The sequence below is a fragment of the Salvelinus namaycush genome, chromosome 38 (assembly GCF_016432855.1).
Source record: "Salvelinus namaycush isolate Seneca chromosome 38, SaNama_1.0, whole genome shotgun sequence".
NCBI classification, from domain to species: domain Eukaryota; kingdom Metazoa; phylum Chordata; class Actinopteri; order Salmoniformes; family Salmonidae; genus Salvelinus; species Salvelinus namaycush.
This window is the reverse complement of record NC_052344.1, coordinates 292,451-364,539: the sequence shown is the minus strand read 5'-3', so window position 1 is coordinate 364,539 and position 72,089 is coordinate 292,451. Positions and strand designations below refer to the sequence as shown.

The following is a 72,089-nucleotide window of genomic DNA, read 5'->3' as shown; positions in this document are numbered from 1 at the left end:
TTAGATGCAAAACAAACTTGAAATATAATTAAATCAGCTATTCATGCCCAATCATAAATGTATCTCAATTTAACCCATTTCTCTTTCTCCTTTCAGCACAAGGAAGACAGAATTCCCCCATGTCCAAATCTTCCTCCTCTGAAGCCAACATAGGGTAGGTGAACCCCAGTATGTACCGTGTGGTTGATGTGTTCCTGGTTGTAATATCTGTGGTTCTGTGTTGAAGGTCTGCTTCCTGGAAGCGCACAGAGCCTCATGCTGCGGCTCCCCCCTCAGCTAAGCGGAGGCGAAGGTCGTCCCCCGGACCAATCATCGTCATCAAGGACGAACCAGAGGACGATGACGAAGTCAGCTTTGTAAGTATGACTGCATGTAATCTGTGTGCCTTTGAAATATGTATATTCTATACAATCATATATGAACGATAGAATCTCCCTAGTGTCTCTTCTATCTTCCAGGTGCAGTCTAGTGTTGGAGCCTCAGCCAGCCTGCCAGACAGCAGTACAGGCATCCAGCCCAAGCCCCAGCAGCAGTATCTCCCAGCACCCATGGTGGAGCCCCAGCTAGAGCCAGAGCCCCAGCTAGAGCCAGAGCCCCAGCTAGAGCCAGAGCCCCAGCTAGAGCCAGAGCTCCAGCTAGAGCTCCAGCTAGAGCCCCAGCTAGCGCCAGAGCCCCAGCTAGAGCCAGAGGCCCAGCCAGAGCCCCAGCTAGAGCCAGAGGCCCAGCCAGAGCCCCAGCTAGAGCCAGAGGCCCAGCCAGAGCTAGAGCCAGAGGCCCAGCCAGAGGCCCAGCTAGAGCCAGAGGCCCAGCCAGAGACCCAGGTAGAGCTAGAGGCAGACCCCCAACCAGACCGAGAAAAGGCCCCAGGTGTCCCTGAAGATGACCCGAATGAAGACTGGTGCGCCGCATGTCAGAATGGGGGAGAAGTGCTCTGCTGTGACAGATGTCCCAAAGTCTTCCATCTGAACTGTCATATACCTTCACTTAGAGAGTCTCCCAGGTAATTAACACCTACTTTAACATTTCTATGCACCACTCACAGCTGCACAGTCCTGCCTGCTCTGCCTGTTACATTTAATACAGCTGTCTCTGAAGGGTGATACGTGTGCAGTACCTTGTAATATAAACTGGGAATTGTTTACCCCCAAAGTGAGACAAGAGACTGCAATATTGTGAATTCACTAACCCCCCTGTGTGTCTGTGTTTCCAGTGGTGAGTGGTTCTGTTCGTTCTGTCGTGACCTGGCCAGTCCTGAGATGGAGTATAACCCAGATAGCCAGGGAGAATCACCAGCCATGAAGGAAGAGCCAGGATCAGAGAGATTCCCTCCAGTTGATAAGAGGAAATGTGAGAGACTGTTGCTCTGCATCTACTGCAACGAGTTCAGTACAGATTTCCAGGAGCCTGCCTCACCGTTGGTAAGAATGCAAATACCCTATAGAACATTTTTGCTCTATGGTTTTAATTCAATCAATACGATACGACTTTGTCTATCGAGTCAGAAAATTGTCTTAACTCCCAATCCCCAGACACCACACCATTCATTTTGGATAATTTATCACAGTTAAGTAATGATGCTTCCCCCATCTATATCCAGTCAGTCCCAGAGTATAAGGAGCTGATTGAGACTCCAATGGACCTGTCTATAGTGAAGAGCAGGCTGGAGTCTAAGGAGAGCCCACGTTACTGCAGTGCTGAGGAGTTTGTCAAGGATGTCAGGCTCATATTCAGGAACTGTGCAAAGTATTACCAGGTACGGCAAGACTACACGACACACAATATGACGCACTTGGGTTGGATTATGGTGCTTGCTTACAACGCTAGGATTCACATTTTGTTTTTGCATTGGACCACAAAACTGAAAATGCCCTGGTTTCCCAGACCCAGGTTAAGCCTATTTAGAATGGACTAAAAGTATGCTCAAAGTCCAGTAGAAGGCTTATTTCAGAAACCAGCCCTAAAATGTGTTGACAAAATTGAGACACACACCACTTGTTTGTTTAATTAGAGATATACGTAGCATACATCGATGTGCTTGCTTTCCTGTCTTATTCCCTATGATAGTGCTGTCTGTGCTTTCGCTTCTGCTTTGCTTGCTCTTTGAGCTCGGGTAGTTGTAAAGCACTTTGTGACAACTACTGATGTAAAAAGGGCTTTATAAAATACATTTGTTTGATTGACAGGCAGACACTGAGGTGGGAGGTGCAGGACTGAGCCTGGAGGAGTACTTTGAAGAGCAGCTGAAGCTCCTCTACCAAGACAGGAGCTTCCCTGGGGGCAGAGAGGAGGGCATGATACCCCCTGTGGAGGACGAGATGGAAGAAGGGATGGAAGATGACGGGATGGCTCCTAACGAAGGGGATATGCCCCCAGTCGAGGACGATCTAACACCTGTTGAAGAAGGGATGCCTTCTATGGAGAAAGAAGGAATGGAAGAGGCTCCTGTGGAAGGAGGGATGGAGGAAGAAGGGATACCTCCTTTAGAAGAGAGCATGGAAGAGGAAGGGGAAGAGACTTCTCCAGTGAAAGGAGACTCACCACCTGCTGATGCTACTGAACCAGTAGATCCATCAACAAGGGGTGCATCATCACCCAACCTTCCCAGCAAGGATGCTCCTCAACCCCTCTCAGATACCCCAGACAACCCTCCCTGCGAGGAGGCCCCCCAACCCCTCTCAGATACCCCAGACAACCCTCCTGACAACAGCCCTGCTGCAGGCTTAGCCACAGAAAATGAGGGGACGACTAAAGAAGTGCGAGACGAAGCAGAAGAGGAATGATTCTTGTTCTTCCACTGTAAATTGGACGGACAATAAAGCTTTTAGAATTATCTATAGGTTCTGTTGTCTGAAAATACAGGGTGACCTCTTTGCTGCGTCATATACTTTTTGATATGATTTTCAATAATAAATAAACAGAAAACTGGGACGTTTAACAGGGTACAGAGGTGGACAATGAATGCACAAATGTTTGTCTTGTTACAAAGCAATGTAGCTACATGTATGAACTAGTAATGCACAGACTGTTCTGTCTGCTGAGATTGAGAAGTTACAATCATGCTGTAACTGATGAACTTTCTACAATAACAATCATAACACAAATAATGTCCATTATTGATAAATTGTCTGAAATTTTCCATGTTGGCTTTTGTAAAGATGAATGCCATATAATACTGTATATTTAAAATAATGTAAGTGATTTTATTTATCCAACTCTAAAGAAAAATAACTGCAAAGACAGAACTCCATGAAAACCATAGCCCTTACATCCCCGTCTTAACTCAAACGTTTTTGATAAAGGTCAATCATTTTTTTAAACTTTTATGTATAGTTGTGTTATAATTTAGTTAAATTCTAGGCTACTCTTGTACAGAACATTGTTAAGGAGGTATTCTGTAAGGTGGACTCAGCGATATAACATAGATGCAAAAGGCAAACAGCATAGTGGGTCAATTTCAGCGACAACTAAGAGCGCGCGGCTCAACATCTCCGCTGTTTTGATTCCCTGGCTACCGTGAAGCGAACTGTGTACATGAGCAGATACTGTGTGAGAGCCTTGTATCCGTTCATCTCAGTATCTGCTGTGCTGCTGGTGGCAATGTCATTTTTCTGAGTTTACCTTTAAGACTGTTCACTAGATTACAGGGATGTAAAATGAAAGTGCAGTGTTCTCGAATGGTGCTGCTTGATTTTTGGCATGTAAAGAGAACCAAATTGTAGCCCTCACTTTTCCTTCTTGCATGTTTTCTTGTTGCCTGGCTACCCAGACTTGGTCTGGCCAAACGCTACGGCCACGGACGTTATTTTTTCTCCACTATCAGTCTGGACCTGAGTACCTCCCCAACCCTTCACCGAATGCGAACACATTTGGGGCTGTCTGATTGGGCCAGAGCCAGAACACACGTGGATAAAGCATCCAGTTAGAAAAGGTGTAATTGACTTTGATACTCTGATTGGTTAGAGATGATCCAATCGATGAAGACTTTGTTTTGTACAACGCCCCTCATCGCCACCACAAGACTTCAATAGATGCTGTAAAGAGGTCACTGGAAAGCAGACTTTGGGGGAATAGAAGGTTGCCAGATTGGTGCACAGTCAAAAAATCTGATCTAACAAAGTGCATATTCGTCAAATCCGTCGTGATTGATGTATTGTAACAGGCCCACTGGTTACTAAAGTCTGATTTGGATTTATTTGGCTGCATAGCATTTAGAAGTAGTCCCTTTTCAGGTTTAGAGGTGACTGCTAAATACTAACTCCTGTTGGTATAAGCTGGTAGCATACAATAAAACTTGAATTAAACGCTGAGTCTCAAATAGCCGCCTGTCCCTTTTAATAGCCAGGCAATGTTACACATTTCAGCAAATAAACGCCCCTTTCAAAGAAACGTAGGGTCTAAATTAATTGTGTACAGAGGTTCCATCAATGACCAAAAACAGTCAACAACTTCCGGAGTACAGACCCCCAAAAATTGCCCGATTGCCTTCTATTGGCAAAAGTAAGGACTGCTGAAAATGCACAGTCAAGGAGAATAATGATTTTTTTTTTTTTACAGAGGCATACTAAGACAAAATAAACTTGACACAATGTCTACATGATAACACAGTGTAGAAAATGAAGAAATGTATTCAAATGCTGTAAGTGAATGCTGGAATTAAACAATTAAATATGCAAATGAGCAAAAGCTGTGTGGATTAAGGAAAATAGATGCCTGGCTCACATTGAAGCCTGCCTCAAGTAGATGCCTGTTGTCTTCAGTGATTTAAGCAAATAAACACTGGGCTATTAATTGTGGTAGCTAGCATAGAGCAATCAGTGGTGTTAGTCAAAGTGTTTTTATTTTTTTATTTTATTTCACCTTTATTTAACCAGGTAGGCCAGTTGAGAACAAGTTCTCATTTACAACTGCGACCTGGCAAAGATAAAGCAAAGCAGTGCGACACAAACAACAACACTGAGTTACACATGGAATAAACAAACACACAGTCAATAACACAATAGAAAAAGTATATATACAGTGTGTGCAAATGGCGTAAGGAGGTAAGGCAATAAATAGGCCGTGGTAGCGAAGTAATTACAATTTAGCAAATTAACACTGGAGTGATAGATGTGCAGATGATGATGTGCAAGTAGAAATACTGGTGTGCAAAAGAGAAAAAAACTAAATAAAAACAATATGGGATGAGGTAAGTAGTTGGATGGGCTATTTACAGATGGGCTGTGTACAGCTGCAGCGATCGGTAAGCTGCTCAGATATCTGATGCTTAAAGTTAGTGAGGGAGATATAAGTCTCCAACTTCAGCAATTTTTGCAATTCGTTCCAGTCATTGGCAGCAGAGAACTGGAAGGAAAGGCAGACAAAATAGGTGTTGGCTTTGGGGATGACCAGTGAGATATACCTGCTGGAGCGCGTGCTATGGGTGGGTGCTGCTATGGTGACCAGTGAGCTGAGATAAGGCGGGGCTTTACCTAGCAAAGACTTATAGATGACCTGGAGCCAGTGGATCTGGCAACGAATATGTAGCGAGGGCCAGCCGACGAGAGCATACAGGTCGCAGTGGGTGGTATATGGGGCTTTGGTGACAAAACGAATGGCACTGTGGTAGACTGCATCCAGTTTGCTGAGTAGTATTGGAGGCTATTTTGTAAATGACATCGCCGAAGTCAAGGATCGGCTGTAATGCAGTTGATTTGTGACGATGACATGAACATGTACTGGGGTTGACCTCCATACAAGCATATACTCAGATTTTTACCTCAACGTAGTGTGAAATACACATATATACTCAGATTTCTAGCTCGATATAGTGTGAAATACACCTAAACAAACATTAGCCTAAATGTAGACTAATTTACCTGGGGGGGCAATGAGGAGATTCGGGAGCTTTCCCCCAGGCATCTTTCCTCATGCGTTTCCAAGGCATTTCCATTGTTTTAGTTGAGTTCTATCGATCTCTTTACCACATCTATGATGGCAGCCTCAGACTAAAGTATGTAGCAAACGACATAGCAGAGTAAGAGTGAGTCGTCAGGCTAGTTTTCTTGTTTAACCTCCTTGATAAGTGTCTCTAAAGTAGAGATAGGGGACCATTCAGTTCCTATCAAGTCACTGGTGTAAGGAGGCCAGGCTTCTTGTTTAAACAAGAGCATCATGCAACCTTGTGTACTCCGATATCTCTATCAGTTAAAGGGTAGCATCAGAGTGGGAATTACGGGGACAGGTCGGTCTCAGGCCCCCTATGAGACATGAGTCCCCTTAAATGCAACATAGTCAAACTTTGGGGGGTCTCTAAATAATGCTAATTTAACCATTCCCTTATTTGTTTAAAATGCAATTTGTACTTCTACAGTGGTATATATAAAAAAATAAAAACGTATTCCAAATTAAATGAATACCCCCACCTCTGTGTTATGGTTTAAACAATTTTTTCCCGATGTGGCTATACCTTTCGTCCTGGGACAACCCTTTTGCAGGTGACCCAACTTTTCTTTCTACAAATGTGTCAGCAAAACACATGAATTAATTCAGGCTACAAGAGTGTAGGCCCAATTACAATCATTGAATGTCATTACACTTTTTGGTGTTTTGTAAGATGTCTCTTTCCATTTATCAAATGGCACAAGTGCATAGTGCACTGTTAGGATGCTGGATTTATTTTGGAGGATGAACATGCTCAGGTAGCCTACGTTTTAATGTGATTTGTTTGGCAATCAGATGAAAACCGTCAAATGACATGCCTTTAGCCTGCTATAGTAATATATGGTATAGTAATATATTAGGCCCCCAAAAAATGTCATGTCCTGTGAGAAACAAAATAGAGACCCACGAATGTTACGGTATAATTTGCAATGGCTAGAACCAAGACATGCTGAAAACGTAGTAAAAAAACATATAATCAAACTCTTGGATACATTACTTCTGTTGATATCTGTGTACTGATTACCCCTAGCACAAACATAAAGCATGCAATGTTGATCAATGTAAGAAAGCCTGTTATATCTCCAAAGCCACTCGTTTTATATCATAGATAACGTAGAATGTGTTAACTTTAGTTCTTGAAGACACCACATAGCTCAATGGACACCACATCGGCTAATAAACCAACATTGAGATAGATGACGCCCTACACTCCCCCATACCCCAAGGCGAGTTTATTCGCGCTGTTTTGCTACACCACTGCAATACATGAGATTCTCAGCAACTGTCTGATCTCCATATACACCCACTCACTCTCTCCTTTTGTCCCGTTCATGATGGGAGAACTCAGCGGTCCAGATATTACTATTGGATATTACTTTTATTATTTTACGATTATTACGGTTACTATTTTTCTCTTCATTTGGAGATTTTACACGGGCAAGGAAAGAGTTAAAACTGGCGAGATTGCCTTGAGTGGACGATCACTATTAACAGCGTTACTAATATTGTAATAATTGTACAATATAATTAATTAAATTAATGTTGGAATAAAATATAGGCCGGTTGTATTTTACTCTGGATTGTGTTTTACTTCAGTCAGAAATATGAATATTAAATATATTCTTTGAATCAAACATGACAAAAAAGTTCATACATTACATCTTTTGAATTATGAAATGGGCCTAGATTCTTTTGTATATGCAGAAAAGTATGTTCAGGAATGCCTTGTATATAGTCTACATTTGCTGACTAGGCTTAGCTATATAATGAATTGCTGTTTATTTACCTCCCCTCTCACTCATTTGTCAAAACCTTTCTCACCATGTTCTCACCCCACATTAACTTGGCCAGAGCACCCAGAGTACCATTGGCCCACGTTGAAGGACTGCTATCAGGATGGGAGGGGCCGAGCTCTGGGTGAACAAGACTGTACAGTCTTCCCTCTAATCGCTGCCTCTCACATCTGCAGGTAGGTAACAGTAACACCGGGTTTTCAGGAGGACAGTATGTATGTGTCTGCAACCTGTGTAACCCAGTTAATCAGAGGCCCTTGTTGGTAGGGAAGTACATGAAGAAATCTAGGACAGTCCCAGGAATGGTTAGATAATTAGATGTTATAGTGCTAATACTTTATACGGCATTGTTACTGCATTCATAATGGGATGCACAGGGGCGTAGTTGTATGCCTGTTGAGGGATGATGGTGTCATTGAAATAACTCAACCCCAACCACTCCCCCTGCCAACCCCCATCACTCTTCCTCTATCACCTCCCACCACCACCCACTCCCCTACAACCCCCCACAAACCTCAACCCTGTTTGGCAGATTGCCACATAGGCCCCATGTACAGGACCTAATTGCCGCCATGGAGCCCTCCTAAGGGGCCCCCGGGCTGCTGGGTGCCTGTAAAAAGCTCTGTGGTTGGAGGTGAAAATTGCAATGGGGAAGACACCTAGAGCACACATGGTACGGCCTTTTTCTGACTGAAGACAGCATCCTTTCCTCTCCTCACACCACCTGAATTGTTCTGCTCTTCACTTTTCTGTGGTCTAACAGGATAGCTCAGGAGCAGTGTTGTTCGGCTGTAGTAGGGGACAAATTGTGTACCAGCGGCATCAACCTGGCCAAAGAACAGGGGGCCTGTGTGGTGCCTTTTACCCATGGGGACCCCTGTGAAACAAAGACTACCAAGGTGTGTGACTTTGTATTGGAACTCTCTCTCATTCCCTTTCTTCCTTGTTTACTTACTGTAGCTCCTCTCCTCTACAACATATACCAATAAAGCTTTTTCTTCCATCCTCACTCACTTGTCTCTGAGTCTATCCTCTTAATGAGCGACTGAACGCATTCATTCCCCATGTTTTTCTGTTGCTCCTTATAAAAAAATGTGATTTCAATCTTGGGGGTGTGGTTGGATGTGGCAGCTACTTATGTTTGTTCCCCATGAAACACCATAGGAACAAAACCAGTATCACTTCCTCAAAATAGTCAGAATGAATCTAAGATGAAACAAGAAATCAATAATAAATGTTGACGTTTTTTTGCCGAGGAGGCTTTAGTCCGCAATTTTAGCTTAGGTGTTTGGTGCAGTATTTCTCCCCCCAAAAATGTGTGACCTCTTGTCTTATGTAAACAAAGTCAGATCTGCTGCGCTGCTGTGGAGTTCTGACTCACTGTCTGTGTGTTCTGCGGTACAATCTGATAGAGCGCGATCACCGCAGCTGTTTATCCTGTATTAGTGGGCAAGTGGGCTGTTTATCCTGTATTAGTGGGCATTGTCGAAATAAAACCTAACCCTCAAGTAAGTCCTGACAAACTCTTGTACTCAAATCTCACAAAACTCAGTTTTGGAAGATACTACTTTATGACCAAAATTAACCTACTTGCACCTTTTAGTCAATTTTGGGACTGGAATAAATGTTTCTGACTGATGTCGATGTCACGTGCAGTTTTCAACAATAGAAGTTGGTTCTCGAGTTCAGTTGTCAAGTGCCGTTTTCAATGATTGAAATAGGTTCTCAAATTCAGTTATGCTTTAATGCATACGTGTCTACTGTACATGTACTGGCATTTTGAGATACATACTGTGTAAGTAACATTTTAGATACATGCCCTTTCTCTTCCCCATCTCCCCTCCTCTCAAATGTGTTGTGACTGCTGTCTGCTGGGCCTGATGTCTGCCTGCATGGGTAATGGCTGTGAGCTGGCCCTAGACCTGGGAAAGCAGTGTCAGGAGACAGCCCACGTCTGCTGTGGTGGGGTACGACCAGAGCACAACAAGCCTGCTGCTGGGGCTCAAGGTAACCTAGTGCTACAGCAGTGATTACCAAATGGTGCTCCAGAACCCAAGTGGCTCAGTCCCAAATGGTGCTCCAGAACCCAAGTGGCTCAGTCCTAAATGGTAGGCCAGAATGACCCATGTGGCTGTGTCCAAATAGTGTCCTGGACAAAAAAAAACGGTTTGTGAACCATTAGTCTGACAGACTGTTACCTGCTAGTGCGAACAATATTTGGTTCTGGGTTCTGAGATTAGTGAAGCACTGACCTGGACATTTTAGAGAAAAACAAGTGAATCAATCTTATGGCACCTACAGTAGACTAAACTAAGTCAATCAACCAAGCAAAGCTCCCCCGACAAGGTTATTGTTGATTGATGAGATTGAAATAGAATAACACGTAACAGAGTTTTGTGACGTCCGTCTTATTGTACCACCATGTACTAAGGTTAGCTGTAACTGTTTCTTTTGGATCTTGAAAGTGTACATTTTAAAAGATGAGATTTCTTCCACAGGTCAGACTGAATTGAACCCTTCACCTAGTGATCCACTGAAGTCACCGGTTAAGGGCCCATGCAAAGGTCAGGCACCTCTGATTCAGTTAGTTATGTATATTTGAGCCTGTTTATTTTCTGTTACAGTTCTGCCAAGCACGATATACTTTTTTTGCATGAACAATTTAATGCATTTCTATACAATTAAAAACTTAAAAATGCTATTTGGAGAACAGCAAAAACAAACAAAAATTACCCGGCATTATCACCTTGGCTGCTATAGGTTCGTTCACCTCAGTTTATCTAAAAACATATAGCCTATTAGCTATACAATTGTAACGTTATACCCCTGAAAGGGAAGAAATATGATACATGATTCACACTGACACGTAGCATAAGCGACTGTTCAGTCAGTTGTAATGATGAATTGCATAAAATCATCAACTCTTTACATAGATCTCTTTTCTCAAATTATGTAACGTTCACGTTTCTATTCCTAGGCATGACTCATCAAGCTCCGCACAAACACACATCAATGGAGCACACAGTTGATCGTATTATTATCACATTTGCGTTAATTATTTGAATATTACTTACGATTCTGTATTCAAATCAGTGATGGTAAAAAAAGGTGGGTAAACTATAACTTCAGCGGGTGATTGACATGAGACGAACAACAAATGTATTGTTAGCATTTTGTTGCATTTTAATGTAGGCCTATAGGGAAGACATGCCATGTGTAGATGTTCATATTGAAACATATCTTAATTTTGTAAAGTTTCAAACTTGTTTGATAAGATTAGTTCAAGAGAGTGGTGAATGTGCCCCATGCACTGCAGCCCACAGAGCTTGGACCCCAGGTTCATATCCTCACCTTCTGAGGATGCCCTTGTTAGATACTGATATCCCCCCGTACCAGGCTAGGAAACAGAAAGTCAGCACAATCTCTATATGTCAGGTATAGTAGTTAGAGAGTATCTAGGTGTTGACATTCAGGTATCTCAGTCAGCGCAGGAGGGCTTTTCAGGATTGGAGAGTAGAGTTGGTAGTGTAGTAATATGTGATCACTGATGACATAACAACTGAACTAACATGTACATGTGTGTGTTTGTGTGTGTGTTTAGTAGGATCCACCAAGTGTTCACATCTGTGTGTGGGCAAAGGCACATGCGCTTGCTTCGATGGCTACAGACTCAAACCAAACCAACACAACTGTGAGGGTGAGTATGTAGACCTATGCAAAAATGGTACATCCCTAAACATATAGAACATGTGACTCGTCATAGGCTAGAATACAGTCAAGCAATGAGACATGCACATTAGTGGTTAGCTGTTTATTTACCCACACCTGTCCGCAATTGCTAATAACCCATCCCCAACCGCCCAACTAAAAATCAGAGGCCTGGGGTGCAATATTTCTTTGTTGCCTGATTTAGATATTTTTCTACGTATAATTTTCTACATTTTGGTAGGATATATCTTTGTCAACTATAATATGATACATTCAACTTCTCTTCTGCCATTATATGTTGCCATAGAAGACTATATAAACCATTGCTCACGAGAATAATGTCATAAACCGATAGAATGTTTCGATTCTAGTTGACATTGGTAAAGTTTTTCTGTGTCTTTCGCAGAGCAAAGACATTCAGGGACCTGGCAAGAAAATGTAATAACAAAAAAATGGCTGTTAAAAATGTCCTAAAATCAGTTTTACCAGTTGTAAGGACATAGAAAGCTGTGAAAACTACTCAACATGTTTCTGATAGGATTTCAGTTTGAATTGGATGCATATTTGCATATTTTATGTGGTTGAAATACTATCAGCTTTTATGATGCTGATAAAGATAGATACCTTCTGTAGAGGTGCTAACTGTGCATTCACGTTCTCTCAAGATGTTGAAATAAATCAATCATATTTTTCCACCCAAAAGTTTGCCTACGTTCGAGCTGCCCTTTCGAGCTACTTTTGTACGCTATATATACAAAAGTATGTGGACACCACTTCAAATTAGCGGATTCGGCTATTCAGTCACACCCGATGCTGACAGGTGTATAAAATTGAGCACACAGCCATGCAATCCCCATAGACAAACATTGGCAGTAGAATGGCCTTACTCAAGAGCTCAGTGACTTTCAACATGGCACCGTCATAGGATGCCACCTTTCCAACACGTCAGTTCGAGCTCCGCGGTCAACTGTGAGTGCTGTTTTTGTGAAGTGGGAATGTCTAGGAGCAACAACGGCTCAGCCGCGAAGTGGTAGGTCACACAAGCTCACAGAACGGGACTGCAGAGTGCTGAAGTGTGTCGTGACTACTATTAATCTGATGACTGTTATTTATCAAATCAACTAACTATGTTTAATTGTTACTCAATTAAATTAATCATGTAACAATTAACACATTAGGAATTTGGGGCACCACGGGAAAAGTTGTTTAACGAGGTACCATCTCCTGAATTAAACTCTAAAGAGATATAGATATCTCTTACATCAATAACAGTCACTTATTAATAATTTCCTCTGAACGTCGTAGACCTCTTGAATCCGCAAGAACCCCAGCCTTTCTGATTATCCAGCTCTACACAAATTGATTTAATTGTTTATTTACTAACTAACTAACTAACTAAATAATAACACAGAATACACATACACACTTACATGAGACAAAAGTCCCTAGTGGACTGACAAGATATGACGGCTTGTTACACATGGAGAGGGAGGGGTAGAGAAAGAGAGGGAGAGACAAAGAGAGTCAAACTTATCGTACATTTGGAAACTACCCTCAAAGTAATAATACTACTTTGCTCATGAACCACTGCTTGTTTGGGTAAGGAATGCAATGTATTTACATGTAGATGTCTTTGTCGTCGTCTCTCTGTTGAAAGCAAACAATCCTTCTACGAAGAAGGGGCTGGATGGGTGTAAGGCTCTGGTTGTCCACCAGAGGTCACAATGTCCTTCTTCTTTGTATCGCTTCTCTGGTAGAGAAGTGTTTGTTAGAACAGACACCTGATATGCACTAACGATTGTCTGAGATGGGATTCTCCTTCCCATGTTGTGTCTTTAGTCAAAGTTCTAGGACCACTTTTACATGCACAGCTGCAGACTGGTCTCGTAGGGTAGATTATCTTCTCACTTCCTGTTGGTAGTTTCAGAGTTTCCAACCATTTCGTAACGTTCAGCTCCCGCTTCACGTCGGCTGGTCTGGTAGTTTCAACCATTTCAACGTGTGAACCACGGTCTCAACGTCTTTTGGCCTGATATGTTAATTCTTAGTAAGTCCTTTTAAGCACTCTGGTCGGAAAGGTGGTTCTATCACACTGACACGGTCTTCTGACCTCATTAGGGGCATGGTTTAGTTAATGTGCAAATAACATGAAAAACCATTATCTCGTTAGAAGACTAAAATCAGTGAGGTGTCTGTGTCCCAAAAGCATTTGATGATTGGCGTGTAGGCTACAGTTATAGGCCCTAAATATTAGGCTTACGCACTAATGCCAGATTACCTAAAATAATGAAAGAAAAACCTCAATGTATCCTACAGATATAAATTGCACAATAATGATAAATGTATGGATTTTTTAAGTTATTGTTCAATCCGCCTGCCACTCACCGCCCTTCATCCACACAATATTTCATGACCCTAAACCCACCCGCCCCACAGATATAACCACAGGGACTGTTGGTTATGAGTCAACCCACACATCACTAATCCACATGTACCAGGACAACTTTCACACTTATGTCAATACATAGCAGTCAGTGGGGAAAAGATGAGTGACAACCAATTGAAGCTTATGCCAATACATTCCAGTCAATGGGAAAATATGAAAAGATGAGACTCACAAATAGACAGACATCTCTCTCTCTTTTCTCTAATCCCCCTTCTCCCCGTCTCTCTTCTCTCTCCCACCTCCTTCTCCTTGCCCCCCTCTGTCTCTTTCTCTCAACCTCATATCTATCCCGCTTTCTCTTCTCTTCTCTCTCCCTCCCCCTTCTTTTACCACCTCCAACCTCTCCCCCTCCCTCATTCACCCTCTCCCTTTCTCTATCCCCTTTCCTCACTCTCCCCCTTCTCTCTCTCCCTCTTCTCTCACTTCCTCCTCGCAGACAGAGAGGCAGAAAGACAGACATACAGACAGGTAGGCAGACAGACAAGACACACAGACAGAAACACAGGCAGACAGGCAGAAACACAGGCAGACAGGCAGACAGACAGACAGACCGGCAGGCAGACAGACATGCAGACTCTCTCCCCTCCCTCCTCTCTCTCCCCCCTCCCTCCTTCACCCTCTCCCTTTCTCTCTCCCCCTTCCTCACTCTTCCCCTTCTCTCTCCCTCTTCTTGCACTCCTCCCTCCATTATCTCTCCCTCATTCTTTCTCTACCTCCCCCTCTTCCCATCTCTCTCTCCCTCCAACCTCCACAGACAGGATATTCACTCATAAATATGTGTCAAGGACATAGACGCATAAGTCAATACATTGCATTCAAGGCAAAAAAGTTGGTGATACAGCTGCAATGGGTAAATTGGTGAAAAACTCAGACAGGCAAACAGACAGGCAAGCAGGAAAACAGAGAGACAGATGCAGACAGACAGACGCAGGCAGGTAGGCAGACAGAAAGACAGACAGACACAGACAATCCATCTAAAAAAAGACTAATACCCTCTTCAGAATTAATTCTAACAAGGCTTTAAGCTTCTAAAACTGCAAGATTATTGTGTCCAATGGAGATCAAAAAATACTTTGGGTCGATTGACTTCAAATTTCATATGTCGGGTCATGACGGTCCCTGGTCACAAATATGTAAAGTCTGGGAAGGATCAACCTTTTTAACCTTTTGAAACCACCCCTATGACCCTCAATAATGTCACTTCCTGTAATCGCAGGAAGCTGTACTTCAATGTACTGCCTCTTGGGGACACTATTTAACAATGCACTTTACGTAAATAATTGACCGTTCTACAGAGGATGGAATACAATGTTTTTGTGTAACTGCAGGGAGAGAATGAAGCACCATGTTGAGGATGAATTAAGCCATTTCCTGTTGCCACAGTAAGCTGAACCTCAACACAGGGCAGCCCTGTCATGGTTGTGAGGGCTATAGGTAATGCTTTTTTCTATGGAAGAAAGGCCTTGTTCTCTGTGGGGCCAAGTTTTCACAGTGAAGAGTTAATTTCACATGGTGAGATGTAGGCTTGCGTTCATCAAGAGCGTCTGTTGAACAATCCCATACCTGAATTTTGTTTCTAGCCTCAACCGTTCTGCAGATGTCACTCAAAAGCACACTAACTTTAGGTCAGGCTTCAAGTGAGGCAATGTTTAGTTTAGTTTATTAGGATGCCCATTAGCTACTGCACATGCAGCAGCTACTCTTTCTGGGTACACATAAAATGTACAAATACATGACCAAGTACAGAACAGTTATAGACAAGGACATTAAATAAATAAAATAACATTCAAAATAAAATAGTTCTGACCAGGTGAATCTCGGTGAAAGCTATTGATAGGTTTGGTTTTTGAGCTTGAACTATTATTAATCCTTAGTTATAAAAGAGACATGAGGGGTGCCATAATGAAGCTTGGGAGGGGCTGAGTGCAGGGGAAATGATCACGTGGCAGTACTGATAAGGGGAGGAACCGTTTAAGGCCCATATCACTCAGATCCCTGCCTAGCAATAATGATGCAATGTTTGCCAATAACGAGGAGACTCCATCCAAAGTGGGGTATGTATACTACCATGGGTGGAACCATGACTTTGTCTAATGTAGCTCTATTGGCCCTCTGGGAAGAATAAACTTGGTTTAAGCTTTCATAGTGTCCGTCGAGTTCTTACTCTAATAATAGAACCTAACACTGATCCCTTATTGAAGTCACTTGTTAAATCCACTTCAATAGTGTAGATGAAGGGGAGGGTACACATTAAAGAAGGAAGCCTTGAGACAATTGAGACATAGAATGTGTATGTGTGCCATTCAGAGAGTGAATGGGCAAGACAAAATATATAAGTGCCTTTGAACAGGGGTATGGTAGTATGTGCCAGGCGCACCGGTTTGTGTCAAGAACTGCAGCGCTGCTGGGTTTTTCACATTCAGTTTCCCGTGTGTATCAAGAAAACCACCCAAAGGACATCCAGCCAACTTGACACAACTGTGGGAAGTATTGGAGTCAACATGGGCCAGCATCCCTGTGGAACGCTTTCAATACTTTGTAAAGTCCATGTCCAGACGAATTGAGACTGTTCTGAGGGCAAAAGGGTGGGGGGTGCAACTCAATATTGGGAATGTGTTTCTAATCTTTGGTATACTCAGTGTATATTGGAAAGTCACCAAGAGTGACAATTTACACACAATTCATACAGTGCCTCGAAAAATATTCAGACTTGACTTTATCCAAATTTTGTTAGGTCACAGCCTTATTCTAAAATGTAATACATTGTTTTTTTCCCCTTCATCAATATACACACATAATACCCCTTAATGACAAAGCAAAAACAGGTTTTTAGAAGTGTTTGCTATCTTGGGTATGACGCTACAAGCTTAGCACACCTGTATTTGGGAAGTTTCTCCCATTCTTATCTGCAGATCCTCTCAAGCTCTGTCAGGTTGGATGGGGAGCATTGCTGAACAGCAATTTTTAGGTCTCTCCAGAGATGTTAGATTGGGGTCTGGCTGGGCCACTCAAGGACATTCAGAGTCTTGTACCGAAGCCACTCCTGCATTGTCTTGGCTGTGTACTTAGGGTCATTGTCCTGTTGGAAAATGAACCTTCGCCCCAGTCTGAGGTCCTGAGCGCTCTGGAGCATGTTTTTCTCAAGGATCTCTCTGTACTTTTCTCCGTTCATCTTTCCCTCGATCCTGACTAGTCTCCCAGTCCCTGCCGCTGAAAAACATCCTGACAGCATGATGCTGCCACCACCATGCTTCACTGTAGGGATGTTGCCAGGTTACCTCCAGACGCGACGCTTGGCTTTCAGTCCAAAGAGTTCAATCTTGGTTTCATCAGACTAGAGAATCTTGTATCTCATGGTCGGAAAGTCTTTTGGTGCCTTTTGGCAAATTCGGGCTGTCATGTGCCTTTTACTGAGGAGTGGCTTCTGTCTGGCCACTCTACCATCAAGGCCTGATTGGTGGGGTGCTGCAGAGATGGTTGTCCTTCTGGAAGCTTCTCCCATCGCCACAGATGAACTCTGAAGCTCTGTCAGAGTGCCCATCAGGTTCTCGGTCACCTCGCCTTTCCCCCATGATTGCTGTTCAGTTTGGCCGGGCAGCCAGCTCTAGGAAGAGTCTTGGTGGTTCCAAACATCTTCCATTTAAGAATGATGGAGGCCACTGTGTTCTTGGGGACCTTCAATGCTGCAGAAATGTGAATTGTACCCTTCCCCAGATCTGTGCCTCGACACAATCTTGTCTCGGAGCTCTACAGAGAATTCCTTCGACCTTATGGCTTGGTTGTTTGCTCTGAAATGCACTGTCAACTGTGGGACCTTATATAGACGGGTATGTGCCTTTCCAAATATTGTTCAATCAATTGAATTTACCACAGGTGGACTCCAATCAAGTTGTAGAAACTTCTCAAGGATGATCAATGGAAATAGGATGCACCTGAGCTCAATTTCGAGTCTCGTAGCAAAGGGTACTTATTTAAATAAAGTATTTATGTTTTTTAAATGTGTAAACAGTTTTAAAAAACGGTTTTCACTTTGGTATTGTGTGTAGATTGCTGAGGATTTATTTTTTATTTAATCCATTTTAGAATAAAGCTAAATATAACATAACAAAATGTGGAAAAAGTAAATGTGTCTGAATAGTTTCCGAAGGCACTGTATATACATTTTTATATTCTTACTGTATATACAGTTAGATTATATCTTCAGAAGGAGGAGAGGCGCTGTGATACAATATGTTTTTTATCTGTTTTTTAAAACTAGCTTTTTGCCTGAGTAACCTCTGGTGGCAGAGCATTCCATGATGACATTGCTCTATTCATAACTGAACGACGCATTAAATCTGTTTTTGGTTTGGGTACAGTGAAGAAGCCCATAGTGGCATGTCTGATGGGGTATGTACGTCTGTTATAAGTGTATGTAAATAGATGATACAAGTGGTTAGGCATTTTCAACACATACATTTTTCTTATAAAGTCTAGACAAGAAGTAGTCAATTTCTCGTCAACCCTCATGAAATAGATTACCCTTATGCAAACCCTGAACCAGATTAATGGCCACATCCCGACTCAATCCTGATCCTAGCCTCAACCCTAATTCTTACCCTTCGCTTCATCTCTACATCTTGGCTCAACCCTAGCCAAGATCCGAACTACTTGTCCACTAACCCTAGACATAACAATAATTATCAATGAATTAATTCACCTCACCTCCCAACTACATTGCAGAAAGGCCTCACTTGAAGCCTGACCTAGAGTTAAATGTGCTTTTGAGCGACATCAGCAGAACGGTTGAGGCTAGAAACAAAATGCAGGTATGGGATTGTTCAACAGACGCTCCCGATGAACACAAGCCTACACCTGACTATGTAAAATTTACTTTTTGCAGCGAAAACTTGGTCCCACAGAGAACAAGGCCTTTCTTCGATATAAAAGCATTACCTTCTAGCTAACCGTTCTTCCACACAACTCATTGTGACCTTACAGGGATGCCCTGTGTTGAGGTTCAGCTTCCTCTGGCAACAGGAAATGGCTTAATTCATCCTTAACATGGTACTTCATTCTCTCCCTGCAGTTACACAAAAACACTGTCTTTCATCCTCTATAGAACAGTAAATTATTTACGTAAAGACAGTGCATTGTTAAAGAGTGTCCCCAAGAGGCAATACATTGAAGTACAGCGTCCTGCGATTACAGGAAGTGTAATAGATGTAATTTAATACAGATGCATTTAGATGTGCATGACTGTGTATGTGCAGTATTGTGTGTGAAACACACTGCTAACATTTTTAGTTCTCTCTCTGTTCAGATATGAATGAGTGTGTGGCCGGATCCCACAGCTGTGCTGTGACAGAGAGCTTCTGTTCAGATATGAATGAGTGTGTGGCCGGATCCCACAGCTGTGCAGTGACAGAGAGCTTCTGTTCAGATATGAATGAGTGTGTGGCCGGATCCCACAGCTGTGCTGTGACAGAGAGCTTCTGTTCAGATATGAATGAGTGTGTGGCAGGATCCCACAGCTGTGCAGTGACAGAGAGCTTCTGTTCAGATATGAATGAGTGTGTAACCGGATCCCACAGCTGTGCAGTGACAGAGAGCTGCTTCAACGTAAAGGGAGGGTTCAGATGCCTGTCCTTCGAGTGTCCACCCAACTTCCGTTGGGCAGCAGAGGGGTGAGGACTAGAACTGAACTGAGAACAGTGTTTACTTTCCTTTACTGTCTGGCCTGCTGTGTCTGTGTGAAATGAGTCATTTCTGTTTTACACGCTCTTTCTCTGATCAATTATCATTGCTCTTTTATAACTCATCCTTTTCTTAAGAGTTGGCTGGCATCTGAGATACTGTATCACACTGCAAGTTTGCACATGGGCTGCAGCTGATGGTGGCAATCTTTGGTGACAATTTTGTCTGACCAGAATTGTCACTTTGCACCTTGTGACAGTCTCACAAAGCTTATTTTTAATTTCACAATTTCTGACTCTTTGTCCCTTGTGCCTCGTACCCCTTCTGATTTTTCCTTCTCCTTCCAGCCATTGCGAACGCGTAGCCTGCGAGTACATACGGGACCCCACGTGTTTATCCCTCCTCTTAAAATCTCTTTCGACAACATCACTTTCCCCACCAACATCTCCGTGCTAGACATCGTCGCCGGAGACCAAGGCGGCTTCTTTAGTGCCCAGAGACTGGCCCACAGCGGAGGGATCTCACTGCAAAGCATCAATTTTTTGCTCACAGTGGAGATGAGGCTCATACGTTACGGGACTGTTCATTTTTATATGGCTAAGATTGCTGTGTTTATCACCTACGAGCAGCCCATCCCACCAAGACTACCATTCTAAATACCATTATTTCACCCTGCTGTCATAAAATGGCTGATCTCATATTTGACCATAGTGATGAAGAATCATCTTATTTATTTAGTGGCATTCCTGAACATTCTGTGTTCTGGGGAAGTTACATGGTGATATTCCAGTGTTGTGGCAATGTGTGTTGTGATGTGTAATGTTCACTAGGTGGGGATCATAGGCAGTATACAAATCTAATCTCACCAATCTACCTCATGATTTGCATGGCAGCTTTGCTTTGGATTTTGAGCTTTTGTTGCTTTTTATTGAACTTTTTTGCAATTAAAATGAATTTGTCACACAGTGATTTTTTCTTCTCTTTCTAATTTCCCTTCTACCCCCTAACCAGATACTAATACAACACGTATTGCTCTCACTAACAATGGCTGCTGCAGCAATATCCATTCATACTATTCTATCCTGTCCTGTGGCGATTATTAATGACGGTTGGGGAATTCATATTTCCCGATGCCATACCTACCTCTGCCAAACTGCCTTAACAGAGGATCAAGGATGTCTCACTTTAGTGGAGCAATGAAAAATAAAGCATGTCACTTATTTATGGTTACCCGGTCCCTGGCGGGAGCTCAATTAGTTGTCTCCTAGCGTTACAGCCAAGAAGATGGATGATGCTCTTAGTGTTAGTGTTGGGTGGTTATCAATGAGTACTGCTGGTAAATTATACGAAAACATAAGGAGCTGTGATCGACTTGAGCCAGACAACTTTTACTTTCCAGTGATCAGGTTTTCATTTATAGTTTAGTCTCGATTGTGGACTACTACTCCCCTTGGATTTGTGGTTTGGCATCCGTTGAATACAGAAGCTGTTTTGAAATGTATGGATGGATTTTTCCTATTGACAGTCTATGGAATATTTAAGAAATTTGGGATTCCAATTCCGGTCTCTCTTGCTTTTGATGTATTGACTACCAGCTGTGGCTCACTTCTATTCTGTCTCATTATCTTCCCATCCAGTCACCCTAGTTTACATTTTGTGTCTGAATTGCTGTGGGGGGCTATAGTTACTACAGTTACCATTTGTGGCAATGCCCTCACATCAGAAACCACACAATCATTTTGTGGCTTTGGCCCACAGACCTGAAGACACATGGACCCACCTGCCAGCAGTGCTAGAGCCTAATTACAAGCCCCCTTTCCCTTTGGAGGCTTGACTTCCATGAAGAGGCTTATTTTTTCACCTCAGGAGATCCTTGATGGGTCCAATGCCTTGTTTGGCCTCTCCTCTTAAAACTTCTTCAGGCTAGGGTCCTTTTTTCTCAATTTCCACCTGACTGACGTGCCCAAAGTAAACTGCCTGTTGCTCAGGCCCTGAAGCCAGGATATGCATATCATTTGTATCATTGGAAAGAAGACACTTTGAAGTTTGTAGAAATGTTAAAATAATGTAGGAGACTATAACACAATAGATATGGTAGGAGACAATCCAAAGAAAAACCAAACAGAATTATTGTTTTTGAGAGCCCATGCTCTTACATTCGAAAGTATAGGGAAATAATTAAATCTAGCTCCCAGTATGCAATTCCTATGGCTTCCACTGGGTGTCAGCACTCAATGTTTAAGGTTTCAGGCTTGTTTCTTCCAAAACGAGTAAGAATAATGAGTTTTACTACAGGGACACAGACTTGGAAATTCGTGTATGTGCGCGATGAAGAGGACACGCACCTGCTAATATCGTTTTCCTATTAAACATACTTCTTTCGGTATGAAATATTATAGTTTTAATTACATTTTAGGGTATCTGGGGATTGTATAGAAACATATTTTGACTTGTTGAAACAAAGTTTAGGAGTAGATTTTCGGATTCCTATCTTGGCATGTTGAACGAGTGGATTACTCAAATCGATGGTGCCAACTAAACAGACTTTTTGGGATATAAAGAAGGATTTTATATAACAAAACAACACTACATGTCATATCTGGGAACCTTTGGATGACAAATCAGAGGAAGATTTTCAAAAAGTAAGTGAATATTTAATCACTATTTGTGAATTTATGAAACCTGTGCCGGTGGATTTGACCAATACTCAGCGGCTGGTGTTGGTGTTGAATTTGGATTCGTGTGTAGTTTGGCCATCTGGCAGTATGGGGTTCCCTCCTTCTGGGCGTCTCTGCCTGGTATACTAAGTCATCGCAACTGCATGAGTACGAACCGGGCACACCTTTCTATAGTTTCCAGGATCTATGATCCAGTCGGGGACTACTATGTCTGGATTGGTGAAACGGTGCTCTTCTGCCTCTCTCAACCCGTAATGCTCTTTTTCCTCTATAGTGGTAGTGGGATATAGTGGAGACATTACCTATTTAGCCTGGGATACTTGATATCCCGTGGAGAACGGTGGGGAAGGTTCTCATCAAGGATTTGCCTGTAGTTGGCTCCATTCATTGTTCCCTCGATCATTACCAGTCTCCCAGTTCCTTCCGCTGAAAAGTATGCCCATAGCATGACGATGCCACAACCACGGTTTACGGTAGGGATGGTGTTAGATGGGTGATGAGCTGTGCCTTGTTTTCTCCAGACAGCGCATTTCATTCAGGCCAAAAAGTTCAATTTTTGTCTCATCAGACCACATCATCTTTTGCCTTATGATCTCAGATTCTTTCATGTGCCTTTTTGCAAACTCCAGGCGTGCTGTCATGTGCCTTTTCCTCAGGAGTGGCTTCTGAGAAACTGTCCCATAAAGCCCAGGTTGGTGAAGTGCTGTCAAGTCTGTTGTCCTTCTGGCAAGTTCGCCCATCTCAGCCAAGGAACTCTGTGCTAGTGATGGCTATTTAACAGTCTGATGGCCTTGAGATAGAAGCTGTTTTTCAGTCTCTCGGCCCCAGCTTTGATGCACCTGTACTAACCTCACCTTCTGGATGAATGCGGGGTGAACAGGCAGTGGCTCAGGTGGTTGTTGTCCTTGAGGATCTTTTTGACCTTCCTGTGACATCGTGTACTGTAGGAGTCCTGGAGGGCAGGTGGTTTGCCCCCGTTGATGCGTTGTGCAGACGGAAACACCCTCTTGAGAGCCCTGCGGTTGTGAGTGGTGCAGTTGCCGTACCAGGCGGTGATACAGCCCGACAGGATGCTCTTGATTGTGCATCTGTAAAAGTTTGTGAGGGTTTTAGGTGACAAGCCAAATTTCTTCAGCCTCCTGAGGTTGAAGAGGCGCTATTGCACCTTCTTCACCACACTGTCTGTGTGGATGGACCATTTCAGTTTGTCAGTGATATGTACGCTTTGTTTTGTTGAAGTTGAGTGAGAGGTTGTTTTCCTGACACCACACTCCCAGAGTCCTCACCTCCTCCCTGTAAGCTGTCTCGTTGTTGTTGGTTATCACTACTGTTGTGTCGTCTGCAAACTTGATGATTGAGTTGGAGGCGTGCATGGCGGCGCAGTCACAGGTGAACAGGGAATACAGGAGGGGGCTGAGCACGCACCCTTGTGGGGCCCCAGTGTTGACGATCAGTGTAGTGGAAATGTTGTTTCCTACCTTCACCATCTGGGACGGTCCATCAGGAAGTCCAGGACCCAATTGAACAGGGCGGAGTCTAGACCCAGGGCCTCGTTCTTAATGATGAGCTTGGAAGGTACTATGGTGTGGAATGCTGAGCTATAGTCAATGAACAGCATTCTGAAACACAGTAGGTATTCATCTTGTCCAGATGGGATAGGGCAGTGTGCAGTGTGATGGCGATTGCATCGTCTGTGGACCTATTGGTAAGCAAATTGAAGTGTGTCTAGGGTGTCAGGTAAGGTGGAGATGATATGATCCTTGACTAGTCTCTCAAAGCACTTCTTGATGACAGAAGTGAGTGCTACGGGGCAATAGTCATTTAGTTCAGTTATCTTTGCATTCTTGGGTACAGGAACAATGGTGGCCATCTTGAAGCATGTGGGGACGGCAGACTGAGATCGGGAGAGATTGAATATCTCCATAAACACACCAGCCAGCTGGTCTGCGTGTGCTCTGAGGACGCGGCTAGGGATGCCGTCTGGGCCGGCAGCCTTGCGAGGGGTCGGCCACGGAGAAGGAGAGCCCAAAGTCCTTGGTAGCTGGCCGCGTCGGTTGCACTGTGTTATCCTCAAAGCGGGCAAAGAACGTGTTTAGCTTGTCACCTGTGTCCGCGACGTGGCTGGTTTCCCTTTTGTAGTCCATGATTGTCTGTAGACCCTGTCACATACAGTACGTCTCGTGTCTGAGCCGTTGAACTGCGACACCACTTTGTCTCGATATTGACGTTTTGCCTGTTTTGCCTTGTGGAGGGAATGACTACTCTGTTTGTATTCTGCCATATTCTGGCCGTCGCTTCATACTCGTCGCCAAACCCACTGGCTCCAGGTCATCTACAAGTCTCTGCTAGGTAAAGCACTGCCTTATCTCAGCTCACTGGTCACCATAGCAGCACCCACCCGTAGCACTCACTCCAGCAGGTATATCTCACTGGTCACCCCCAAAGCCAATTCCTCCTTTGGCCTTCCAGTTCTCTGCTGCCAATGACTGGAATGAACTGCAAAAATCACTGGAGCTGGAGACCCATATCTCCCTCACTAGCTTTAAGCACCAGCTGTCAGAGCAGCTCACAGATCACTGCACCTGTAAATAGCCCATCCAACTACCTCATCCCCATACTGTATTTATTTATTTATCTCGCTCCTTTGCACCCCAGTATCTCTACTTGCACATTAATCTTCTGCACATCTACCATTCCAGTGTCTAATTGCTATGTTGTAATTACTTAGCCACCATGGCCTATTTATTGCCTTACCTCCCTTATCTTACCTCATTTGCACTCACTGTATATAGATTTTTATTTTTTCTACTGTATTATTGACTGTATGTTTGTTTATTCCATGTGTAACTCTGTGTTGTTGTATGTGTCGAACTGCTTTGCTTTATCTTGGCCAGGTCGCAGTTGTAAATGAGAACTTGTTCTCAACTAGCCTACCTGGTTAAATAAAGGTGAAATAAAAAAAATAAAAAAATTCCCCGTCACCTTGCCATGGTTAAATGCGGTGGTTCGTGCTTTCAGTTTTGTACGAATGCTACCATCTATCCACGGTTTCTGGGTAGGGTAGATTTAAATAGTCACAGTGGGTACAAGACAAAAGATTTAAGTGCCTTTGAACAGGGTATGGGAGAAGGTGCCAGGCGTGGCAATGCTGCTGGATTTTTCACACTCAAAAGTTTCCCGTATGTATCAATAATTGTCCACCACCTAAAAGACATTCAGTCAACTTGACACAACTGTGGGAAGCATTTGAGTCAACATGGGCCAGCATCCCTGTGCAACGCTTTAGACATCTTGTAGAGTCCATGCCCCAATTATTTGAGGCTGTTCTGAGGGTAAAGGGGGTGCAACTCAAGGAAGGTGTTCTTAATGTTTTGTCCTCTCACTGTAAGTCCCTAGTTACCACAGCCACAAAATCATAATTATGGCTAAACCATAAATCTGACTTTAAACCTAACCCTAACGCAAACATTTTTTTCATTCATTGATAGCTTATAGCTGTTTTGGAATTCTGACTTTGTGGCTGTGGTAACTAGTGATGACTGATTTTAAGCATTTTGGCCAAATTGAAAAAAACATATTTATATCGGAGTTGTGCCTACAGGAGTATTTTCCCTCTCATTGTCTAGAATTGTCCCACCTGATCTCGCCTTTTCCTGCCTGCCTTCCATCTTTCAGGACATGTATTTCTTCCAAGTAACCAAATGTGCTATCTGGAAGGTAACTCCAATTTGCCTGACATAAGAAGTCTGATCCCACTTCTCTCAGACATCTGCCACCCATCCACATCAAACACTGATACTTTCAAAGGGCTAGTAGTACTAGGGGATCAATTTAACTTTATTCCCTAGACAAGTTGTGGGACAAGTGCTTCAGCTGCAACAACAAAGGGAAACCATGTTCTTTGAATTTTCATGTGTGTGGCAGAGTATTTTGGGTCTGTTGATTTTCCAGTCCGTGGTTATTCTGTGTTGACTCTGGCCTTGGGTAGAGAAGCACTGGTAAAAGTCAGTTAATTATGGGATGGACATAATTAGACCAAACCTCCTTAACCCAAGTCCTGAGCAGCTAATATAGTAAAAAAAAAAAGAAGTGCTGCTAGGGTACACAAAAGTAGATTTTGGTAGACAGAAGGTGCTCTTTGGTAAAAGGGGTAAATTGGTCATCAAAAAGGAAGGAGGACCAAGTCACTCTTCATATAATTAATTAAAATGCCTTTGTTTGTATGGAATGTTTACAAATAAAGGCATTTTAATTAATTATATGAAGAGTGCCTTGGTCCTCCTTCCTTTTTGATGAGCTAATAGATGGTGTTCTAACATTATGGTGTTCAAAATGAATTTCTCACATTCTGGTATTTACACAAATCTATAGAAGTCATAGTTAGAACGTTATACAATTCCACAGGTTAACATTTCATCACAGTGGCACACGTATATTATTCATTTCCTGTTTGTTTCTCATTTATCAAAACTCTGAGAAGAAGATGTGGACAAGAACAATATTCCAGTGAGAGATGATGTCTTAACGTAGTTCATTGCCAACTCCAGGATGACATTCAGAGGGCCAGTGATGGGCTTCACCTGCCGAACAACACCTGATGATCACACAAAGACAGCAACTTTAACCTGGATAGGAGAATAACTCTGGTTACACATTTAGGTAACATTATTTTGAGAGCCCCTATACTCATGTACAGTACTGCTCAATACACTATCAATAGAATATACAGTTGACATGTTACTAATGGTCTATTGATACTTTGTCAGAAGTATAGGGACTCTCAACTTAAACATGCAAAAGGGGCCCATTGGAATACTTCAATTTGTATTCTGGCTGAATCTCCTCACATCTGGGTTTTGTCTTCTTGTATTATCCCCTAAGATCAGATGCAACCAGGAGGGACACAAAACTAAGTATTAGCCTATCTGAAAACCAGAGGAATTTGGGGAGGCTTGTTTAAATTAATATGTGATTGTAAGGGAGCAGAAATTCCTTGTGTTTATGTTCCTGTCCAGTCTATTTCTCTCAGTGGAACCCTGGTGATATTCCAGCTTGCTTGGATATTGCCAAAGAGAAATTAGGGCTGAAACTAGCATAAGAGTATTCTTACTCACTGAACTTGTTCTTCACATGTTCTTCAACATTCTCTCTCTGTTTTGAATGACTGCGTAGCACTTGACTCCCTCTCTACTCACCCATAATCATGTCATTTTGAGAGCGCTTTACAACATCGAAAGAGAACTGGTTGTCATCGGCCAGGATGTCAAAGAAGACATCAGCAGATATTGAGAAGGAAGCTGGGTTGGCAGGTGCGATGGTACTCAGGAAGACAATCTGTGTTGTTCAAAGGTAGAATAAGAGGTATGCAGATTATGCAAGATGTTCAAATGTTCATAAATGACCAGCATGGTCAAATAATAGTAGCCATCAACGGTGATGAGCCTAAACTTCCTCTCAACATTGGGTGAGGTAGTGCCACTGGAAAGTTTATTTAGTAGCCTGCTATAGCCTATATATTTTTTTCCAATTTTGGACAATCTGTCTTGAACTGGGCTATTGTTTGCATTCAAGACCAGGTCGTTTTTATTGCTCAGTTTGGCACTGTCAGAGTAGCCACTCATTTTGGTAATTTGTGTGGTATTAAACAATATAATGCAAATGTCTTATCATGTAAATGATATAAAATTGCATTAAATGAGTTTGTAAAAGGCTAATGTTTTTCCAGTCTCTGCCTCCCCCCCCAAAAAAAATCCCCATGTGCAAATGTGTTTATAGATGCATGCAATGTTTTATTATAAAGGGGAATTTTTGTGTCTTTGTTTTTCTTAGTTTTTTTTAAAAGCGACGTTGAGATTCTGTATAAAAAGAGCTATATAAAATAAATATATTCTAATTGTTATTAGTATAGGACAACCACGCTCTCGCCAAGCTGTAAGAAACATGCTTTCTCAGAACATTATGTGCTAGCTGTGGTCAATTTATGGCATTATCACAATAATCTGTAGCATGTGCTTTGCTTTTATGTACATATAGCTAACGTTACCTATGTCTATTTCTAATGTGAAAAAAACTAAAACCTATCCAATCATTTAAGCTGGCAATGTCATCGCAATTAGAAGGTTTACATGGGTATTGATGTGAAATATCCTTCTAGCGCCGGCTCTTTCCTGGTTTTATCGTATCATACAACAAAATGTAACACGGAAGTCCCACCCACACTGGAGAGCGATACAAACTAAAATGGCGGAACCCGCTTTGGAATCATGGATTAGGATGGATTTTCCAACATTATTGAATGAAATTCTCGCTGAGAAGTTCCGTGAAAAACATTTACCTGTTTTACAATCACTGACAAATGCGTTACGAATTCAGGATTACAGGTGCGCAAAGGGAAGAGTTATGTAGCTAAATGTGGCTAACTAATTAGCTAGCAAACGTCCTCAGCTAAACAGTCCGAGGCAAGCTCAGGAGTAGCAGCTAGCCATCATGTTACCCATGTCCTGATTTTGTCTGTATAAATTAAACTTTGCTCGTTTTCTGTATTATCCATTATTCTCAAGTCTTCTGTGTTCAGTTTTCACTTGACAATTTTAAAAGCTACACCCAAGTCAAGTGTGTGTGTGTGCTCACAGAGACCGCAGTGAGGAAGAAGCCTTCAGGAGCCTAATGAAGATCCTGTCAAAGCTATCAGAGGAGATCCAGGCTGCAGGTGGAGAGGTTGAAGAGCTGATCCTGCAGTTGACTGCAGCATGCTTCAGAGCCCAGAGGAATGGCTGTGTACAGTGTGCACGCAACCAGTCCCTAATGAGGTGGGCTGCAGTCAGTATTGAATCCAGTTTCCTTGACACACACAAGAGCATGCACACAAATGTTTTACATTGGGCCTACATTTTAGTTAATTTACCAGACACTCTAATCCAATCTCACACACGCACAGTCAAGGAAGAGTTAATAACATTACCAAGCACATCCACGTCCGTAGTTTTGTTTTCACAGGAATTTACACTTCAAAATCCTGGGGGTGTTCTATCTAACAGTTTCCCTGTTATGAAGTGTTCCCTCTCTGTCCGGTTGTGTGTGTGGTTTGGTTAAAACATAAGCAAACCTACCTTGTTATCCAGGTCACTTGGTGCTATTGACCTGTCAATCAGAATCCTAGGCATGCTTCAGAAACTGAAGTCTGAGAACACTGACTACGTCACTGAAGGTGATTGTTTTATTGTCCCTCCTATGGCTGAAGAGAATATGTGTAATTGCCTGATATTTGCAGTTGTGTGCTTGCTTGTAAAACAATTGTAGCATATTGTATAATAACTGTTCAAATTTGATAGGATTTTAAATATGTCTTAACATCTATCTTAATGGTCTTCTTATACATGTCTGACTGTTGTTCTCTGCACTTTATCGTTGATCTAGCACTTCGATGTGGGGTACAGTTCATTGGAAACCTTGCTGTTGATAACCAGTTCTGCAAAGATGATATTTGGACGCTCATCTTTCCAGATCTTCTCTTGTAAGTACTTGGGGCCCTACATCAGTTTCACCTCTCAAGGCCTCGACCTTATTTGCAAATCATGTATGGGAAATTAACGTGAAAGAATTAAGCTTGAGCCTTACATGGTTTTCACAATTCACATTAGGACTTCACCTTTATTGATCCTTTAGGCCTACAAACAGCAATCTACGTGTTTTATGCATGAAAGCATAGTGTCAGCGAATCGTACCGGACTGTATCGAAGTTATTGATGTGTTGACTGTTTTTATTTGTTTTTACAAACAATTGAATTCCTTCATTATCTTCCCCTAACCCTGAAACCCTTCCCCTAATTGGAGTACACTAATGGACAACAATAGTTAGGCTTCCAGTTTATACATACTATATACAATTTACAGACACAAAGTATTTTGCAGTAGTTATCTTTTTTGTTTGTTTTTAATCCCATCCTTCAACTACCCTCAACCCATCCCATCTATCTCTGAAGATCATCCAGTTTGATTTCTATGTTGGCGGTGTTTGCAGGGCCCTTCTGAGTGTGGATGATGAGTGGGCATTGGCCTATTCCTTCATGGTGCTCCACACCTGTCTGTGTTGTCGGTGTTTGCAGGGATCTTATAGGTGTGAGTGATAAGTCAAGTCTGTGTTGTCTTTGATCACAGGGCCCTGCTGTGTGTGGATGATGAAAGGGCAGTGGGCTACTCCTCCATGGTGCTCCACACCTGTCTAGATGAACACAAGGTGGAGCAACTGGCTCATCCAGGGAACATCCACCTGGCCCTGAAGGTCATGGAGCTGTGTAGGACTCAGTCAGAACTGGACTGGACGTAGGTACCCGCTGAGGGGTGTGGTTGGGTGTGGGAGATGGGGTTTGCTGTGTGTGTTAGATGTACACACAGTATATAAACATGTATGGTACATATTTTTGACAGGGTTTTGATTGCTACCCAGCACTTCCTCAAGTCCTCAGTGCTCGTTAAGAACATGTATGCAGGGATGAGCCATCAGGAGAGGTAACTCCATCTAGTTCATCCAATTAAAGAATCTAACTACTCTCACAAATACTTAGAAACTAGTATATCTACACCCAAAGTGAGCAATTCTTTCTCCTTTTGATGGTCCCAAATGTGTGATTGACATGAGTTTCCTCCTTACATTGATCTTCTAGAAAAGCTCTACTGTACAGTCGTGGCCATAAGTTGAGAATGACACAAATGTTAATTTTCACAAAGTCTGCAGCCTCAGTTTGTATGATGAAAATTTGCATATACTCCAGAATGTTATGAAGAGTGATCAGATGAATTGCAATTAAGTCCGTCTTTGCCATGCAAATGAGCTGAATCCCCAAAAAACCTTTCCACTGCATTTCAGCCCTGCCACAAAAGGACCAGCTGACATCATGTCAGTGATTTTTCTCATTAACACAGGTGTGAGTGTTGACGTGGACAACCCTGTCATGCTGATTGAGTTCGAATAACAGACTGGAAGCTTCAAAAGGAGGGTGGTGCTTGGAATCATTGTTCTTCCTCTGAACCATGGTTACCTGCAAGGAAACATGTGCCGTCATCATTGCTTTGCACAAAAAGGGCTTCACAAGCAGTGCTTGTACCAGTAAGATTGCACCTAAATCAACCATTTATTGGGTCATCAAGAACTTCAAGGAGAGCAGTTCAGTTGTTGTGAAGAAGGCTTCAGGGTGCCCAAGAAAGTCCAGCAAGCGCCAGGACCGTCTCCTAAAGTTGATTCAGCTGCAGGATCGGGGCACCACCAGTACAGAGCTTGCTCAGGAATGGCAGCAGGCAGGTGTGAGTGCATCTGCACGCACAGTGAGGCGAAGACTTTAGGTGGATGGCCTGGTGTCAAGAAGGGCAGCAAAGAAGCCACTTCTCTCCAGGAAAAGCATCAGGGACAGACTGATATTCTGCAAAAGGTACAAAGACTGGACTGCTGAGGCCTGGGGTGAAGTAATTTTTTCTGATGAATCCCCTTTCCAATTGTTTGGGGCATCCGGAAAAAAGCTTTTCCAGAGAAGACAAGGTGAGCACTACCATCAGTCCTGTGTCATGCCAACAGTAAAGCATCCTGAGGCCATTCATGTGTGGGGTTGCTTCTCAGCCAAGGGAGTGGGTCACTCACAATTTTTCCCCTTGAACACAGCCAAGAATAAAGAATGGTACCAACACATCCCCTGAGATCAACTTCTCCCAACCATCCAGGAACAGTTTGGTGACGAACAATGCCTTTTCCAGCATGATGGAGCACCTTGCCATAAGGCAAAAGTGATAACTAAGTTGCTTTGGGAACAAAACATTGATATTTTGGGTCCATGGCCAGGAAACTCCCCAGACCTTAATCCCATTGAGAACTTGTGGTCAATCCTCAAGAGGCGGGTGGACAAACAAAAACCCACAACTCTGACAAACTCCAAGCATTGATTATGCAAGAATGGGCTGCCATCAGTTAGGATGTGGCCCAGAAGTTAATTGACAGCATGCCAGGGCGGATTGCAGAGGTCTTGAAAAAGAAGGGTCAACACTGCAAATATTGACTCGTTGCATCAACTTCATGTAATTGTCAATAAAAGCCTTTGACACTTATGAAATGCTTGTATTTATACTTCTGTATTCCATAGCAACATCTGACAAAAATATCTAAAGACACCGAACCTGCAGACTTTGTGAAAATTAATATTTGTGTCATTCTCAAATTTTGGCCACGACTGTACATAAATCCAATTAATTACATAAATATTGATGGAGCTGCAGGGTGACGTTGCTGGAGCTGATCTCTGCTCAGTTGGGAGAGGAGGACTCTGAGGATTGTGGGATCCCCCCCACCGTAGCTACCTTCCTGGCATCCTGCTTCCAGGAGCGATGTGGGGCCGTGCTCACACTCGCCTCCGAATCAGACAATGAGGTATCAATGATCCGATTGGTTGTATAAATGACCTGTTCCATAGCCTGGGTACCTGACTGTTTCTGCTATTGCTGTTTCTGTGACATTTTAGATTGCCTTTTTTTATTGGTTGATTGATTTGTGTTGTATTTTGAAGGAGGCCCTGACTGTGATCAGCCTGTTAGATGTTCTCTGTGAGATGACCTCTGATCACAAACAGTTCATGTTCCTGCAGAACCATCCTGACCTCCTCAAGTCTACCGTTGGTAAATAAATAAGTACACCAAGGTCTATTGAACTGGAAGTTTACAAAACCTTTTACCTATGATGCTTAGTCTTTTGACATTAGAGCCCTGATAAATGGCTGTTTTTTTTGGTAAAAACCACCAGCATGTCACACTGTCTCAAATGTCCATGACAAAGAAGGTGGCCCACAGTTTAGAGTTTACACTATCACTACAAATCCAGTGACATAATATGGTTCTACTGTGTTGGAACGGAACTATGACATTTAAAGTACCAGCAGGTTCATGCCCTTCTGTTGAGAGAGACGCTGTTAAATTGAAACAGCAGTCACATCTTAATAATTGCATCTATCATCAGCAGGACTCTGATACTACACCTGAGGCAGGGGAATACCTCTCACCTCTTCTGTAGAACAGATTTCTCTGTCCAATTGATCATTTTGCCTTTATGTTCACTGATTGTTATTTTGTCTTTTCCTGGGCCCTGGACGCTTTGTCCGACTTCTGATGTAAAAAGGGCTTTATAAGTAAATGTGACTGATTTAATTGATATTCTGGTACTGTATCCCTTTGTGTGTAAAATGTGTGTTGTTCTCCTATTCATCTCTCTTTCTCCTCTTACAGATCTCCTGCAGCAGGTCCATGTTCTGGGGAAGACCAGTAAGAATGTATTCACTGCAGCTCAGAACTTCTCCTTGGCTCAGGGAGGAGACTGCTCATCCTCTCCCTCTGTCAGCTTCAAGGCACATCTCATCCGTCTCATAGGAAACCTCTGTCACGGAAACACTGCCAACCAGAACAAGGTATGGATGGATGTATGAAAGAACGACAAAACAAACAAATTCATATACTGTGTTGATCCCCAACGAGGGAAATATGTTTTGCCACCAGCAGCAGACATCAGACAAACAGTACTGACACACAGGCATACAGCTGGCACAGATATAGTGCAGATAGTAGACAAAACATGGGTGTGGGGGTCGAAGATTAAATGACTGACTTTCTTGTGATGCAACACCATTGATAAACTACATTTCATCCTAGGCTTTGAAGTTTACTCACCCTCCACAGGTTTCGTCTGTGAGCGCATCCTTTGAGAGTAGGATTTGCAAACTCCTTTTGAACCCTTAAATAAGCCCTTAGGGTGCTTTCTCAGTAAAAAAAAGAGGGGTTTAATCCTTGGAAAGGACAGATCAAGGGTCAAAAAGCATGTGTAAAAGGTCAGGCAAGGAGTCTGAAAATGTAAAATGACATTTCCTATTCTTATCATCTCTGGTCGAAAGTAGTTCACTAAAGGGAATATGATGTCATTTGAGACACATTTTGAGTTAAATAGCACATACAGTAATCTCCTCATGCTGTATCTGTGCTTCCTGGGTCACACCAGAGAGAGAATAAGTGCTTTTGAGTCCATCGTGGCACTGAGCCATATTGGCTTCCTCATGGTGGTATTATTATTACATTAATGGAGGAAAGAGAAACATTCCTTACTCATTATCTGTTCCATCCCAGCTATCGGCAGCTATCACTGACTGTGATATAAACACATTTAATAGAAAATAGGAGGAATGGGGGGAAACTGGCATGTGTCCACTTGCATTGGCTTAAAAACCTTGCTCCCACTTTACAAGGCCCTTGAGAATCATAGTAGTTAACCTTCGCCGGCTCCCAGCTGGTTAATAATAATTGAATATGATAATATTTGATTAAGTCTTTTTTACATATAGGCTTAAGTTCCTAATTTTAGATTTTTAGTTAACGAAAAGTGCACACTTACAGTAGCTTACTCAGCATTTTCTCTCTTGCTATGGCCATTCATGACTCTACCAATGAATTTGCAGAGTAACCGCATGTATGTAAATTAACCTATATAATTAGATGGGTGACAGAGACCAGTGCAACACGTTGTGACAGCTTTAGACCAACCCACAGCCACACATGGCTATTTTCCATGGTAGTAGGGATTTCCTAAGGATAGGGACCTCAATGTTGGCTGATAGGGACATAGATATTGGTTAGTTATTGAGATTGTCCTATATAAACCAAGGAGAAACAGCACTTAAACAGCTTCTTCTTGCATGAGGAAAATCATCATCTCAGCATTGTTTTAAATTGGCCCTATCCATGGACTCAAGCCAAACAGAATAATTAGTGAGACTAGTGTTTGTTTACTGTGTTTGGATGAGAAAGTAGTTTTTTGCATTGTAAATATGTTTGTTTTGATTATATTTTTTTGTATTCTTCCAGGTTAGGAAACTGGATGGTCTTCCTCTCATTATGGACAACTGCAGTATTGACAGCAACAATCCCTGTATCCTTTTGATTCGTCTAGAATCTAATGTCCCTTTGGTGAATAAATTATACTAGTCGTGTAACTATCATGTTATAAGCCACTGTGGATGGATGTTAACCTAATGATCTTTGTACTTTTATGTATCATCCTTTTTGTCTTCCTGTAAGTAATTGTGGTGGCTGATGCGTACGTTCATCTACCATGTTTATAGTCATAAGTCAATGTTGGTGAATGATAGATGTGTCACTGTATACACTCCCTACGTATTTGTTTGGACACACAGTGACGCTAAAATGTGTACATTTGTCTTTGTTCTCCAAAATTTAGGATTTGACATAAAAAAAAATGTAATTAGTCGACGGTACAGAATGTTAACTTTTATTTGAGGGTATTGCACTTAATGTATCTAGTCAAGTTTAGTATTTGGTCCCATATTCCTAGCATGCAATGACGAATGGCTCTACAAACTTGTTGGATGCACAGGGGTTAAAGTTCTCCATTGCTGTGATGGGATTTCTGTCACGTTGATTCTGGAGAGGTTGTTTTTGAGATCAGTGTAGGTCCTACTTATAGCTGCTGGCAAAGGAATTCAAATCCTGTACTTTATCACTCAGGATGTAACTTTCCAGTGCTACTATTTTTGCCATGTAATGTTGTAAAACAAAATCAGACCACCCCATAGTAGAATAGTTTGCCTATTTACCTAATCGGCTTGTTATGTGCTCTATGCCAGATAAATATTCATTTCGAGGCGCATTCAAGTTGTGAGAGCCATAGGGAGGGAAACATGTATTCTGATAAGCAGTCAATGCACAACAATTCTTTAATGCAATGGCCTTTGTTAAGAAAGAGGGGGATCCCGGCTTTTCATTGCTACCACGTTTATTTCTCTACTCCTAAAATTGCGCATGGCATCATTGCAAAAATATTACACCTGGCGTTTTGGGCATGGTTTAGGTATAACTGCACAACAGAGCTCTTAAAGGGGCAATGGCGACTTAAAAGTGCAATGACATACTTTGTAATAGAAACCACATTTATTTTTGAGTGAATAATAATGAATAATTATTAATAATAATTTAATCATCAGGATGGTGTGACCAGTGGGTGAAATGCAGATGGACAAACCATGCTTCAGCCTATGTATTTATAGCCACGATGCTGCATCAGTTGGGCTACAGGTGATAATGCTTATTGCTAATAGCACATCTGATGATATACAGTGCCTTCAGAAAGTATTCAGACCACTTGACTTTTTCCACATTTTGTTAGGTTTTATAGCCTTATTCTAAAATTGATTTAATTATTATTATTTTTTTATACATTTACATGAGTATTCAGACCCTTTACTCAGTACTTTGTTGAAGCACCTTTGGCAGCAATTACAGCCTTGAGTCTTGGGTATGATGCTACAAGCTTGGCACACCTGTATTTGGGGAGCTTCTCCCATTCTTATCTGCAGATCCTCTCAAGCTCTGTCAGGTTGGATGGGGACCATTGCTGCACAGCTATTTTCAGGTCTCTGTTCTATCAGGTTTAAGTCCTGGATCTGGCTGGGCCACGCTTCGGGACATTCAGAGACATCTTGCGTTGTCTTGGCTGTGTGCTTAGGGTTGTTCTCCTGTTGGAAAGCGAACCTTCGCCCCAGTCTGAGGTTCTGAGAGGTCTGGTGAAGGTTTTTATCAAGTATCTCTCTGTACTTTGCTCTGTTCATCTTTGCCTCGATCCTGACTAGTCTCCCTGTCCCTGCCGCTGAAAAACATCCCCACAGCATGATGCTTACACCACCATACTTCATTGTAGGGATGGTGCCAGGGATGGGATGGTGTATTCTGACATGCACTGTCAACTGTGGGACCTTTTATATAGACAGGTTAAACATAATTTTTTACCAATCTGTTATTAGGCTCATTTCTGGAGATGGAAATTATATTTTAGATGGTGTCAGCATTTAATTTTCTTTTCATTTTGGAGTAGAAGAAAATCCCAGAACTGAGCTTCAGTCCACATGAATGTCATTCTACATTAATGTGGATGCTGCCTTGATCATGGATAGTTCTGAATAAATTGTGAATAATGATGAGTAAGAGAAAGTTACAGAGGAACAAAGGTTCATACCCCCCCAAAAATGCTAACTTCCCCTGTTATTAATAATTGTGGGAGGTTAGCGTGTTTTGGGGGCATGATCTTTGTACATCTAAGTTTCTCACACATTATTCACGATTAATTAATGATAATCTGTTATCATGGTAGCATTCACATTAATGTAGAAGTATTCAGAAACATATTATATTCTTATTCACAATAAAAGTGGCTCCAAAATGACAGAATACATTATTTATCATTCATTTATTTTGGGCACAACATAATCCAAAACACAACCAAAACAAACTGCAAATGCATCCAACAAGTTTGAAGAGTCACAAGCTTGATGTAGTCATTGTGTGCTCGGGAATATGGGACCAATTACTACATTTTATGAACTAAGTGAATTTGTCCAAATACTTATGACACGGTCAAACGGGGGGACAAGATGCATAAAGTGCATTCATTTCTAAACGTAAAAGAGATATGTATGAAAATACCCTCAAATAATAGGTTACATTCTGTACTTTTGCCTCATAAAATATTTGATCTCAAATCCAAAATGCTGCAGTACAGGGCCAAATTAAACGTTTTAGCTTCACTGTCCAAATAAATGTAGGGGAGTGTATGTCTACATACAAGTCACTGGTGAATTATCATACAGTATGCGTCGTGTATCCATCATGTTTATACTGTTGGTGGATGTTGGTACTGACAGAACAGCAGCTTAGTTTGTGTCTGCCTCCGTCCACCCCCCGGGGACTAGCTGCCGGTCAGTGCACGGTGTCAGCTTGTCTTTTCACCAGGCGATGAGCTATTCATCTGAGCCCCACTCTCCCCGTGACCCCCTCAGGAAGGATGGATACTGTTGAGCTCCCTCTGCTCTTCTCAGGTGGGCCATAGCCAGACCCACTGGGGAAAAACTGTTTGAGGCAACGTTGTTTCCAAGTCAATTCAAAAACAAAATTTTTAAATCAATGTGAAAACTGATTGGATTTGAAAAGTCAATATAAATCCAATGACATTAAATGTTTTGTTGATTTCAAGTCAAATTCACTTAAGTTGACAACTGAACCTAATGTAAGCCAAAGCTAGATGTTGAAATGACGTCTGTGCCCAGTGGGTAGCTGTGCGGGCTTTGCTGTTTTGAGATCATTCTATTGGTCCATTCAGCCAGGCAAGCACAGATAAAGTATTTGAAATTATTTAGAATACTATTTGAGCCCAGGTCTCAGCCACAGCTATATGGCCTGGTCACATATGCTCACTGGGCATATGTGGAGAGGAAGGACTAGAGGGGCGGGAGGCTGGGTCGCTTCCTTGTCATTCAAAATGGACACAGTACTCACTCACTGTACTGATAGTTTCCTGTACAGTGGGATGGTGGTAGCTAATTCAGAGTGAGGGTTAGTGTTACTTTACTGTGATTTGTGGTTGAAAGGGAGTATGTGTGAATGTGTAGGAGACCAACCAATGTGGGTAGTTTTGTGTAGAAAAAAGCTTTTGAGCGTCTCGTTTGTACATTCCTCTTGTTCCTCTCCCATAGTAAAAAATAAGACTAACTCTCACTCTCTTTGTGCCATGAATGTATTTGTAATGCTATCCTTAACTGTTGTTTCTCCACCAGTCATCAGCCAGTGGGCCATCTTTGCCACTCGGAATATTCTAGAACACAACCTGGAGAATCAGGAGCTGGTGGCAGCTCTAGAACGTCGCGGGGTGGCCGATGACTCCGCCTTGAGGGCCATGGGCTTTAGAGTAGAGGAGAGAGATGGTAACGTGCTGCTCAAACCCTGTTCAAAGGACCCTTAAAGGTGCCCTAAACTCTAAGGACTATATTGTGCTGCACCATATAGTGCTGCATTACTTTTTAGTGCACTATTGTTTTGCCCTGGTAGTGCACTACTTTTTAGCTCTAGCTCTTTTTAGCTTTAGCCTTGGTTAAACTGTGGGATGGCCTGGACCCAATAGTCTGCTGAGATTTGTTATGGTACAGAAAACGCATAGGAGGGGCCCTTATTTAAAGGTAGGTTTAGTTTGAAGTATAGAGTGGTGTTTTTTTAACACTTTTTGTGTTTCTTAAGTAAAGGGAAATTAAGTCAAGTGGACTCCTGCTGGTATCTGTGATATAGTGTTGGGGTTTAATCATCCAACAAAGGGCTACTCTGTTTCCTGCCCTTTCACCCCTCTGAGGGAGACTCTTAACATCGGCAGGGGGTGGGCTCTAATCCCAAAACCAATCAATTTTGCGGAAATCAACAAAAAGCGAGAGAATGACCGAAACATTGAGGAACTGGACTGGAATGTCGATCTGACTTCAAGCTAGCTTCTGGAATTCTCACATTTTATGGAAACCTCAGGCATTTTGACTGGAGAATGTTTTTAGTTTCCACACAAATTATTTCAAACCAATTTATTGGTGCTAACCAAACTATACAGGGTGCCCCCTCCATTTCTAAGGATGTTGCTCAGGGAATGCATTTTGATTGTCTTGCTACAAGCGTTGCACTATATCTGCTTTTACCACCCTGTTTTGGCTTTTGGTGATAATAGCAATGATACATAGGACCATTCCTGTCCTTCAGGTAGCGCATGTTTCTTTACAACACCAAAACTTAGTTACATTTTAGATACATATTTGTTACATATTCCAACCAACAACAGCAGTCGTCAACTTCCTTACACATTTCAATAACCTAATCTATGTTATGTGGCAGCTTTGTTTACTGCGTGTGTGTACTTTGACTAGTGTGGATCTTTAGCAGCCAGCTAGACAGAGGACAGACAGCCTGAGTGTGATTGGCAGTGTGTAGATAGTGAGCCGTTGTGTAAGTGGTAGTATATGTGTTTGTAGACAGAGAACAGGTAGTGTGAGTGGCAGTGCCGTGTGAATCAGACCAGAAGTATTGGCTTGCAGAACGACCCCCCCCCCCCCCCCCCCACTGAATAAGCTGACCGGTCCTGACACCTCAACAATACATTGCTTTAGTCACCCGGCCCACTCGCCGCTCCGCCCTATCTACTCTGTCTCTTATTTTTTAATGACAAAATGTATTGAAACAATCGGGTTGACTTTTCCCAATCCGCTGGGTATAGTGAGGGGAGCTTATGAGGTTCCGGTCCCCAGCATTTCAGACGGCTAACAAAACACGGCCTTTACTTCTGCTCCAGCGGCTGCCTGCAATGCTTTTCAAACACAGGAAAACACAGAGAGAGCGTCAGGCTGGCTGAATGAGGTGGCAGTCACAGCCGTCTATTCAACAACTTCAGGGTCAGGAGCAAACAGCTGTCCAACCGCAGTCAGGACTGAAAGGTGTCATCAAGATCAGCCGTTAAACAACTCGAACCTTAACTCTGTCCTCTTGTGCCTTCTGTACTGTTATTCTTCACCCGTACTACTCAAACTCTGTATAATGGATGATTGTAACTTTAGCTGCTGAATAAAACTTTTGTGTGACAAATGTTCCGTTTTTTTCTCCAGAGAGAATGGGTCAGTCTTGTGTAAATTGAAGTATGCTTTTGTGTCTAAAGACAGTGGTACAGTAGTTTGGACAGGAATCCCAATAAATCACTAAAGGATGCTCAGATTTTATTAGAAAAATTATAACTATCCATTTGTCTGTGGTGCACACAATCCTGCATGGCCTAAAAGCTAAGTAATCATTTCTCACGATGGCAGACATCCAATCCAACACTGGATCAGTAACATCCATTTATTTTCTTAATACTTAACATTTTGCCGACGCATTTCTTGATAATCCACCAAGTAAACCAGGAGCTATAGAGAATTATGGTCTTCATATTGAGAATAAAATAATCTGGGCTAATTGTCGAACACATGGTCTATGTACACTACAGCAACTTTAATAAATCAGAGAGAATAATTTGTAGCTCTCAAATCTTAAAAAACTGACAATGAATGAAAACAAAGTGCCATATATAATGCATATAAAAATATATTATTTGCTTTTTAGCTATATAAAGCCTAAATAAAACAATCGCTGAATACATAGAAGGTCGATGCCTGAAATAGCTCAATGACCCCTGGCCCATGCCCTTTTTCCATAGATCTGTATTATATGGTTAGGCAAAATACTTATTCTCAGGACAGGTTGCCTTTAACTCTGCTGGTATAGACCTGAATGCAAGGGGTGAGCGAAAGTGAAATTCCATGTTTCTGGCATTCGTGGGTATGTGCAGTGTATCGCCCATGGGGCTCCATAACGCTTACACCGCATCATCTCAGAATGGGGAAAATTACCCCCCACCATGTTGGAATTGAGACCGAAATAGGGACATGTTTTCTTTTTCCTTTGTATGGGCTTGAACGGGTTGCTTTGTTGGGTTCTTTTGGTCAAATGATCCAGTGCAGCACTCACCAATTCACCTAGTAACATGTTCAAATCATGTCCAATGAATTGAGGAAGGATGGTGAGCGCAAAATAATAAGATAACTACTTAGACATGCTACTGACAATAGATAGAAATGCACAGATTTAAGAAAATGAAAATTGCAGAAAAATGTTTTGTACTCTACTGTTGTGGCTTTATGCTTAATGCCACACTAACTCTGGTAAACTTCAGTAGCAATCAAAGAGAACAAAATATATATTAAACACTGCTATCCATACTATAAGACCTTTTAGTTTGAAGATATCATAACATAAATAAATCATTTATTTTCAGTGTTCAAACATACAGTGCCTTCAGAAAATATCCATACCCCTTGACTTTTTCCACATTTTGTTGTGTTATAGCCTGAATTGAAAATGGATTACCCCATAATAATGTCAAAGTGGAATTCTGTTTTCGGAAAAGTTTTACAATCCCTCACAAAGAAGGCCACCTATTAGTAGATGGGTAAAAATAGAAAAAGCAGACATTGAATATCCCTTTGAGCATGGTGAAGTTATTAATTACACTTTAGATGGTGTATCAATACCCCAGTCTCTACAAACATACAGCCGTTGTTTTTAACTCTGTTCCCGGAGAGGAAGGAAACCGCTCCGGGATTTCACCATGAGGCCAATGGTGACTTTAAAACTGTTACAGAGTTTAATGGCTGTGATAGAACACTGAGGATGGATCAACAACATTGTAGTTACTCCACAATACTAACCAAATTGACAGAGTGAAAAGAAAGAAGCCTGTACTGTACAGAATACAAATATTCCAAAACATGCATCCTGTTTGCAACAAGGCACTAAAGTGATACTGCTAAAAATGTGGCAAAGCAATTCACTTTATGTCCTGAATACAAAGTGTTATGTTCGGGGAAAATCCAATACAACACATTACGAGTACCACTCTCCATATTTTCAAGCATAGTGGTGTATGCATCATGTTATGTGTATGTTTGTAATCATTAAGGACTGGGGAGTTTTTCAGGATAAAAATAAATGGAATGCTAAGCTAAGCACTGGTAAAATCCTAGAGGAAAACATGGATCAGTCTGTTTTCCACTAGACAATGGGAGATTAATTCACCTTTCAACATTTACATTTCATTCTTATCCAGAGCAACTTACATGTTCATCAAATGTTTTGTTGTTGACAATAACCTAAAACACATGGCCAAATCTATACTGGAATTGCTTACCAGGAAGACAGTGAATGAGTTGCCGAGTTACAGTTTTGACTTACATCTGCTTGAGAATCTATGGTAAGACCTGAAAATGGTTGTCTAGCAATGATCAGCAACCAATTTGACAGAGCTATAAGAATTTTGAAAAAAATTGACAAATGTTGCACAATCCAAGTGTGGAAAGCTCTTAGACACTTACCCAGAAAGACTCACAGCTGTAATCGCTGCCAAAGGTGATTCTAACATGTATTGACTCAGAGGGTTGAATAATTATTTAATCAAGATGTATTCGTGTTTTATTTTTCATGAGTTTTCTACAAATGTTAGAATTTTTCTTCCACTTTGACATTATAGAGTATTTTGTGTATATCGTTGACAGGAAATTACAAATCCATTTTAATACCACTTTGTAACACTACACTAAAAAATCAAGGGGTGTGAATGGTTTCTGAAGGCATTGTAATTACAGTGTGACTGGATAGTCAAGGTACACCACCATTTCAAAGTCAGTCTCTTGAAACCACGCTCCTTTCTCTCTCCATCCACCTCGCATCGCAGTCAAAAGGCACTTTGCTGATGTACCGTTTTCAGTTTGAGGTTGTAATTATGTCAGATAATCCGGGGGTTTTTCTTCCCTGTTTCAGATGTCGAGATTATTTAGCTTTTTTGAGCAGTGTTACCGAGGAGGTGGAAACTGCACTTGATAAAGTTTTGGTCCACAATGTTTCCAATAACAGATTTGTTTGGTTGGATACAGAAAAACGAACAACCACAATCCTTGCACTTCATCAATATCCTGCAACACATAGTATATCTGCATCACAGTTTTCCAGTCAGCACATAAGAAGAAAACATTATTTGCCTACTTCTCAAAGTATTTTCTCTCAAAGTCATTTTAGTACATTTAATCTTTTCTTTGTTTTTTAAAATCAAGTAGGACGTCCAATGTGCAAAATGAAGCCGTGAAGAATCGAACAATTTTCCAAATCCACTCTGTAGAGTCCCTCCTGAAGTCTTTCCCCACTAAGTCCACGTCCTAGTATCCTTTTTTCCTTGTATCCTCTCTCATGGCCTTGCCTTGTCCCTTTTCCCAGCTCCGTCTTTCATCCCTCCGTCCCCCTCCATCCATCTGACCGTCCATCCATCCTTTATTTGCAGGTGAACACCTCAGACTTCTCACTGCACGTGTTACACTTCACAAAACAGCACCACTGGAACTTGCAGTTGCACTGCCACACGCGGGTATACTGGTGGGTGTTGTGGCCTCTACCACAACACATCAGATTGCAGCCGTCGGTATGGGGTGACGTGTGGTTACACAGCCTCCCCCGCGTCCCTGTGCTCCCTGTCGCCGTGTCCTCCTCGCAGTAGTTAGGAGACCTCTCCAGGTAGACCAGATCTGTGTCCGTGGGTTTCTGGTAGCCCCGCGCCTCCTTCAGCCGAAGGAAGGAGGGTTGGCGGAGACGGGAGGCCCGGACCGGTTCGACTTGGACCGCCTCGCTGTAGCGCTCTTTCAGGATGTAGCCAATCTCCCGGAACTTGGGTAAGGTGATCCAGCAGGTCTTGGTGGTGCAGGAGCCCGACACGCCGTGACACTTACACTCCAACTTCATACGCTCCTCCAGGATCTGAGGGAGAGGAGAGAAGAGGGTTGGATACAAGGTTTGGAAAAGGTTGACATGACCCGAGGGTTAGATACATGCTTTGAGTAAGAGTTGGCAAATCCCAAATGTTGAATAGTTGTGTGTAGGTAGCTTAAAGTATTTTAGAGTAATGTCATTGATCCATCCTGATCTCACGAGCTTACATTCTGTTTCTCTACACAAATTAGGTGATAACGTGAAGTGAAACAAACTGAGCCCAGCGGTCAGGATGGTGGATCAGGCTAGTTAGACACATGCTGCCATTGTCATTGAGTTTGGAAGCACACTCTTAAGAGTTACATCTTAACTACTTAATTCAAAGTGATGTGAATTGGAGATTTGTATGAAAGAGTTTAGGCCAGCCCACATATCCACAAATTGTATTTTCCATTCATTCAACAGTTCTACAATACATTACGTCTATTAATTAAGGGCATCTCCTGCAATATAGCCTAAAGTCCATATGGACTACATATTTCAGCTATGTGTAATAAAAATAAAGGGAAAATAACTTATGGTTCAAGCCTCTACTCTCTTACTAACTTGACCTTCCTAAGGACCACAATGGACAGAATAAACGACCAGAACTCTCATGTAACCAAAACCTGTATAACGTACGAGGTTTCATGTGTGATTTAAGTTTTGATGTCTTGCGGATATATTTAGCGGACACATTTGACAGATGACAGTTTACCATTTAGGGTTGAGTTACTGTATATAAACTCAGCAAAAAAAAGAAACCTTTTTCCCTTTTTCAGGACCCTGTCTTTCAAAGATGATTCGTAAAAATCCAAATAACTTCACAGATCTTCATTGTAAAGGGTTTAAACACTGTTTCCCATGCTTGTTCAATGAACCATAAACAAGTAATGAACATGCACCTGTGGAACGGTCGCTAAGACACTAACAGCTTACAGACTGAAGGCAATTAGGTTACAGTTATGAAAACTTAGGACACTAAGGAGGCCTTTCTACGTACTCTGAAAAACACCAAAAGAAAGATGCCCAGGGTCCCTGCTCATCTGTGTGAACGTGCCTTAGACAGGCATGAGGACTGCAGATGTGGCCAGGACAATAAATTGCAACTGGCCTGTGAGACGCCTAAGACAGCGCTAGAGGGAGACAGGAGGGACAGCTGATCGTTCTCGCAGTGGCAGACCATGTGTAACAACACCTGCACAGGATCGGTACATCCGAACATCACACCTGTGGGACAGGTACAGGATGGCAACAACAACTGCCCGAGTTACACCAATAACGCACAATCCCTCCATCAGTGCTCAGACTAACCGCAAGTCCAGAGAGGCTGGACTTAAGGGCTTGTAGGCCTGTTGTAAGGCAGGTCCTCACCAGACATCACCGGCAACAACGTCGTCTATGGGCACAAACCCACCATCTCTGGACCAGACCGGACTGGCAAAAAGTGCTCTTCACTGATGAGTCGCGGTTTTGTCTCACCAGGGGTGGTGTTCGGATTCTCATTTATCGTTGAAGGAATGAGCGTTACACCGAGGCCTATACTCTGGAGCGATTTGGAGGTGGAGGGTCCGTTATGGTCTGGGGCAGTGTGTCACTGCATCTGAGTGAGCTTGTTGTAATTGCAGGCAATCTCAACGCTGTACGTTACAGGGAAGACATCCTCCTCCATCATGTGGTACCCTTCTTGCAGGCTCATCCTGACATGACCCTCCAGCATGACAAGGCCACCAGCCATACTGCTCGTTCTGTGCGTGATTTCCTGCAAGACAGGAATGTCAGTGGTCTGCCATGGCCAGCGAAGAGCCCAGATCTCAATCCCATTGAGCACGTCTGGGACCTGTTGGATCGGAGGGTGAGGGCTAGGGCCATTCCCCCCAGGAATGTCCGGGAACTTGCAGGTGCCTTGGTGGAAGAGTGGGGTATCATCTCACAGAAAGAACTGACAAATCTCGTGCAGTCCATGAGGAGGAGATGCACTGCAGTACTTAATGCAGCTGGTGGCCACACCAGATACTGACTGTTACTTTTGATTTTGACCCCCTTTGTTCAGGGTCACATTATTCCATTTCTGTTAGTCACATGTCTGTGGAACTTGTTCAGTTTATGTCTCAGTTGTTGAATCTTGTTATGTACATACAAATATTTACACGTGTTAAGTTTGCTGAAAATAAACGCAGTTGACAGTTTTTATTTTTATTTTATTTCACCTTTATTTAACCAGGTAAGCTAGTTGAGAACAAGTTCTCATTTACAACTGCGACCTGGCCAAGATAAAGCAAAGCAGAGCGACACAAACAACAACACAGAGTTACACATGGAATAAACAAGCGTACAGTCAATATCACAATAGAAAAAAAAGAGTCTATATGCAGTGTGTGCAAATGGCGTGAGGAGGTAAGGCAATAAATAGGCCGTGGTAGCGAAGTAATTACAATTTAGCAAATTAACACTGGAGTGATAGATGAGCAGATGGTGATGTGCAAGTAGAACTACTGGTGTGCAAAAGAGCAGAAAACGAAATAAAAACAATATGGGGATGAGGTAGGTAGATTAGGTGGGCTATTTACAGATGGGCTGTGTACAGCTGCAGCGATCAGTTAGCTGCTCAAATAGCTGATGTTTAAAGTTAGTGAGGGAAATATAAGTCTCCAGCTTCAGCGATTTTTGCAATTCGTTCCAGTCATTGGCAGCAGAGAACTGGAAGGAAAGGCGACCAAAGGAGGTGTTGGCTTTGGGAATGACCAGTGAGATATACCTGCTGGAGCGGGTGCTACGGGTGGGTGTTGTTATCGTGACCAGTGAGCTGAGATAAGGCAGAGCTTTACCTAGCATAGACTTATGGATGACCTGGAGCCAGTGGGTCTGGCGACGAATATGTAGCGAGGGCCAGAAATGTGAGTTTAGTTGTGACCAAATCTGAAATGTTTATGTAGACTAATGTTCCCCAAAAAAGAATAGAAAATTCTAACACAAAGCAATATCTATCAGTGTTGATGCATTGTCAATAGGAATTAAAAACTTCTAACTGGGTGGCCAGTACTGTAGCCTACTAGCCTATCATGTACGAGTGTATCAGTGTATCAAGCCTGTTGCTCTTGATCTGCCCTGCTATCAAGTTAGGGGAATTGTCTCTTGATTAGGTTGGTTCAGTGTGTGCAGTGGTGCAGCAGCATGGTTTTGGGGGCTGCTACCGGGAGAGGAAGAGAGAGAGACTTTGCAATAATATCCTGTATCCTGACTTAATGCTCTGTATTTCAATGAATGGGACTGCAGGGTTATGGCAGGACTCCATTTGGCAACCGGTTTGCCTGGCCTTGCGTTCCCTCCGCTTACACACACACATATATACACACAGGGGCGAGTTCACGCACACACATGGGCAGGCACACACGCATGTGCTCTCACACACACACACATTCTGAAACACTCTGTTTTTAAACTAGTATAGCATAATTTAGCACAGCGATGCGGTCTCCTCTGAACTTATATTTACACTGAAAAAATATATAAATGCAACATGCAACGATTTCAAAGATTTTACCGAGTTATAGTTCATAAGGAAATCAGTCAATTGAAATAAATTCCTTAGGCCCTAATCTATAGATTTTACATGACTGGGAATACAGATATGCATCTGTTGGTCATAGATACCTTTAAAAAAAAAGGTAGGGGCATGGATCAGAAAACCAGAAAACCATCTCCTTCGCATAGAGTTGATCAGGCTGTTGATTGTGTCGTGTGGAATGTTGTCCCACTCTTCAATGGCTGTGCGAAGTTGCTGGATATTGCTGGGAACTGGAACACGCTGTCATACACATCAATCCAGAGAAAACAAACGGGATTCATCTGTGAAGAGCACACTTCTCTAGCGTGCCAGTGGCCATCGAAGGTGAGCATTTGCCCACTGAAGTTGGTTATGACGTCGAACTGCAGTCAGGTCATGACCCTGGTGAGGAAGACGAGCACACAGATGAACTTCCCTGAGGCAGTTTCTGACAGTTTGTGCAGAAATTCTCTGGTTGTGCAAACCCACAGTTTCATCAGCTGGCCGGTTGGCTGGTCTCATACGATCCCGCAGGTGAAGAGGCCAGATGTGGAGGTCGGTTGTGAGGCTGGTTGGACGTACTGCCAAATTCGCTAAAACAATGTTTTAGAGAAATTAACATTCAATTATCTGGCAACAGCTCTGGTGGATATTCCTTCAGTCAGCATGCGAATTGCACCCTCCTTCAAAACTTGAGACATCCGTGTTGTGTGACAAAACTGCACATTTTAGAGTGGCCTTTTATTGTCCCCAGCACAAGGTGCACTTGTGTAAGGATCATGCTGTTTAATCAGCTTCTTGATATGCCACACCTATCAGGTGGATGGATTACCTTGACAGATGAGAAATGCTCACTAACATGGATGTGAACAAATCTGCACAAAACTTGAGAGAAATAGACTTTTTGTGCGTATGGAACATTTCCGGGATTTTTTTATTTCAGCTCATGAAACAAGAGACCAACACTTTGCATGTTGCATTTATATTTTTGTTCAGTATACTTTCCTGATTGAGTTGTATTATATTCTATTGTCTGATATTCTAGATCACTACAGAAACAACTACATGTTTGTTAGGTGTCTTAAAACCCCAGTTAACAAGACAAGCAGTGTCAGTCACTTTACCTTTCGTCCTGCCTCATTATTATGCAGGTTCATCAGACGTCGGGCGTTCTTCTTGATCTCTCGGGCATCCACGAAGCGTCTGGAGAACTCCACGCCGTACTTGATGTTGGCTGAGCAGCCTCCCCACTTCCAGCCCTCCTCCTGGTCATGGTAGCCTTGCTTCTCCCTGTCACAGCCACACTGGCTCAGGTTTCCCTGACTACACGCCGCTGTCACCGAATGTGCCACGCCAGCCGCCGTGATGGAATAGGTGAACGCCGCCTCTCGGCTACCTGGGGAGGAGAGAGAGGGAGAGAGCGGCAGGGAGTTATCTTGCACTAGTCCTAGGTGAGTTGTAGTGCATAGTATGAGTATGAGTTTATGTTACAATACAGTATAGTATTTTATGTTGTGGCCTAATGAAAGGCTTGTGGCCCACTACAACAAAATTCATCCACACTTTACATTACTAGGTGACCTGACTGCAGTTCGGCCTTATACTAGTCTAATGTAATTAACCTGTAACAGGCTAATAAATACCTACCATTCCTTATTTGATAGTCTCTGTCGAACTGACTCTTGTCAGAGCCCTAATTTTTAACAGGTGGGCTGGGTAAGACTCCACTGATAAAACCCAAGTGACATCTGCTGGTTGTCCAGAGGAGCCTTACTGTATCTGTTTCTGTACAGCAGATACAGTAAAAACTACTGTATGTACTATAGTATTACTATAGTAGTATATGTACTATAGTATTATAGAGTATATATACTGAACAAAAATATAAATGCAACAATTAAAGTTACAGTTCATATAAGGAAATAGGGGGACATGTCTGGTTAGTATGCAGGCCATTGAAGAACTGGGCGGCGGATGAATGGCACAATAATGGGCCTCAGGATCTCGTCACCGTATCTCTGTGCATTGAAATTGCCATCAGTAAAATACAATTATGTTCGTTGTCCATAGCTTATGCCTGCCCATACCGCCACCATGGGGCACTCTGTTCACATGGTGACCCAACATTGACCCAACAGGTCCACAGACGATGCAATCGCCATCACACTGCCCTATCACATCTGGACAAGAGGAATACCTATGTAAGAATGCTATTCATTGACTACAGCTCAGCATTCAACACCATAGTACCCACCAAGCTGGAGGCCCTGGGTCTCAACCCCGCCCTGTGCAATTGGGTCCTGGACTTTCTGACGGGCCGCCCCCAGGTGGTGAAGGTAGGAAACAACATCTCCCCTTCGCTGACTCTCAACACTGGGGCCCCACAAGGGTGCGTGCTCAGCCCCCTCCTGTACTTTCTGTTTACCCACGACTGCGTGGCCATGCACGCCTCCAACTCAAATCATCAAGTTTGCAGACGACACAACAGTAGTGAGCTTGATTACCAACAACGACGAGACAGGGAGGAGATGAGGGCACTCGGAGTGTGGTGTCAGGAAAACAACCTCTCACTCAAAATCAACAAAACAAAGGAGATGATCGTAGACTTCAGGAAACAGCAGAGGGAGGATCCCCCTATCCACATCGAAGGGACAGCAGTGGAGAAGGTGGAAAGTTTTCTGTACAGTACTTTGTGACATCAGCTGATGTAAGAAGGGCTGTATAAATCAATTTGATTGATTAAGTTCCTCTGCGTACACATCACAGACTAACTGAAATGGTCCACCCACACAGACAGTGTGGTGAAGAAGGTGCAACAGCGCCTCTTCAACCTCAGGAGGCTGAAGAACTTTGGCTATACCATCTATTGCACCTTGCCTATGTCGCTCGGCCAGCGCTCATCCATATATTTCTATGTACATATTCTCATTCATCGCTTTAGATTTGTGTGTATTCATTCGGTAGTTGTTGGAAAATTGTTAGATTACTTGTTAGATATTACTGCACTGTCGGAACTAGAAGCACAAGCATTTCGCTACACTCACATTAACATCTGCTCACCATGTGTATGTGACCAATAAAATTTGATTTGATTTTGATTTGACATCAGCAAACCGCTCGCCCACACTAGGCCATACACGTGGTTTACGGTTGTGAGGCCAGTTGGACGTACTGCCAAATTCTCTAAAATGACATTGGCCTACAATGAGGCCCTGGGTCTTGGCTTACGGTAGAGAAATTAACATTAAATTCTCTGGCAACAGCTCTGGTGGACATTCCTGCAGTCAGCATGCCAATTGCACGCTCATCTGTGGCATTGTGTTGTGTGACAAAACTGCACATTTTAGAGTGGCCTTTTATTGTCCCCAGCACAAGGTGCACCTGTGTAATGATCATGTTGTTTAATCAGCTTCTTGATATGCCACACCTGTCAGGTGTATGGATTATCTTGGCAAAAGAGGAATGCTCACTAACAGGGATGTAAACAAATTTGTGCACAACATTTGAGAGAAATAATCTTTTTAGCATTTGGAAAATATCTGGGATCTTTTATTTCAGCTCATGAAACATGGGACCAACACTTTAAATGTTATGTTTATAGTTTTGTTCAGTGTAGATTATCCTATCTATAAGTGTACTTAATGTGTGCCAGTTGGTTTCTGCTTCAGCCAACACATTTGTCATTCTATAGCTGACAATGTAGCGTTTTTGAACTCACTACCTTCACTCTAGACAAGTTGTTTATGGATGTAATGTAACGTCTTGTAAATTATTTATAAGAAGTTAATAAACAAACAAATCAGCTTAAAGACGCTAGATAAATGTTAAGTGAACATTACTCATATTGTTTTTGTAGCTGGTGGTGGTAACTTATCATAGGTTATAGACCCACAACCACATGATACATTCTCACATCTGCTATACCATTGATCATTCTGTCAAACTACACAGTCAAAGCAACGATAAATACCCGTAAGAGACTTTCAAATGGCCCGCTTTCCATTTCAGAACAAACACATTAACATTTATAGCATGGAAAGGAAATGAATTACTGTACAGTTGAAGTCGGAAGTTTACATACACCTCAGCCAAATACATTTAAACTCTGTTTTTCACAATTCCTGACATTTAATCCAAGTAAAAATTCACTGTTTTAGGTCAGTTAGGATCACCACTTTATTTTAAGAATGTGAAATGTCAGAATAATAGTAGAGAGAATGATATATTTCAGCTTTTATTTATTTCATCACATTCCCAGTGGGTCAGAAGTTTACATACACTCAATTAATATTTGGTAGCATTGCCTTTAAATTGTTTAACTTGGGTCAAACGTTTCAGGTAGCCTTCCACAAGCTTCCCACAATAAATTGGGTGAATTCAAATTGGGTGAAATCCTGACAGAGCTGGTGTAACTGAGTCAGGTTTGTAGGCCTCCTTGCTCGCACACGCTTTTTCAGTTCTGCCCACAAATTTTCTATAGGATTGAAGTCAGGGCTTTGTGATGGTCACGCCAATACCTTGAATTTGTTGACTGATGTCTTGAGATGTTGCTTCAATATAGCCACATAATTTTCATACATCATGATGCCATCTATTTTGTGAAGTGCACCAGTCCCTCCTGCAGCAAAGCACCCCCACAACATGATGCTGCCACCCCCGTGCTTCACGGTTGGGATGGTGTTCTTCGGCTTGCAAGCCTCCCCCTTTTTCCTCCTAACATAACAATGGGCATTATGGCCAAACAGTTCTATTTTTGTTTCATCAGACCAGAGGACATTTCTCCAAAAAGTACGATCTTTGTCACCATGCGTAGTCTGGCTTTTTTATGGCGGTTTTGGAACAGTGGCTTCTTCCTTGCTGAGCGGCCTTTCAGGTTATGTCGATATAGGACTCGTTTTACTGTGGATGTAGATACTTTTGTACCTGTTTCCTCCAGCATCTTCACAAGGTCCTTTGCTGTTGTTCTGGAATTGATTTGCACGCTTCTCCTTCCTGAGTGGTATGACGGCTGCGTGGTTCCATGGTGTTTATACTTGCGTGCTATTGTTTGTACAGATGAATGTGGTACATTCAGGCGTTTGGAAATTGCTCCCAAGTATGAACCAGACTTGTGGAGGTCTAAAAAAAGAATTCTGAGGTCTTGGCTGATTTCTTTTGATTTTCCCATGATGTCAAGCAAAGAGACACTGAGTTTGAAGGTAGGCCTTGAAATACATCCACAGGTACACCTCCAATTGACTCAAATTATGTCAATTACCCTATCAGAAGCTTCTAAAGCCATTTTCTGGAATTTCCAAGCTGTTTAAAGGCACAGTCAACTTAGTGTATGTAAACTTCTGACCCAATGGAATTGAATTATAAGTTAATTATACGTTAAATAATGTCTGTAAACAATTGTTTGAAAAATGACTTGTTTCATGCACAAAGTAGATGTCCTAACCAACTTGTCAAAACTATAGTTTGTTAACAAGAAATTTGTGGAGTGGTTGAAAAACGAGTTTTAATGACTCCAACCTAAGTGTATGTAAACTTCCGACTTCAACTTTATATAACATTACTATTGCGTTGTCCTTGTAATAGGATATTTCCCGCCTCAATCAAGATACTATGTTGGGTTCCATTCTCCTCAACAACCTGAGTATTAGTGCATGGTGTCTAGTGGAAGGCAATGGGGTGGCTTCTCTCCAACCTGACAAACTCACTCGTAGATCCCATTAGCTCTGTGGCTCACTGATCCATAACTTTAAACTAACTCTGAAGTCTTCTCTCATCAGTCTGAACCAGGGAAACTGACCTTTCAATAAATGTAGAATAGTGAAGGTTTTCCTCGAACTGCCAAATGCTGTCCCCAGTATATAAAATGTGTTTTGATTGTAGAGTAATACATGCTTGGTTCCATTGTTGTGGGTATTCTAACTGCTGTAGCTGACCTTGATTAGTGGTCAAGACAGAAACCCCGGTCTCACTCAATAGTTATGGTGTATGTTCCCTGTCCTTGCAGGTCAATCAGATGAAGTGTTTGAAGAGGAACTTCTTGACACCCGTGATGCCTTTATACATGCATGAACTCGAATGGATCAACTGACCACAGGATGAGCCTGTCCAGGCCCTGTGAATGACAAATCCAACATTTCATCACTACCAACAACAACCCAAGAGGTGAGTCCGACCATAACTTCCCAGTAGATCGACAGAGTTCTTGCCATATCAATCTCTCCCAACATATACAGTCAGTAGAGGGACAAGCTGAGTGTCCCTATTAGCCACCTAACACACCATAACCCTAACACACCACGGTGAACAGAGGAATAGATACATTTCCTTTCCTCTAATAAAACAACTAAATGGATCCTGGATCCAGCAGTCCGCCTGTCTGTGAGAGAAGTGATTGTTTCCAGAGCTGTTGGATTAAACACAGTTCCCAAACCACAGTGAGACCGCAACAAAACATTTCTGAATGATAGACAACTTATATAAGAGAGCCCGTATTAAGACCAATACCACTGGTGTGCTGTGGGAAATAAAAAAAATAGGGGAATGCTGACTAAAACCAGATCAGAGCGATGTTAGACATTATGAGTATAGATAGTTAGGAGAGGTTGCACTTCTAAGGACATTCTGGTTCATTTTCACACAATAATTAATATAGATCTACTGTATTTGGGACAGTCAGTGTTGTAAGAATGAATGCCACAAACCAAACTCAAGCCCAGAAGCAGGACAGACTTCTACACAATGAGGTCACATGTAGGACCGACTGTCCTACATGGATTGAAACCCCTTCAGGACACTAGCAACACGGCTTCAAGTTTCAATTGTTCCCGTATGCCTAATATTATGGAGTAAAAGTACGGTATTCACTGTGGTTATTGAAGGAGGATGATGGTGAAAGAATAATATTCTCACTGGAAGATTTCACTGAAGTAGTTTCACTAACCATAGATCTTCACTCTTCATTCTAATGAAGAGGAGGTCTAGTTTGTGAACCTCCCATCGTTGCTTCTATTGCAGGAGTAGCACCACACACACTACCACAACCAAATTGGCCATGATGATAGCTATCGCTCCCACCTTCACCAAATTGTATTGCCCTGAACTGACTACCATATACTCTCTTGTAACCAGTGCCCTGACCTGAACATAGCCACTGGGAAGAAAAAGGAAGTTCAACAGAAACAACTTTAATTGAACTTTCATTTTCCTGTAAGAGTGGCTGGTCAGATTTTTTTTATATATCCAGCTTACGCTTTGTGTCATGCACCTTGGACTGCATTGGTTGGACTGTGAGTTAGGCACTAGTCACTGACAGTAGACCTATACGTTTTCATCGGGGCACAGGAAAAGCCAGTGACTTCTCATTCTGCCCAGTTGGCACAATCAGATGCTCACCTCTCACCAATGCTTCGTCTGGTGGGCATTCTGATGCAATCACTGCATCATCATCATAAACTAATATTATATCCTTCTCAGTGTGGAGCAGCCACACTGTAGAGAACGTACAGTAGAGATGAAGTACGACCAACAACATTGCGGGTCCTACTTCATCTATACAGGGTGATTTTTCGGACACAGATTAAGCCGAGTCCTGGACTAAAAAGCAAGCTCAATGGGCAATCTCCATCGAAAATTGTTTTTTTGTCCAGGAATAGGGTTAATCTGCTTCCGGGAAACTGTCCCTACAAGTTTTCTTCAGTCCAGCACCCCTAACAAGTTATGTGCGTTTGACTAGACTAATTGCAGCAGGTAGACTGACCTACTCTCAGCTCTTGTCCGAAGACGGTCCTCTCGCCTAGGGCGGAGCAGTTCCAGCGGCCATAGCGGAACTGGTACTGGCACTCATTGATGGCCTGCTGGGCACCCTCGCCGATGACGATGATGGCATCCGGGCGGCTCTGGCAGAGTGCGCGCTGTCTCGGGGCCAGCCCAGGGATCTTGTTGCAGATGATGTTAGCGCCCAAAGCTACCACCGAGGACAGCGCCCTATGGGGGGGAGAGAGGGGAGGGGAGAGAGAGGGAGATAGTTAATCATCAAGGCATAGAGTTGGCGGGGCAGAGTCGGCGTGGCACGGACTGTAGCTACAGATTCTACAGGTCCCCCCCATGGGCTATAGTGTTCCCTCACATCAGTCAGGTTTTGGTTTGGCTCGTAGGTAGTTACCAATCTACCAATCTAGATAGAGCACTTAAGACACACAGCTGATTTAAGACACACAGCTGGTTCGAGACAAGCTCACAGGTCACTGATATTGTTTATTGTGACCTTATAGATCTGAGTCATTTAGGAATGGCCCTGCTCCACCGCCCTCTTACAAAAAGAGAAAAGGATGGGGAGCGTGACTCGTGTGGCTTGCCGTAACCCTGAAAATGAGCCAAATCACAGTAATGGGCCAATATCTCTATTGTATTGCCAATAACTTCTGGTTTACACTTGATTTATTATGTTTTGAGACTGACAAATAAACATGTTAAATACTAACTTCAGATAAACAAGCAAAACCTGCAACTTGACCCTCATAAATTTTAAAGGACCACTGTGTGTAAGATTTACTTCGGGTGACTGAATCAGGTTTTAAAATGCACAAAAGCAAACAATGGTTAGCCGATGAAGAACAGACAACAAACCAACTCTGACTAATAGCCGTTTATTCCCACATTTTAACTAAAGCCATGAACCTCAACAAGGGCTGTTTTAGGTATTGGTCAGGTCTGTCTGTACAAGTATGAGACATATCTGTGCAGTAATCATTCTTTCTGTGAGGGCCTGGGTATTTTAATGTAATAATAAATAACCAGTTGTGCAGTCCTACTGTCTACAGAACACAGGATGTCATCCAGCAACATGTTGCTCTTTTCCATATGTTGCTTTACAAATATAGCGTGTCTGGAACATGGTCATGTTGCAATGCGTAAACCCTACTAGTCAGGTAATCTCATCAATTTAGTTATTGAACACTGTGAATATAACACAAGTCATTTATAAATCCATCAAAATATTGACTTCATTTCATTCGTCAGTTTGGGAAGTTGGAGCAGCTCTCCATTGACTGTACAACTTCTAGGCTAGTTGGAAAATAAATTTTGTCAAATAACGTTTAAATTAAGCTATTCAACAGGCATGTTAAATATTCATTAAACGTTTTTAATTCTTGTTAAGTGGTTTTCTTATAGGTTTTGTTATTAATATTTTCTTATAGGTTTTGTTATTAATATTCTATTTTCAGTCACAAAACCAAACAGATATTTGTTGTTTGGCACCAACAATTTAATGTAAAGGCCAATACCATCCCAGTATTTTACAATAGGCTATTATATAAGTTCCAATAGCTTATTTGAGTTGATCATTTTATAGTGAAATTGCATTATACACTACACACTACACATACTTTTCACGTGCGTAAATGTCCTAATCAACAAATTAATTAAATGAGTGTATAATAGAGATTCAAAATGTAAAGAAATCTTACAAATGCACACCATCACATGGCTCTCTCTACAAGCACCTGTTGGAGAGAAGGGTAAAAAGCACGTGCCAACCTACAGGTAGCTACCGCTGGTGAGGATGAGGAAGATCTGGGGATAGTAGACGGACAGCAGCGCACTGCGGGACGAGACAATGAGCATGGTGTCATTGAACACAACGACCGCTGCTTGCTTTAGTGAGGGGGAAAAAGGAAATTAGCTAGATAATTCCTTTAGAAGATAAGTAGTCCTGGGTGTTCGTATCAAAAAAATCTCTGTTCCCTTCTTTGGGTGAGTCGCGTCTTGTTCTTGGGGTCAGTCGGCGGAGCGTTGGTGCTATGCAGCTCCAAGCCCCCCGGTAGTAGCGTTGGCTTCGGTCGCGGAGACTGGACGGGTCATCTCTTGGCGGCAGTGGTGTGAATGTGGTTGTCCTCCTGGACTGATGGGGTGGATTTTAGATTCCGGGACAACAGGGATGTGCCGCTTTCGCCTCCCAAGAGACACTGTTTTATCATTTTCAGAGGGAGACACAGTGGAGGGAGTATGACAGTGCTAAACCGCCCACCCCCTGTTAAAACCAAACGGGACAACGGTAGAGAGACGAGACTACAACTATTTTAGCTCCCAAATATATTTTTTTCATTCAATCAATGAATCCATGTGACCAATACAGTCTTAGAAATCTGTGCTTTATGCATTTATATTGTTGGTATTATGGTGTTAGGTAGGATACAGATATTTCTGGACATTCTGTCTTCAACAGGTCTCATTGAATTATGTTCCATTCAGTAAAAGGCGCGCGTAAAAACAATTGTAAAACCATCAATTGCTTGTGAAGGCATGCATGACAGGTCCTGTTCATTTCAACCGATAAAAGAGACACCATAACATTGGTTGTTGTGGAAACAGGTAGGACATACATGAGAGGACACACAATATAACCACTCAATCCCTAAATAACAATGTATAGAAATAATGTAGAATACTTTCAGGACACAATTAATTATCTTGCTCTCTCAATGATCTTTAGATCTCGAAGATACCCTCATGTGGTTGAAAGGTAGAATGCATTTGCCATCACTGTCAACTTCAAGGAGGTCAAATAGTTGTGATCTTGAACACACCACACTGCAGAAAGAAGCTATTATGTAATTATTTTTCTTAGTATTAATCTTGTCACGAATCATGTACTAGTTCATGAAGACAAAACTGTATCTAAGCTCTGAGTGATTCTTCTCAAACAATCCCATGTTTTAACCACATGTTTCAAACTGCCAAGACATGCAAATAAAACCACCAAAAGCACTCTAGAATATCAGATGGGAATGAGAAACAAAGAAAGACATATTTACAGTCTTCCCTTTAAAGATGTCCCATGCAAATAGCAGCTTGTTTGCCTAGAAACTTAGTGTGAGTAAAACATCTCAGTGGGTGGGGATGGTGCTGTTTAGTTTCAAACAGCCTTCAAAGCATGGACAGTTTTACAAGGATACTTCTCTCATGGGATGATAACTGAGGGCAAAGTACGCCCATGTTGTCTCTTCTCTCTCCTTTTCGGAGATGTCTTGTCATGTTAGTGAAGTGTTGTGTTGAAGACATCCTCCGACTGTTGTGCTCTTCATCTTGGTCTGCTAACACAGATTGGACCAGCTGAGCACTGAGCAGTCATTCAAGTATGAAAGGCATGCTTTGTTTCAATCAATAAAAGAAAAAATGAAGAAAAATATCTCACATTCTTTAGTCATATCAGATCAGAAAAGCCACACCAGGCTGAGACTACTATCTGTGTGACCGCAGACTCAGATTCACCCTTTTAAAGAGCCAGGCAAGGCAAACCACAACCCCAGTGTTTCCCCACTTCTCCAGTACCCCAACAGCACACTTGATTCAACATGCCAACTTATCATCAAGCCCTCAATGACTTGAATCAGGTGTTTTTGTCTGTGGCTACAACAAAAATGTGTGCTGTTGGGGGTACTCGAAGGACCTGAGTTCGGAACCACTGCACTACACTCTTCCTACTAAAACCTATTTGCCAACCTCTTGGTCACAGTCTATCTTGGTCACAGACTATCTGTGACCACAAAGACTCAGATTCACCCTGTCTAAAACCTCTCTGCCAACGAACCACCTTAGAGTTAGATAGAATTCTCTAGCTGATAACACCTCAATCCAGGCTTTCATATCTTTCATTTCAACAAAGCCCCTGTCAGTAAAACACAACTTGTGTCCTACTTCTGATTCCAGCGGACATCTCACAGATAACTTTGTTGGCTTTCTGATCAGGGCCCGCACAAAACACAGCAGACTAAATGTGCATCTCAAATGGCACCCTATTGCCTATTTTAGTGCACAACTTTTGACCATGCCCTTGTCGAAAGTAGTACACTAAATAGGGTATAGGGTACCATTTGAGACATACACAGAGTATCTGGAACTTTCTCTCTGACAGTTTTGTATAATCCTCCAAAAAGGCCTTGGTTGCGTCTCAAATTGCACCATGTTCCCTATATAGTGCACTACTTTTGACCAGGGCCCATATGGCTCAGGTAAAAAGTAGTGCACTATATAGGGAATAGGGTGCCATTTAGGATGTATCCCTTGTTATTGTATTTGACCACTGTGTCTAAAGCCAAGACAGCACTTAAGCAGTGCACTCACTGTTTCGACTGGTCTGGACAATGGTATCTGTTTCTTATCATATTTTTACATAGTAAGGGAGGGATGGGGAGAAATGTAAGGGATTCGAATCATTTTGGTTTCCAACCACGGGGAAAACTTCACCGAATAATGTAAGTTGTCTTTAATATTTGAATCCATTACCAGAGAGAAAGGATAGAGAACTTCTGTTTGGTGCAAGATGGCCTCCTCTGTCCTCTCTTAGAACTTGACCCAAGGGCAGGAATAATGACAGTCAGGTAGGATACCATGGGAGAATCTCAATTGCATACTCCTCATGTCCTCTCTCCTCGCCTCCTTCTCAAAACCCATTGCAGGAGAAGGTCAGAGGGGAGGGACCTCACCTCTGGCTTTTGTGAGGAGTGTGCAATTGAGATTCTCCCCATGTCCCTGTGTGCCATGTATATTAATCTATCTTTTTGGCATTTCACATGTGGAGCCCCCTGAAATTTGAAATGGGGTCCCCTGAGAAAATCTGTAATTTTACCAAACAAATGAATTACTTTTTTCTCTTCAAATGGGTATATAATACAACCTTTCAGTGTCAACGAAGGACCCCTTACACTATAAGAATGTGCTTTCATGTCATTAGTATGTGTCTGGACAGCCGGCACAGCATTAACTAGGGGATATCATGTTGGAACCCCTGGATATTCCAGTGCCAATTTAAGGTGCAGTGAACGTTTGGTAACCCTTGACTAGGACTTCCTGCATGTGTAAAGTGGAAATCCACCTCGGTTTCATCAAATAACTTTTACACATTTGTTTCTGATACCCCCAGGTGCCCTAAAATAGAGAATCAAATAGCTACATGGTCACGTTATCACGTATGTTAAGGTAGTAGATATCATAGAACAATTGCTAAGACTTTTATGGGTTAAAAGTTTAGTGCCATAAAGGGATTCTGTCTGGTACCACTCCAAATATAACTTGACTTGCATCCTATTCACCCCAAACAGATGTCGACACTATACAGTGTAGGAAAAGATAATATGACCAACCAGCACATTTAAGTAATCTCAACTCTTCCTTACATCCTAAAAGACCAAACAAGGTCAGATGGCTTGGCTGTTATCCTTTACAAAACAGCAGAGGCATTTTTCATCAGTAATATGCTTGGACAAACACATGGCACCACTTATAATTCATGTAAAAGGAAAAAGCATAAACTAACAGTCAGGAATCTGTGGAGAATATGTGTATTCTCACCTCTGCTCCACTGAGATTGTACGATACACACACACACACGCACGCACGCACGCACGCACGCACGCACGCACGCACGCACGCACGCACGCACGCACGCACGCACGCACCACACACACACACACACACACACACACACACACACACACACACACACACACACACACACACACACACACACACACACACACACACACACACACACACACACACACACCCACACACACACACACACACACACAGTATGGGTGATGAAAAGTAAACTAACCCATGGGGGTGTTGGTATGAAGGAGTATTTACGATAAAGCCAAGTGGATTTTTTAAATTTAATTTTATTGAATATCCAAAACATACAATATACTTGCAGTGAAGCCGCTCAACAACTACACCATAGCAGTCATCCAACAGACTCCCATTCAGAGCGACACACAGAAGCATCCAGGGTCAACACCCTGCCCAAGGGCACGTCGACAGATCTCCCACAATGCCAAAAACAGGGACCCCAACCCTCCAAGATCCCCCCACAGTTCCCCAAGAGCTGCCCCTCAACCATCCGAGACCCCCCCCCCCCCCCCAAGAACACCCCCAATGCACCAACCCAAAAAATTAACTAAAAAGAAAGAGACAAAGGAAAACAGAAAACAAGGTCATCAAGGACAACTAAAATCATAACAGCAAGGCCAACTGTATATGTTGGAGTGCATGTCTGGCATTATTTACATGTGTGTGTGTCCATGTATGTGTGCATTTGAATGTGAGTGTGTGTATATGCATGTGTACAAACACCTGTACAGCATCAGCCTCAGGCAACCCGGCATTAGTTGTAAAAACACTGCCCCTCAGTGTCATTCAAACATACTTTTTATTATGTTTTATTTTGACTTTATTTGTTATACTTTTATCTTTGACCATCATTCTATCCTCCTCTCAGCAACTCCACTCCCACTTGTCTCCAATTCCACATCCCAACCCTCAGCTTCCCTCAGCCCATCTCACCTATATCTTTTCGGATTTCTACGCAACATAAGTTGCGGGGTCACTTAGAAATATCCTTGTTTTTGAAAGAAAAGCACATTTTTTGTCCATTAAAATAACATCAAATTGATCAGAAATACAGTGCAGACATTGTTAATGTTGTAAATGACTATTGTAGCTGGTGTTTTGCATGATGATGTATGATGACGTGAGTTGCTCCCAGAAACTGATCTAAGGTCAGTTTTTAATTTCTGCTCCCTTATGGTTTTTACCAATAGAGGGAGACAATGACCTGAAGAATGGCTGAGCTCAGATGATATAGCCTAAACTTACACATTTTGCTTCTCCCTTATCTCTACCCCATACATATTGTCATTGTTTTCACTTATGTTTCAACTTTCATATTTTATTGTTGATTTATAAATGTAGTACCCATGAATTTCAGTATATTTCACATTAAAATAGATATGTATTTATTCTTGTCAAGTTCTACATTGTCTGCTTTGTGTGTGATGCCAATGTAGTTCTGGATTGTCTCTGTGAGAAAGCAATGCTCTAAATGTCCACCTGGGGTCTCTTCTCATCCATGTTTGCTGCAGAAAAAGTGCTGGAGCTCGTGATGTCGAACACCCTCCAAACCACTGCACCGTACTGAGAGACTCTGCAGTGGTTCCGCCATTTTGATTCCCACCTTGGCAAGAGTGAGCATCGGTATTATTGATACTCAACTAACCAGTTCATAGCTGAATAAGTGTTTTTCCACTGTGTGTAGGCTACTAGGCTTATTATTACTTTCTGAAAAGAGTATTGAACGTTTAAAGGCGTGGTTATAACTGTGTAAACATTTTTTTTTCACTTTTTCTGTAACTATCTGCAAGGTGCAAATGTTTATTTGCAGTGTCCCTTTTTGGGGCAAAATGTCAAAAGCAAGGACAGGAAAAGTAAAGGCCCTTTATAACACAGAATTTTTATTACATTGTGAAGTTATCGTTATGTACTGATCGTTGGTCCCCATTATGTACTGGTTGTTGTTCCCAAAATAGGGAATTTGGGAATCAAACATATCAGATTTCTGTAAGTCTCTCTTGAATATACTGAGTGCCATTAGTCCACAGGGTTGGGTTTCTTTGTTGAAACATACTGACAATATCTCTTTCTCTCTAACACACACACACACACACACACACACTGCAACCCTTAACAGGTTTTAGCAGGTTCTAATGGCTCAACCCATAAGGCAAAAGTTTTAAGAGTCATGTCGCATTAGTGCTGATTAAGCTTGCTTATAATCACATGGGTCAACTCTGGGGTTAGCTGAACGGGTAATTTGTTTTAACTTTAACAACCATTTTCTACTTCTCGAAGCACATGTTGGAGAAAACATTAGCAGACATGCTAATGTATGTAGCCTGATTATTTGCAGTACTCAACTCAGCAGAGAAAGAGAGACTGGCGTCAGAAAGTCCAGGATAAAGTTGCAGAGGGAGGTGTTCAGTCCCAGGGTCCTGAGCTTGGTGATGAGCTTGGAGGGGACTATGTTGTTAAATGCTGAGCTGGAGTCAATGAACAGCAGTCAACGAACAGCATTCTTGTTTAGGTGGGTGAGGGCAGTGCAATAGAGATTAGAGACATATGTGGCTATGTTGGGCCGGTATGCGAATTGGAGTTGGTCCAGGGTGTCTGGGATGATGGTGTTGATGTGAGCCATGACCAGCCTTTCAGAGCATTTCATGGCAATAGATGTGAGTGCTACGGGGGGATAGTAATTTAGGCAGGTCACCTTGGCCTTCTTGGGCATGTGTCTATGGTGGTCTGCTTGAAAAAAGTTGGTATTACAAACCGGGTGGGGCAGAGAGAGAGTGAAAGGGAGAGACGAGGGCAGAGCGAGAGAGAGAGGCAGAGGGAGTGAAAGAGAAAGAGAGCCAGACTGGGAACGGGAAAGAGAGTTCGAGGGGCTAATATAGATAAAGAGAGGCTCGTCATTTTGTGGGCCTTGTCACCATCACCCTGTTGGGACGACAGATGTGCGATGATGTCATGTAGAAATGGGATAGGGTGTGTGGAGGGGTGGAGCAAAAGAAGCCAGCGCATGAGGAGAGCGGACAGGCGGATCCTTGATCCAAGAGAGGGAGAGAAAAGGGAAGGGAGACGGGCAGAGAAAGCAGGGAGGGGGAGGGGGAACTATTTTTCAGCCACTGCTCCTCTTCAGCCCTGTAGCCCAGTATTGAGTCAGTTCTTATAAAGAACACACTGAATGTAATGACAAATACAGATGTACACATTTATAGTGGTTTATAATGCAGGATCTATCATTTTTTCAGACTTAGTAGTAACAACCCTAGAGGGCAAATAACTAAACGATTGTATTATCTACAAAATCCTATGTGCATCTACAAAATCATCACTGTTTAAGCTCAAGGGATAGTTACTGTGTAAATATGCTGAACTTGTGGTACCCTATATCTAGCAGCACAACACAAAGCATTGCTTTCTAAATGAGGGCACACACACAGGCCGACAGGGTTGTAGCTTGATTGTGCAGTTGTTGCTAAAGTTTATCCTCCGATCCCCTGACTATCAGTGGTATAAGAAGTACATTTTCCCTGCGGTATTCCGTGACAAAGAGTGTTTGTGGCCATCCGAGGCAAGCTATACAGTAATTGTACTGTTCACTCACTGTTGCTCAGAGACCTGTGTGTGTGTGTGTGTGTGTGTGTGCGTGTGCGTGTGTCTCTCTCTCTCTCTCTCTCTCTCTCTTTGCTGCTGCACTAGTGGGGTCACCTCAAGGGTATAATGCTCCCAGTCAGTCACTCTATCAATTCCCTTGTCCTTTGCAATAACGACTATATAAAATGAAGATAAACTTTTAGCTTTGCTTGCAGTTGTAGACTGACTCCCCTCCGGTCGAGTCCTCAGGTTCTACTCAGGGTAGCTTTTGCTGGCTTGGCAGCAGGGGAAATATAATTAATTAAGGCCAGGGGATGTTTCTGAATTGGTTTCTGCAAATACACACCCATTCCTGGCATTGTAGTATGTTAGTATCGGTGTGAGGGGTATTGTGTAGAGTGGGGTAGAGTTGAGTGAGAGAGCCCCAGAGAGCCTCAGAGCCAGTGCAGGAAGGCCAAAACTATGTCAACCTGTGGGACTCAGTCCAAGGGAAAAGTGACGCAGTTCGGGGTGTGTTATTTTTTTTGTTTCATGAAATTTAACAATGACTTTGACTCTTTCTAAAATGTACAAGCAGTGGTGGAGAAAGTACCCAATTGTCATCCTTGAGTAAAAGTATAGATACCTTAATAGAAAGTTACTCAAGTAAAAGTGGAAGTCATCCAGTAAAATACTACTTGAGTAAAAGTCTAAAAGGTATTTGGTTCTAAATATACTTAAGTATCAAAAGTAAAAGTATGAATCATTTCAAATTTCTTATATTAAGCAAAGCAGATGGCGCCATTTTCTTGTTTTTAAAATGTACGGATAGCCAGGGGCACACTCCAACACTCAGAAATAATTTATAAAAGATGCATTTGTGTTTAGTAAGTCTGCCAGATCAGAGGCAGTAGGGATGACCATGGATGTTCTCTTGATAAGTGTGTGAATTGGACCATTTTCCTGTCCTGCTAAGCATTCAAAATGTAACGAATACTTTTGGGTGTCATGGAAAACGTATGGAGTAACAAGTACATAATTTGCTTTAGGAATGTAGTGAAGTAAAAGTTGCCCAACATATAAATAGTAAAGTAAAGTACAGATACCCCAAACAACTACTTATGTAGTACTTTAAAGTATTTTTGACTTAAGTACTTTACACCACTGTGTACAAGCCAGGTTGTGACTGTGACTCTTTTAACATAATTTTTATTTTATTTATTTCACCTTTATTTAACCAGGTAGGCCAGTTGAGAACAAGTTCTCATTTAGAACTGCGACCTGGCCAAGATAAAGCAAAGCAGTGTGACAAAAACAACAACACAGAGTTACACATAAACAAACGTACAGTCAATAACACAATAGAAAAATATATGTACAGTGTGTGCAAATGTGGAAGAGTAGGGAGGTAATGCAATAAATAGGCCATAGAGGCGAAATAACCACAATTCCGCATCAACACTGGAGTGATATATGTGCAAATGATGATGTGCAAGTAGAGACACTGGGGTGCAAAAGAGCAAGAAGATAAATAACAATATGGGGATGAGGTAGTAGGGTGTGCTACCTCATGTATCCTACAAGGCCCTCAAACTCAACTCTGGACCTATTCATCTGTGTTTTTTTCATTGTTCCCCTCTAATCAGGGACTGATTTAGACCTGGGACACCAGGTGGGTGCAATTAATTATCAGGTAGAACAGAAAACCAGCAGACTCCGGATCTCGTAGGGTAAGAGTTGAATACCCCTGCTACAAGGTCTTCCAGTTCTATTACATCAGCTAGAGCTAGATACGCTCAATTTACTTTTAAAATGCAAAACTTCAAAATGTCACTATGGTTCACAACATGTATGTTACAAAAAAGGTATGAGACTAGCATACAGCTAGCATTGCCCTTGCTAACAATAACAAATAGACACAAATGAAAAATATGTTATCATCAGACAGTTCAATTTACTGTCAGAAGGTTTTTAACCTTTATTTAACTAGGCAAGTCAGTTAAGAACAAATTCTTGTAGATGGCCTACACCGGCCAAACACAGACGACTCTGGGCTAATTGTGCGCCGCCCTATGGGAATCCCAAACACGGCCGGTTGTGATACAGCCTGGATTTGAACCAGGGTGTCTGTAATGAAGCCTCTAACACTGAGAATGCAGTGCCTTAGACTGCTGCACCACTCGGCTTAGCTACCACAGCCCAACAATGCATGGTTCTGCGTGTGTCTCTGTATCTGTCACAGTGTGGTGAGCCTGATGGCCAGGCCATGACCTGTTCCTGAGGAAACCCTCCCTCGGTCGGGGCTCCCTGGGTAATCATTCACCTGTTACCTGTGGCAACAGAGCTACAGCAAACACCCAACAGATAGCAGGGCAATGACAGCACTGGAGATGCACACACACACAGGTGAGCTGTTATCGACAATCACACAGACAGACTTTATGACTGCCTTATCAGTGAAAGCTTAGGCCTACTCTGTCATAGTCTGCCACATTTAGTCCTAATGAAATGTTTTTATTATGGGTATATTTGACTTTCAGATGGTTTCTTGGTAGTACGGAAAAGTTAAAGATGCAGGTACATTTAATAAAGATATATTCTATTCTATTGAAATAGCAGATGTTTTTGGGAGGCCTCTAACAAACCTGTTCTTCTAAAGAAATAAGAGTGATTAGCAGTTTATTCTGTGTAGATTTCTGACATAAGGCTATTTTCCAAGTGTGACCTCTCCCTCATAATATCAGTTCAACATGAACAAGCTGTATAATATCTAAAGTGATTCGCAAATTATTCTGCATACATTTCTGAAACAAGGATAATTATTTTCCAGAGGTGACCTCTCCCTCACAATGTCAGTTTGATGTGAAGACAGTGTATAATGTAATACTGCATAGCCAAGAGGCACAGAAGAACTCCACGACCTGGATACCAGATATTGTAACAGAGCAGAGCTATAAAACCTGATGACATAACCATGGATATCAGATGTTAAAAGAGTAGAACTACCCCAGAGGCCTGAACACGCAGTGCCTGCCTAGGCCCTAGGGTGTGGCACTGCAGCATGTCTTTGGTGAGGAGGGAGGGAGGGATAGAGAATGGCAGTTTGTCCTGCTTTGGTTCCGCCTCCTCGGCTGTCATTGCCATCTCTTGGCTCTCTCCAGTCCCAGAATGCTCTCCGTCTGAGAGCACTGGGCTGAAATAAAAGTACGAGCTAGCTAGGGCCCTGGCTGGTCGGCCGCTCAGGCCCCAGAGAATGGCTGCTTTGTCTCAGCTGCCATTTACACTGTCTGGAGGCATGGAGAGAGAACTCAAAGAGAGTGTCTGATTGCAAATTAGCACAGACCTTAGTGTGAAATGGAGCTACCCTCACCCTCCAGTTTATCCCCTCCCTCCTTCGTTTACTCCTTCCCTCTGTACCTCAGATACAGTTGGTGCTGGAGGAAATTGGGAGAAATTGTTTTGCGAAAGCTACAGGTTTTGAGTCTTTGATAGAAGTTATTCAAATCAATTGGTAAAAATTGAGAAATCTAAAATGTACCTTACTATTGGGTGAATCTAAATCAGAGCATGTAATTTGTCTTAGCTTGTAAACTGTTGTTAAATTATTGTCCACTAATTTATAAGGTATAAATTAGTGGGCATACATAATTTGGAATTATTTATTACGGGTTGAATGCAGATCATGTCTTCTCATTTGCCTCATAGGCCTACTGTGTGATCTTGCAAACATTGTTATTTGGAATGAATATGTGAATGACATACAGTATTTTGCAATGTTAGAAAAAACTGTGTGTGATGTAATGTATTCTTCATTCATGGGTAAACAGGAGTCCTGCATCATCTGAACCTGCATCATCTGATCCTGCTCTCCACACACACACACACACCCACCCACCCACCCACCCACCCACCCACCCACCCACCCACCCACACACACACACACACACACACACACACACACACACACACACACACACACACACACACACACACACACACACACACACACACACACACACACACACACACACACACTTGACACACTTGACAAGCTCATTTGTTGGTAGGGATCTATACTGTAAGGTCACTGAGTGCATTCCTTTTAACGAAGACCCAGGATATTACTGTAATCTTACTGAGATACTGAATGACTACACTGAACAAAAATATAAATGCAAAATGCAACAATTTCAAAGATTTTACTGAGTTACAGTTGTCGTGTTGTTAACTATGCCAGATTAAGTGATATGACATGCTATTCTATAAAATCCTTTCTCTGTAATTAATATTACCTGATTGAGCAAATCATGTAAATAATATTTATAGAGCAGTTATCTTCCGAATAAACTCTTAAAGACCTAGTAATATTTTACATCAATAGCAGTCAATATTAATCGTCACCTTATTTCAGTCTAATCTGAAAGTTGTAAATTCTTGGTTATCTTCACGAACCCTGGCTAACAAGTTGAATCAGCAAAACAAAATTGGGTTTAATTATTTATTTACTAAATACCTAACTAATCACACAGATTTACATATACACAGAATGAATCATACCTTGATTACAAATTATGTCATAGGAAAACATCCCTAGCGGACGGAACAGATATGACAGCTGGTTATATAAAGAAAAGGGGGCTGGGTTTGAGTGAAAGAGTGGGAAGACTGAAGAACAAAGGGAGAAGCGATGTCTCTATCGGGCCGTAGGCAGCTACTCTATCGTAAATACAGAATCTTATGCATTCTAAATTACCGCCCATTTGAAAAAGGAAAATGCAATAAATATTTACTCTGAGCTGCGCTTCGGTAGGTTGGTCGTAGATGCTGGTCGTGTTGGCCAACAGCGATCTTCCTGTTCTCAGAAGAATGTCTCTGGTGGTAAATTGAATACGTTGTAGTAACGTCGTTGTGTGATAGACAGGATACTCTGTCTGTTCTTTCCTAGCCCACGTTTGCAGCTGCTGTTGCTAACTCAACGGCTAGGAGTATCACTTCTGTAGTGAATAAGAGTTCAAAGTTCATACCATTTGCAACCAAAGCTCATGCTGAGGTTGGCTTCGTTCTGTAGTTATTATCTGAACCCTTCTGACATCGGATCGTCATCCTAATGTAAGTCAAGGCTTTATATAGGAAGGGAGAGGAGGGCGTGTGTCATAGTTTATAACCAATGTCTCTTCACGTGGGCGGGCCACTGAGTCGGGCCTAATTCACTCATGAAAACCCAATTCTCACATTTTAGAAGCTAAAATCACATTTCATCCCCTCACAAATAATTTCATATTCAAACATTTATATTGCACAACAATTCCATGTGAATCTGATAACTATAATGTGTAGACTTTCCACTGTACCGTTTATGTCATCCTATCATTGATGAGAATGTCTCAGATGACAACCGAACTGACATCATATTCATTAAGTACCAACGCACATACAGTATGTTCAACTGGTTGGATTACCAAAATATTTTGGTCCAAGGGATTTTCAATAGTCACATCAGTAGGGTAGAGAGATGAAAAAAGGGGGGAGAGGTATTTATGACTGTCATAAACCTACCCCCAGGCCAGCATCATGACACAGTTCATATAAGGAAATCAGTCAATTGAAATCAATTCATTAGAACCACTTCAATTTGCTTACCGCTCCAATAGGTCTACAGACGATGCAAATGCCATCGCACTGCACACTGCCCTATCCCATCTGGACAAGAGGAATACCTATGTAAGAATGCTGTTCAATGACTATAGCTCAGCATTCAACACCATAGTACCCTCCAAGCTCATTATTAAGCTCGGTGCCCTGTGTCTGAACACCGCCCTGTGCAACTGGGTCCTGGACTTCCTGACGGGCCGCCCCCAGGTGGGAACAGCACCTCTACTTTGCTGACTCTCAACACAACCCCCTCCTGTACTCCCTGTTCACTCATGACTGCGTTGCCATGCATGCCTCCAACTCAATCCGCAAGATCACAGTATGCTTGAAAAACCAACAAACACTAAGTCTCGAAAATTTACTCAGGAAACGAACGCACATGGTAAACAATTCAAGCTTTTTTAAAGGACAACAGAAAACACACCTCTTGTCACGCCCTGGCCTTAGTATTCTTTGTTTTCTTAATTATTTTAGTTAGGTCAGGGTGTGACATGGGGAATGTATGTGTTTTTGTAGTGTCTAGGGTGGTTGTAAAGTTTAGGGGGTTTATTAGAGTAGTTGGGTTTATGTTTAGTATAGAAGTCTAGCTGTGTCTATGGTTGAGTGTAGGTATCTAGGAAAGTCTATGGTTGCCTGAATTGGGTCTCAATTAGAGACAGCTGGTTATTGTTGTCTCTGATTGGGAGCCATATTTAAGGCAACCATAGGCTTTAGCTGTTTGTGGGGAATTGTCTATGTTGAACGTAAGTAGCTTGTGTGTGCACTTTCGTTTGTAGCTTCACGGTTGTTTGTTGTTTTTGTATAGTTTGTATAAGTGTTTCGTTTCGTGTTCATCTTCATAATAAAGAGAAGATGTATTTTGCACACGCTGCGCCTTGGTCCACATTCTCTAAAGAAGACGATCGTGACACCTCTTTTAACAGGGAAATCATAATGAGTAAATTGGACACACCTGAGTGTCATTAATGTCTCTAGGACGGTCTCTGCCAACCCTTGGTGACAGGTGGAACCATTACAAGAACAGCCCTTAATTGGGAGATATCACACGATAATCCCTGGGTTCTCATGCCTTATTGCTTAAGTATCTCATTATTGTTACTTAGTATCTCATTATTATGACTTAGTATGTCATTAAGATGTATTATGCCTTCAGACTTTTTCACATGTTGTTGTGTTAGTCTGAAGTTAAAATTGATTAAGATTTTTGGTCAATGGCCTACACACAATATCGCATCATGTCAAAGTGGAATAATGTTTTTTTGAATGTTTAAAAATTCATTAAAAATGAAAAGATAAAATGTCTTGAGTCAATAAGTATTCAACCCCTTTGTTATGGCAAGCCTAAATACGTTTAGGAGTAAAAAATGTGCTTAACAAGTCACATAATACTCACTCTGTGTGCAATAATAGTGTTTAACATAATTTTTTTATGACTACATCATCTCTGTATCCCACACATACAATTATCTGCAAGGTCCCTCAGTCGAGCA

At 42.2% G+C, this 72,089-nt stretch overlaps 3 protein-coding genes across 4 annotated transcripts in view; 2 read left to right on the top strand and 1 right to left on the bottom strand.

Annotated features, from left to right (window-relative positions):
• The window catches only part of LOC120031986 (transcription intermediary factor 1-alpha-like), a 13,178-nt gene extending 8,863 nt beyond the window's left edge, over nt 1–4,315 (top strand). Inside the window, exons 12-18 of the mRNA XM_038977879.1 lie at nt 97–154; nt 227–356; nt 465–498; nt 814–1,000; nt 1,211–1,418; nt 1,598–1,753; nt 2,184–4,315. Coding sequence (XP_038833807.1) covers nt 97–154; nt 227–356; nt 465–498; nt 814–1,000; nt 1,211–1,418; nt 1,598–1,753; nt 2,184–2,780 — 1,370 coding nt within the window. The 3' untranslated portion in view covers nt 2,781–4,315. The remainder of the gene's footprint in view (nt 1–96; nt 155–226; nt 357–464; nt 499–813; nt 1,001–1,210; nt 1,419–1,597; nt 1,754–2,183) is intronic.
• A 24,131-nt stretch (nt 4,316–28,446) lies between these two features.
• On the top strand, nt 28,447–40,686 carry atxn10 (ataxin 10). Of its 2 annotated transcripts, none has more exons than XM_038978147.1 (11): nt 28,447–28,600; nt 28,853–29,029; nt 29,342–29,427; nt 29,637–29,733; nt 30,378–30,542; nt 30,648–30,728; nt 32,481–32,631; nt 32,771–32,876; nt 33,480–33,658; nt 35,103–35,166; nt 38,861–40,686. In XM_038978147.1, exons 1-11 carry the CDS (start codon nt 28,461–28,463, stop codon nt 39,043–39,045), a joined length of 1,431 nt encoding a protein of 476 aa, XP_038834075.1. In that variant the 5' UTR covers nt 28,447–28,460; the 3' UTR covers nt 39,046–40,686. The 2 variants fall into 2 exon arrangements, with proteins under 2 accessions (XP_038834075.1, XP_038834074.1); XM_038978146.1 differs by having other exon boundaries at nt 32,768–32,876.
• A 3,278-nt stretch (nt 40,687–43,964) lies between these two features.
• wnt7ba (wingless-type MMTV integration site family, member 7Ba) lies at nt 43,965–57,603 on the bottom strand. The gene is made up of 4 exons (XM_038978093.1): nt 57,521–57,603; nt 55,736–55,962; nt 49,107–49,378; nt 43,965–44,444 (listed from the first exon to the last, which is right to left on the bottom strand). Exons 1-4 carry the CDS (start codon nt 57,601–57,603, stop codon nt 43,965–43,967), a joined length of 1,062 nt encoding a protein of 353 aa, XP_038834021.1.
• Between the last annotated feature and the right edge of the window lie 14,486 nt (nt 57,604–72,089).

What these genes read in the sequence shown, in the direction of transcription:
- atxn10 (XM_038978146.1), top strand. Translation starts at nt 28,461, where the DNA reads ATGGCGGAACCCGCTTTGGAATCATGGATTAGGATGGATTTTCCAACA. An exon ending in ACACTGCCAACCAGAACAAG is followed by an intron (nt 33,659 to 35,102) that starts GTATGGATGGAT and finishes GTATTCTTCCAG; the next exon opens with GTTAGGAAACTGGATGGTCT. An exon ending in TATTGACAGCAACAATCCCT is followed by an intron (nt 35,167 to 38,860) that starts GTATCCTTTTGA and finishes TTTCTCCACCAG; the next exon opens with TCATCAGCCAGTGGGCCATC.
- wnt7ba (XM_038978093.1), bottom strand. Translation starts at nt 57,603, where the DNA reads ATGCTCATTGTCTCGTCCCGCAGTGCGCTGCTGTCCGTCTACTATCCC. An exon ending in CTCACCAGCGGTAGCTACCT is followed by an intron (nt 55,963 to 57,520) that starts GTAGGTTGGCAC and finishes TCCCCCCCATAG; the next exon opens with GGCGCTGTCCTCGGTGGTAG. An exon ending in CGGACAAGAGCTGAGAGTAG is followed by an intron (nt 49,379 to 55,735) that starts GTCAGTCTACCT and finishes TCTCCTCCCCAG; the next exon opens with GTAGCCGAGAGGCGGCGTTC.